Source organism: Odocoileus virginianus, chromosome 18, assembly GCF_023699985.2.
Source record: "Odocoileus virginianus isolate 20LAN1187 ecotype Illinois chromosome 18, Ovbor_1.2, whole genome shotgun sequence".
Taxonomy (NCBI): Eukaryota; Metazoa; Chordata; class Mammalia; order Artiodactyla; family Cervidae; genus Odocoileus; species Odocoileus virginianus.
This window is the reverse complement of record NC_069691.1, coordinates 29,273,702-29,345,790: the sequence shown is the minus strand read 5'-3', so window position 1 is coordinate 29,345,790 and position 72,089 is coordinate 29,273,702. Positions and strand designations below refer to the sequence as shown.

Here is a 72,089-nt window from a genome sequence, read left to right as displayed (position 1 = left end):
ACATTAAGGCAGTAAGGAGCTAAAGTTTAGGAGTCTATCATCAAATTACTTACACGTATATATATATATATATATATATTCACATACACATATACTTACATCATATTATAGAAAATTCTTAAGTTCCAAAGCTCATGGTATAGTCAGCAAATACTGCAGTTTTGCAGTAAAGTTGTCTGCACCTCGAGAAGATCTTCAAAGATAAATGGATTTGGATAGATAGAGAACAGGCAGAAAGGAATTCTTCAGCATGTGGAAGGAAGAGCAAAGACATGGATACAGTATTCTCAAGGTATACTCATAGAATAGTCAGACCTTTTCAAGGTGAGAATAGTGGGCATGTTCTATCCATGGTTCATTTATCTAGCTTGTCTCACTCATGAGCCACACTTTTGCTGTTCTCTAGAACTGCCCCATGTTTTGGATAGTGGGTGAGAGTTTACTCCTTTTCCCTGTTTGAACCCTAACCTCTTTCCCTGGTGTCCTTTGTCAAGATTAAACACTTTTAGATTTGTATCCAGATTTACTCTCTAATGTGGTCTTTTTGTGATGATCTCCCTGGTCCTTTGACTTTGGTTGTTGAGCATGATTTGTGGCTTTGCAACTATGTGTTAATTGGCTTCAATACTGACTTTGATTATGAAGAAAATCTTCATTATTTGGTTTTCCCTTAGATCTTTATGACAATTCTAGTCATTTTACTCCTTCCATCGGAAAGGAAGAGCTAACATGGGCAGATAAAATTGCAGGTGTGAATACTAAGGTATGGGAATTATTTAGCAACAGAAAGGTCTCAAAGGGAATATGTTACAGTATATAACTATAGAATAACTATGACTAAAGGGAAGTTATACATAAAAATGTTTTATAGTTACTTCTTCAAAAGGAATTTAAGTATAATGTGACATAGCATAGACTTTCATTCTTAGGAACACAAGCCTCTGCAAAAATATGGAAGTATTTGCATTACTAACAGAAAGAATGTATCACAGTATTTATTTAAAAGTGAATTGTTTAACTTAAAATTAAATAATTCCCCATTACCAAATAACAGTGATCCCAGTAACTAGTAATTCAGATTTCCCTAAAGAACTCTTAAGATACAATCTTGTGGTGAAAACTATATATTGTTTATTTTCTGTTCTTCATTCCTGAGCAAAATTTTGACATTGATATTTGAAGGCCTTCAAAGTCTGTGAGTTCATATGTATTTCTCATCAAATGTAAGGATCTCAAATTAAAAAAAAAAACATTGTCTGGTGATATTTTTCCAAAAAGCATTAAAAAAATCTCAATTTGTCTAATTTTGCAAATTCATCAAGAGTCTCAGGGTTTTAACATTTCCTAATTAGTTATCATAGAATACACTACTTGAAATTTTAACCGTTTTCTTAAATCTGCCCATCTTTTAGAATTCAGGCATACTTGCATTGTGCCTCTTATTAATTCAAAAGCAAGCCTCTAATCGTCAGTTTGATAAATTTTCATCCTAACTACTGGCAGATATTTAAGCCTAGATCCATATTAAAGATCTAGATATTTAAGGTAGTGAAAATCCATAAGAATTTTAATGTTCCAAAGTTCTATAGGTAGTAAACATTTGAAAGAAGATACAGTTATGATAGGGTTTCAAAAAATAAATCATTGAACTCCTACTGAATTAAATGTACTCTATGACAAGTGGTACTTGTGACTATAAATGATATCATTGGCTATCATTTTGTCACCTATTGTTTTCCCACTGATAGGACGAACCTAGTAGGAAAAGTGGGTATGATATAGTTATATGTTAAATTTTGTTCACATTTATACTGGCTTTGTTTTTCATTCTATAATAAATCTACTAAAATAACAGTGAGTTTTCTGTTACTGTATGTGTATGGGAGCTAAAGCAAAAAAGTTAAATATAGATATTCCTTTTCCATTTTTTTAAACATAGCTCCACATGAAATTTGAGATAGCAAATTAACAGTGTTTCAGAAAATATTGATGTCTAAAGAATTCTCTATGTAGGTGATTCATTTCCAAAAGCTAAATTTGAAAAACACTAGAATCTGAATTCAGCATTTTCTTGTCATTCTAAAGACTTGACTGTTGCTCTAAAACATGTACTGTAAAAACAAAAGCTTGTTTGGCTTAAAAAAAAGACTTATTAGCAGTATTATCATGACCCTGAGGGCAAAAGAAAAACAACTGTGTTCAGTTTGTCTAATTCAGTGCTGGCATTGAGTGTTAACAGTCCTAAAATGCAAGTTGTACTTTTAATGCCTTTTCTTGCAAGAGTTTTACAACTGCCATAAGAAATAAGAATGTGAGAAGCTCAAAACATTCTGAGTTCAGGAATGGTTTATATAAACAACTCAAAGTCAGCAGAAGGGTTTCCAGAAACTTGTCAGATTTCTGCTTACAACTTATTGGACAAAGCTTTGTCCCACGACCATGGCTAGCTCCAGGACAGCTATTTAACTTCTGTTGGGAAGGCGAGTCTATCAACACAGAATTTAGTTGCAAATAATATTGGATCATACAGCAGTATATGTACCTAAACTAGATGCCCCACAATAGGCCATCCTTAATTTCTCCCTTCTTCAATTTAAACAGATGCCTTTACTAAACTAGTTATCTTAATACTAGTAGCATAATTTATCAAGCATTTCTGTGTGCTCAGTCATATTTCAAGCACTTTCCAAACAATTCTGGGGCAGGCTGTATTAACTGCATTTTACAGATGAGAAAACTGAGGCACAAAGAAATGAAGTTAGTTATTTCAAAGTTAATATATCTAGTAATTAGCAGAAGGAAACACTCTGAAACCAGTGTTTTTGTACTTTTGTCCCACCTCTTAATTGTAGGTTAATGACTATGCCATTTCATTTCTTCAATGTCTTTCTTTTCCCTTTTTGTATTATGTTATTAATATTTTAAGTAGAATTCATTACTTTTGTTTGTTTTGCCAAAAAAAAAAACCTTAAGCCATTTATTCTTTGCAGCAAGAACATTTTCTAAAGATCAGATCTAAGATCAGATAATTTTCTAAATCATAATTCAGAAAGACTTGTCCACATTGTCTATCATATGTTACAAGCTGCCCAAGAATGCTTTGTTTTGCATATTTGCAAAATGATAGATTATTCTCCATGCCCTCTAACAGCCCTTCAAGATCCATCATCATATAATCTCTGATTTTTTAAAAAATCAGATCTTTGAGGGTCCAGCAAAATAAGTGACCTCAGTTCAATTTTTATGAGGGGCAAAATTGTCAGATGGTTTGAGAGAGTCATCCCTAGTAAGTTTGCAAGGAATCATCAATAAAAAAAGACAAAACTAATGCTTTGAGGTGAGGGCCAAGTGACAAGGAACTGGAATGCATCAGTTATAAAGGAGTAGGAGGTCTTCTGACTTCTCACATATATCCCTTTGCATAGGAGGGAAAAAATGCAGACTTAATAGCTAAAATGGTATTTGATTTATAGGTGGATTTGGCTGATGTAAAAATAATTATAAATCACTCTGAGAATAATCTAAAAACATCAAGAATGCAACATATCCCTATTGGTACATGATCCCTTATTAGTAAAGAATGAAATAATGCAGGCTCTGATAATTCTTTCTCCCACATTGGACAAACAGACAGGATATTAATGACTTGAAAGAATGCCAATGTGAGGCAATGTTTGGAATTTAACTAGTGCTCATAAATACAGGTAGATGTCATATGATCCTAGCACTGGCTCTGGTTTGGTTTGACCAGGCCTTCTATGAAGCATGCTATACAATAATCCAGAATAATAGGTGAGAAGCTTTGAAAGAGTGTTGTTTAACATTTATGGGAACGCTCTACTAAACATTTAAACAATGGTAACTGTGGTTACATATAAAAAGTGTGAGATGTACCAGTCAACAAAATCCAAGCAGAAACTGTATCCTGTGCAATGAATTAAAACCCTGTGCAAATCAATTCTAACTCCTCCTCTCTACTTCCTTCATACCACTCTTATATTTCCATACCTATTCTGAGAAAGCTTTCTTCTTTGCGAAACTGGATTTAAGTCTTCCAGACTTAAACAGATAGCATGATAATGGACTGTAATAAAAATGTTAATGTTAACTATAAATATAACTGTATGCAGACAAGTATATGTCAGGCCAGGCCAAGAAAAGATATTTTGAGTTAAGCATAATATTTTTTTCTATACTCTACATGCTGTAAGTTTTGGAGTCTGTAATGCTTAAATTAGAATCTTCGATCTGACCATTATTATTTGAATGAACTTGAGTAATTTGTTTAAAGATTTACTTGGGTTGAAAATAGCATGGGTTTGCTATTGTACCCATGGTTATTAGACAACTCACAGGAGAAAAACATTCTCGATTCCATGAGACGTAGTTTCTGGTATTCAGTATTGGTAGTAATCATGGAAATAGGTATTCTCATTCTCTTTTATTTTTATTCTGATTCTGTTCAATAAATCCATCCCCTTGGAACAGGTAACAGATGGATGCTATATTAGCAAGAAATCTATTGACAAACTCTAAGTCACCAATTTATTAGCATTATCTTAAGTTTTATTGAAAAATTGTCCAAGATTAAACACAATTTAAAAGTGGAAAGATTTATGCAGAAATAGTTGAATTATACTATATCTCTCTCAGTAATGAGAAAACAAATAATAAGTCAGCGTCCCTAAGGTATGCTTTTGATATTTACCAAGGACGTATTTTACGGATTTTGCATTAAATCAGCAGTACCACTTTTCATGTTAGACCATACTTCTTAGTCGGCAACTGTCATACTGTATTGTAATTGTCTTCATTCCTCCTTAGATTATAAACTCTTATATAAGCAAGACAAATAACTAAAAATATTTTAGCAGCTTTTAAAATTTGGGGGCTGTGGTTCAGGTGGTATTTAAAATATGAAGAAATGGAGGCAATGTTATTGGCTACAAGTTCATTTTATTGAAATAATAGTGCTGTCATAATATCCATTTTGACAGTATAGAAAATGTGTTTGAAGCTCAACAACCTTCACAACAAATGGCCATCAAATGGTAAACACAAGATAAAGGGTAACTCTGAATGAGTCATAAGAATCACTGAGGAAATAAGAAAATGAAAATTATATTGTTGAAATTAAAAACCAGGTTTTAAAAGGTGGCGTATCTCTTGATTAACAAGGGTGCCAGGAAGGAGACCATAGAGTACACAGCTGACTGGTTCATGTAATGTGTTCAAGTCTCCCTCCTAAAGTGTCCTAAGTGCTTATAGAAAGATATGACCTTCAGAACATTTTCCCAGAATGGTGGTTACTACTGGTATCACTTCACCTGTTAGGAGCCCAGGCATATTTACATTTGTCATGTTTATTCATGAAATTAGAAGGAATAGGAATTTGGTCCTACATGAATTATCTTAAAGCATGATTTGTGAAAATTGTGGGTACCTCAGTTCAGTTCAGTCGCTCAGTGGCATCCGACTCTTTGCCACCCCAGGAATCGCAGCACGCCAGTCCTCCCTGTCCATCACCAGCTCCCGGAGTTTACTCAAACTCATGTCCATCGAGTCGGTGATGCCATCCAGCCATCTCATCCTCTGTTGTCCCCTTCTCCTCCTGCCCCCAGTGCCTCCCAGCACCAGGGTCTTTTCCAATGAGTCAACTCTTCGCATGAGGTGGCCAAAGTACTGGAGTTTCAGCTTCAGCACCAGTCCTTCCAATGAACACCCAGGACTGATATCCTTTAGGATGGACTGGTTGGATCTCCTTGCAGTCCAAGGGACTCTCAAGAGTCTTCTCCAACACCACAGTTCAAAAGCATCAATTTTTTGGTGCTCAGCTTTCTTCACAGTCCAGTTCTCACATCCATACATGACCTTGCTGCATCCTATTGTATCCTCTCTTATAATATAGCCCAGAACTCTTTCTTGTTGAGTATCTACCATCTTCTTTGGTAATAATAATTTTAAAAAAAGCACAGAACTACAACAGAGAAAAACACTTGGGTAGAGGCACTATTTTAGTAAGGTAATATTAGGTAACATAATCAGTTTTTTAAAAATTGGGAAGTAGATATCTTTGGGGGTTCATTATATTTCATAACAAAGTCTGCTGTATGGACCTCACAATGTATATCCATCTCACATGTAAAATGCATTCACTCCATGTCAACATTCCCAAATATCTCAACTCTACATAACATCTCATCACCTCAAGATCCCACATTTATTCAGCTAAATTATCTAAATCAGGTATGTGTGTGGCTTGGGTATAATCCATTCCCAAAGCACAATTCTTCTCTATGTTCAAACCTGTGAAACTCAAAAAATAAATTATATGCTCCCAAAATACAGTGGTGGGGCATTTATAGGATAGCTGTAATTTTGCTATCTCTATTGCTTTCAGTCCAAGCTAACAAAAGATTTGCTGGTATAAGATTATCAAGAACGTTGTAAGTCTCCTGTGTATGTCACAGAAATTCATTCCTTTAGATAAGAAGCCTTTCCACAGGCCTTTCTTAGAAAATTCCATCTCTATTTTTGGCTTTCACTCACATAGTTGAGGGAATCCATTAGTCAGTCACATGGCTGATCTCTTCAAAGAGACATCACTGTGCTCGAATACTCAGAACTTTGGATTTTTCTAAAGCATTAGAAAAAGGTTGTCCAGACACAATCTTGGTTTTCCCTCCAGAACATTCTTTCTCTACAGACACTCCTAACAGTAGTGTCTTTTGCAATCTAGACAGCTAAGAACTCTCTTTCATCAAGTCCTGACTTCCTTTTGACTAAACTCTTTCCTCTTCCTTATCTTTTTCCTCTTGCATGTTACTCTAAGCAGCAGTAAGAAACCAAGCCATATCTTCAACATCTTCAACACTTTCCTGGGTTCAGAAAAAATCCAAATTCATCCCTTAAAAGTTCTGCTTCCTATGTAACTGTAGGACACAATTCTGCTAAACTTTCCGCCTCCATATAACCAGAATTTTTTTCTGCCAATTTCTGGTAATGTTTTTCTCATTTCCTTTTGAGCCTTTACCAACAATGCTTTTACATTCCTTTCAAGAGCCAGCTTATGATAACTAAGTATTCTCTAAGAAAATACAGCTTTTCTCTACTTTTCTTCTCACTTCCAAGTCTTTACTAGCAGGGTCATTCAAATCCATATTTTTACCAACAGTCTATTCAGAGCAATCTGGGCTTTTTCTATCATGTTCCTCAAAATTCATCCAGTATCTATCCAAAACCACTTCCCCACTTTTAGATACTTCTTTCAGCAGCATCTAACTTTTTGTTACAAAAGTCTTAATAGTTTCCTATTGCTACTTTAACAAATTACTACAAACTTCGTGACTTTAGTGACTTAAAACCACACTAATGTATTGTTTTATAATTATGGAGGCCAGTAGACCAAAATACATCTTACGGGGCTAAAATCAAGGTGTCAGTAGAATTCTAGGTGATATTTTTTCCTTTGTCTTTTGAAGCTTCTAGAAGCTTTGCCTATGTGGACAATCCAGGGACATCTTCCCATCTCAAGATTCTTACCTTAGTCACATTTGTGAAGTTTCTTTTTTCCATGTAAGGCATTCACAGGTTCCAGGGATTAGGACTTGACATCTTTGGGTGGTGGGAGTGAGTATTATTATTTCCTACCATGAAAACATTTCCTACCAGAAAAACATCTATTTCTGCTTTATTGACTATACCAAAGCCTTTGACTGTGTGGATCACAATAAACTGTGGAAAATTCTGAAAGAGATGGGAATACCAGACCTCCTGAGCTGCCTCTTGAGAAACCTGTATGCAGGTCAGGAAGCAACAGCTAGAACTGGACATGGAACAACAGACTGGTTACAAATAGGAAAAGGAGTATGTCAAGGCTGTATATTGTCACTGTGCTCATTTAGCTTATATGCAGAGTACATCATGAGAAATGCTGGGCTGGAGGAAGCACAAGCTGGAATCAAGATTGCCAGGAGAAATATCAATAACCTCAAATATGCCAATGACACCACTCTTATGGCAGATAGTGAAGAAGAACTAAAGAGCCTCTTGATGAAAGTGAAAGAGGAGAGTGAAAAAATTGGCTTAAAGCTCAACATTCAGAAAACTAAGATCACGGCATCTGGCCCCATCACTTCATGGGAAATAGATGGGGAAACAGTGGAAACAGTGGCTGACTATTTTTTGGGCTCCAAAATCACTGCAGATGGTGATTGCAGCCATGAAATTAAAAGACACTTACTCCTTGGAAGGAGAGTGTGACCAACCTAGACAGCATATTAAAAAGCAAGGACATTACTTTGTTAACCAAGGTCCATCTAGTCAAGGCTATGGTTTTTCCAGTGGTCATGAATGGATGTGAGAGTTGGACTATAAAGAAAGCTGAGTGCTAAAGAATTGATGCTTTTGAACTGTGGTGTTGGAGAAGACTCTTGAGAGTCCCTTGGCCTGCAAGGAGATCCAACCAGTCCATCCTAAAGGAGATCAGTCCTGGGTGTTCATTGGAAGGACTGATGTTGATGCTGAAACTCCAATACTTTGGCCACCTGATGTGAAGAACTCACTCATTTGAAAAGACCCTGATGCTGGGAAAGATGAGGGCAGGAGGAGAAGGGGACGACAGAGGCTGAGATGGTTGGATGGCATCGCTGACTCAATGGACATGGGTTTGGGTGGACTCTGGGAATTGGTGATGGACAGGGAGGCCTGGCATGCTGCGGTTCATGGGGTCATAAAGAGTCGGACACGACTGAGCGACTGAACTGAGCTGAACCATGAAAACATACTACACAAAAGTTTCTTGAGATCAGGGTTTGTACCTTCCTTTTTCCATCACAAATCCCTAGATCAGTCATTGCCTATTACCTAGAAGGCACTCAGCAAATTAATAATCGCTTCAGTAAAAATAAAAATGTATTTGGTATCTATTATAAGACACAGATTTTTAACTGATGGGGGGTGTAGTAGATGAAACATTGTTCTTGTTTTCCTAGAACTTATATTCTAGTGTGAGAAAGCACAAGATATACACAAAAAATTGGTATCAGATGATAATATGAAGAAAAATAAACCAGGGTAAGAACAAAATGTTCTAAGTGTGCTTTGTAAGAAATCCCTTGCCATTAGATTGGAGGTTGGAAAGAACTGGGTAATCAAGACTTATGAACGTTTTGGCACATGAACATTTCAGAAAGAGGATATAAGAAGTACAAAATTCTAAGGTAGGAACTGGTGTAGATTTTGAAATTTTTAAAGAATTGTAAGGATGTAAATAAGGCTTACAATGAGAGAGGATGGAGAATGGTATAGGGTGAGTTCAGACACTACAAAAGTGAAAGACTGCATATGACTTTGTAGTCTATGGTAAAGAGCTGACTTGTATGCAGATATGAAGTATAAAAACATTACAGCATTGGAATTCAGTTCAGTCGCTGTCATGTCCAACTCCTTGTGACCCCATGAACTGCAGTTCACCAGGGTGAACACCAGGCCTCCCTGTCCATCACCAACTCCTGGAGTTTACTCGAACTCGTGTACATTGACTCAGTAATGCCATCCAACCATCTCATCCTGTCATCCCCTTGTCCTCCCACCTTCAATCTTTCCCAGCATCAAGGTCTTTTCCAATGAGTCAGTTCTTCACATCAGGTGGTCAAAGTATTGGAGTTTCAGCTTCAGCATCAGTCCTTCCAATGAATATTCAGGACTGATTTCCTTTAGGATGGACTGATTGGATCTCCATGCTGTCCAAGGGACTCTCAAGAGTGTTCTCCAACACCACAGTTCAAAAAGAATAGAGGCTGGCAAAAATCCAACTTGTTTCTTAATAGATTACTCTTGTTGCTGTGATGAAAATTAACTTTGGGGAGGTAAGGGTAGAAGCAGTAAGACAAGACTGGGCTATTTAAAAAATCCCAGGAATAAGTGACACTGACTTGATTAGTCGTAACAGCGGTAAGGGACACAGATGTAGAGAGCAAACATACAGACACCAGGGTGGGAAAGAGGGTTGTGATAAATTGGGAGATTGGCATTGACATATTTACACTGCTGCTGCTGCTAATTCACTTCAGTTGTGTCCGACTCTGTGCGATCCCATAGACGGTAGCCCACCAGGCTCCCCCATCCCTGGGATTCTCCAGGCAAGAGTGGGTTGCCATTTCCTTCTCCAGTGAATGAAAGTGAAAAGTGAAAGTGAAGTCCCTCAGTGGTGTCTGACTCGTTGCGACCCCATGGACTGCAGCCTACCAGGCTCCTCCTTCCATGGGATTTTCCAGGCAAGAGAACTGGAGTGGGTTGCTATTGCCTTCTCCAATATTTACACTGCTATGTATAAAATAGATAACCAATGAGAACCTACTCTATACCACAGAGAACTCTATTCAGTGGTCTGTGATGACCTAAATGGGAAGGAAATCCATAAAAAGAAAGGGATTTGTAGTTGTTTAGATGCTAAATCATGTCCAGCTCTTTGCAACCGCATGGACTGTAGCCTGCCAGGCTCCTCAGTTCAGTATAATTTCTGAGGCAAGAATACTGAAGTGGGTTGCCTTTTTCTTGTCCAAGGGATCTTTCTGACCCAGGGATCAAACCCATGTCTCCTGCTTGGCAGGTCTTCACCACTGAGCCACCTGGAAATTCTACCTAAAATGAAGGGGTATATGTATACATACAGCTGCTTCACTTTGCTGTACAACGGAAACTAACTCAACATTGTAAAATAACTGTACTCAGTAAAAATTTTTAAAAATCTATATCTCATTCTGGATATACTTCTAAGGTGGTTCTTTTATGATTTACACGACAGATTGCATGTGGTAGACGTGGTGTGAGAGAAAGAGAGCACTTTAAGAAATGACTTCAAGAATCTGGGCTGAGCATTTGGTAATTAGAGGCAGCATTTACTGAACTGGGGAAGATTACAGAACAAGAGCACAATTTCCATGTTGGTTATGTTTTGACTGAGATGCTTATCAGAGGTCAAGTAGAGATGCTGTGGGATCAGATGGATGTGGGAGACTGGAATTCAGAAGGGAGACTGGGGTTAGAGATAGACTTGGAGGAATCTCAGCATGTAGATGACGTTTAAAGCTATAAAACTGCATGAGATGCCAAGGGAAACAATTTCAGAAAATAAATATTGCCAGAACTGAGCCAAAAGACAGTCTTGTGTGTGGAGGTCAGGAGAATGAAGAAAATCTAGTAACAGAGTATTCCAATAAGCAGGCAGCAGCAATGAGGGAATGCATGAGATAGGGGTGTTCTAGATGTCAGATGAAGACAGTCTTTCAAGAAAGGAGTGATCAGATGTGTCAGTTATAGCTGAGATGTCAATGAAATGAGAACCTCAAAATAACTATTCATTTTGGCATCATGGAGACAATGGTGTTTTGATGGACTCAGGAATAAGAATACACATTGACAACATTGATCATGGAGCCCCAAGTACCTTTACAATTCACTCAGCAACAAAGAATCATATTGCATTTCTTGTTGTTCAGTTGCTAAGTCATGTCTGACTCTTTAGCGACCCCATTGACACTAGCCCACCAGGCTTCTTGGTCCATGGAATTCTCTAGGCTAGAATACTGAGTGGGTTGCCATTTCCTTCTTCAGGGTATCTTCATAACTCAGGCATCGAACCCAAGTCTCCTGCCTTGGAAGGCAGATTCTTTACCACTGAGCTATCAGGAAAGCCCACATTGCATTTCTAATGGTTGGTAAATACCTAGAACTAATTGATGCTGTGTACGCAGTTTGGGGCCGACATAGTATAAATACTGGAGTTTCTTTGAAATTAAGACTTGTAAGTTTTAATTAAGACTTCTTGAGTTTCCTTATTTGGAAAACAAATATGTACTAGCTTTAAATTGCCTAAATTCCTTACCTCCAATTGTCTTCTTCCCAGTATAAGACAGACAAATCCATAAAATGTAGATGCTACTGTAACTGAGGAAAATTCCATTTTTCTGGGAGAACACAACTCAATGTGGGTGGAACAGTTTGAAGGCACTTTAACTTTTTACCCCATTTCCTCATGGTGCTGACAGAGATCAAGCATCAAATGTTTCAGCTCATAGATTGGTTATGGGAATTATTTATTTGAAAATGCATCCATTCTCTTGAGACCAATGAATATGTCAATAATTAGTGTTTAGTTGCATATTCCCCTCGTCTTAGTAAAATCAACTATCAAAACATTGTTGGCTTATATGAGACTCCATATGTCTAAATCATAGACTCTATATTTGGTATCTTCTACAAAAAATAGGAATTACAGTAAAGTATATAAAATAGCATATAAATAAGTATATAAAATAGTGTATAAAAAGTATATAAAATGAAACATATAGCCAAAACATTTTCAAGTTTTCTGCCAGTGTTCACTATAGACCCCTTAAAATAAGGTGCATAAATGAAAACTGTTCTATACATTTCATTCATATTGTATTCAGGATTTTTCATTTCCTTTCTATAGAGAGGAAATTTATAGAGGGCCTGAGGTGGACAGATAGCAGGGGAAGATGATTGGAAAAAGGAGCATGCTAAAGAAATTGGTCAGATTGAATTTATAAGTGAAACAGTGATCCAAGGACAGAGTTCACCTTTCCTGTGCCTGGCTTATTCTAGACAAATCTCAGGTTTTGAAGAAGTTAGAATTTAGCCTTGATGCCTCTTACAGTTTTGCTGGCTCCTCATTTCCCTCTTGTTGAACATGTTCTTGCAGTGCTGTAGGCGAATAGTTACAAATGTCATTACTCTCCGTTTGAAATTCATTAGTCTTAGTTCTATCTACTTGATCATAATGCGTGTTCTTGGATTTTAATCTGGTAAAAAAAAAAAATCTGTGCTAAAAATTGCTTGGTTTAATTCCACATTAAAACCAAACAAAATAGCCAACCCGCTAGGTTTTACTAAGTTTAAAATGAAAGCAAGTAGAAAGGGGTAAAAAGATGGGGAATAGCTGGCACGTGGCCAACTCCCTGGTTTACCTATCAACACAACACTGACTGTGATTTCAGGAATGGACTCAAAAAACCTCAGGATTTGAGCATGTAGGTCCTACTAATTTAGAAGAAAAATGATAGGTCACTTTTTGTCACAGGTTAAGTTTGCTTTCTCATCTCCACTTTATCATTTAACTTCCATAGGTACCAAGTTTTATTACCAAGTTTTATTGTTAGAATAATACAGGCTCAAATTTAAATCCCAATTTTGACACTTACTGGGAGATTTGACCCAGTTACCTACCTTCTTTGTGTTTCATTTTCTTCAAACACAGAAGGGAGACAATCCTGACATCCTGAGATTGTTGTTGATGAGGATTTTATCTACAATTTATGAAAAAAGGACCAGTGTGAAATATAGACCCTGTAGATCTTAATTGGAAATTGAATAATATATAACTTGGAATTAATAGATTTGACGTGTGTAATACGTATAATAACAAAGGAAATTTGGGGGAAATATTTCTGGAGTATGGCCATTTTTCAGTTACAAGTAGAGTTTTTGGTTCACACTGTCAAGTGTTTAGTGCAGAAACATATATCATTACAGAGAACAGTTTGAAATCTCAATTAGATTTACTCACAAGGAATCATCAAGGTAAAAGAAATGTAGAAGATTAATATCATATTGAAAGTTTCAGTACATGAATGATATTTTCAGACATCATTCCAGAAAACAAAGAAATTATTTTTTCTTCTCAGAATGAAAGGATCTATTAGGTTTTGTAAGTAAATAGTGATTCTACTTTCCACTCCATCCATCCATCATCCATCCATTGTATGAATCTATGTTTTTATATATCCTATAATTGTAAAATGCTTATAGTAAACATCAACAAAATCTCAGAATACAATAAATCTAGGACACCTTAACCTTTAATCACCTTCTTAACTTCAGTTATTCTTTGAAATTTGGGAGAATCATATATTTAATTACACAAATTTGTCTACAGCTTGAGTTAGAATCACTGGTGACAAAATGGTCATCTACAGTATGAACACAAAGTTGAACTGAATACATTGCGTAGAGTTGGGGCTTCCTAATGGTTGTCATGAAAGTTGTGTGGCTAACGGTATTACTGACTTCACATTAGCAACTTGTGGCCTCAAAATAATACCTAGCTTAGTCCCAAGAATGTTGTCCAACCTAATATAAAAACAGTAATAAACCTCAGTGTCTTCTGGAAAACAAACCTTTGAATCATTTAAGAACACAGACAACAAAATCAGCTATTATCAGACTTTGGTTTATTGTAAAATTTAGCGAAGTTTATCTTGTAATCCCTGACCCCTTGCTCTGAAAACAAAAGCAAAGATATAATTATTGCTTATTCTTTTCCCCCTACTTTATTTGTGCCACTGTGAAAGAAGGGAGAAAAATCATCGTAATAAATAGAGAGACTTAAGAGAGAAAGAGAAATCAGTCCAGATGAGAAATACTAGGAGCAACAGAAATACCATCAAGCCATTCAAAATAAGCTTCCTTTTAAAAGGTTGTCGTACTAAAAAAAAAAAAAAAAAACCACACACACACCAAAAATATAGCAGCGGAGAAGGAGGATAAATACAAGTTAATTGCACACCAATCCCATGCAAAAAACTGGGGCATTAGCCAAAGCAGTAGTATTCGGAATCCAACTTGGGACGCTTGTACAGTGCGTGCGAGTCCCCTATGACTGAACTGTCACTGAACTGGTCCAAGTCTGAGGGCGTCTGGTGGCCTGGGACGTCATCTGCCAAAGTGTCCAGGTAGCTCCCCACGGAGATGCCATCTAGCCCGTCACTGCCCTCATGGAGGCTGTTGTAGCTGCCATGTAAGGAGGTGCTCTGACTCTCCAGTAAGCTGCACAGGCTGCCACTCAGGCTGCTGCCTCGGCTGGTGATGGTGGCTTTCTCTTCAATCATCCACTTGATGGACTCGATGCTCTCATTGATGAGGAGCAGCTGGCGCATGAGCTTCCCGTCTGTGGCTCTGAGGTTAACCTGTGGAGGGCAGGGAGAGGGGAGAGACCTGCCAGTTATTCGGTGTTCTTGAAAGACCCCAGAGTCATTTAAATTCTGTCTCCTGCAGTCCATCGTTTTACATTCAGAGAATAAAATACAAATTTACTTGAGCAAGGATCTTTTTGAAAACTGCTGACAAAGGGTAGGAGTCATAATCAAAGAACTCACTTCCTGCCAGCCCTCACAGGCTCTGAAAGGGACTATAAACTCTCACTGCATCTCTGACCCCCACCAAGCTGCCTGGAAATATCCTGTTGAACGACAGATTCTGTCAAGAGACTTGTTCTCTCTATGGCCAGATTGTTTGTTGTTGTTTTAGTTGCTTAGTTGTATCTGACTCTTTTGTGACCCCATGGACGGTAGTCCTCTATCCATGGGATTTCCCAGACAAGAATACTGGAGTGGGTTGCCATTTCCTTCTCCAGGGGATCTTCCTGACCCAGGGATTGAACCTGTGTCTCCTGCATTGGCAGGCAGAATTCTTTAACACTGAGCCACCAGGGAAGCTCAGATTTAATAGTTTATCCTTGTTAATTGAGAGTATGTGTGTGGATATTGAGAGAAGTGGGGGATAGCAATCTGTAGAAATTAAGGAATCATCATCATCATTGTAGCAGCTCCTATTTTTTGAATGATTATATGACAAACACCATTAATAAAAGCTCAACACACATTATATTGGGTTGGCCAAAAAGTTCATTCAGATTTTTCGATGTTACAGAAAAACCCAAGCAAACATTTGGTCAACTCAATAATAGCCCTGTGCCTTAAGTATTATTATTTTTATCCCTCTTTTATAGATGAAGAAGCTGAAATCTGCAAATAAAAAAGAGTACAGAAAAGGTCTGCACCTTTTATGACTATACTGACAAATACGTAGTGCTGAGTTTTAACAAGAACTTTCATGTTTAACAAGAACCAAATTGTTTCAATATTCCCTGAATCCGAAAGGCTAATAAATCAGACTGATCCGCTTTACACAATGAAATGTACAAGTATTTTCTGTAGATTTAATTATTTCCTTCAGATGTGTCAAGAGCAGTTCCAATCAAAACTGGGATATGAGACTCTGGGAAGGTTCCCTTAAATGACTTCTAGGTATATAGTCTTTCTGATGGTTTTAAATTACTTCAGAGAAATCTGTCTCCCTAGTTACAAAGCAGAATTTCTCTGTAGGCCCTAGAGTTTGACAGGAATAACTGTTAACATCAAGGGTATTTCTGAAGGAAGTAGGGGGAGAGACACTGCAAGACAGCCCTTGTTCTAGTTGGAATTGAAGAGATAAGGCTCCTACAGAGATTCCAGTGAACTTGGACTGTGAGGCAAGGACAGATTTAGCCACCAGAGGTCCTAGTCACATTCATCAGGGTTTAAACGAAATTCCAGTTTTTTTCACCTGAGGTCTTTTAACCCAGGAGACTGGGCCTTGCTTGTGCTCTCTTGAATACCCAGGACTAATTCAGATTTGCAGGTTTCTAGAATTACCCAAGGCACTCAGTTGTGAGTGACTCAAGTCAGAAGAGAGAAAGAAGCTTATATATGCATTCATATTGTAAACATATTTCTAGGAATCAATCCATCTCTGAAGGGGAACTTTGGGTTGAGTGAATGTGACACACAGCTATTAGGAGAGATGAAATTTCTAGGATAAATTCAGAGATTTAAGATTGCAGGTAAACTCCATGTGTATATGTACAAAAATGCTTACGTTTGTATGTATAAAGTATGAAGTATAATTTAAAAACTGTTAACCTGCCTAGGATATTAAATAAAGTGACTTAGGAGACTACCTTATCTTCTCTGAGAAATGTACCAAAAATTCTTAGGGAGTTAACAAGGAAAATCAATTTTCTCTGAGATATTGATGAACAGAACTTAGTAAGTCTTAAGATGGTATTCTATTTGTGGTGATGTCTCAGTGACCTTGCTTTAAGGTTGTGTGGGGGAAGGAGGTTTTGTGGCAATTTTTTATATTTGAATTTACCCCCACACCCTATGAGTCACCAAAATACTGTTCAAATTACAAGTAATAAAACAAATATTTACAGATCATCAACAATTTGCTTATGTCCACAGAGGAGCCAGAAAAATCAATAGGAGTCAAAGTCTTACAAAATTTCTCAATTAAGCATCTGTAGCCAATAAAACATGCTGTGCCCATTGTAGGCACAGTGCAACGTAAGTGTGACCATTTCCCAACAGCTCCCCAAATGAACCACAGCTGCATTTGTTCACATCCCCACCCTGTCCTGGCAGAATGTTCCTGCGCATGCCCAGATCTGGACGTATTCCCTGCTACTCCCTTCACTTGAAATACTTGGTTGTTTGTTTTTCCCTCCAAATCCTCCCCATTCTTGAAGTCCTAAATCTTCCATCAAGTGTCTCTTCTGCTGGCCTGTTTACCCTCTACTGAGTAGTTTGTATCTCACAGTCTACCTTAATTTTGTACACTTATGTTGCTACCTATTATTGTGTCTTTTAGCTGTTTCTTCAGCTAAGCCTTCAGTTCCTTAAAAAACCCATGTCTTTATGTTCCGTGCACCTCCTGTGGTCTGTTTTAAAGATGGATTGATTTTGCAGAGGGGAAATAGTCGTAATTTTAGGATCTGAGAAAGTTCAGCTCTTATAACAATGATAATGCACATTCCCAGCAATTGTGTCACTGGAGGGTTAAAACATACTTATACTTTTTTCCAGCAGTTTTTGTCTGAGCTACACAGTGGCTGCATCACATAAGAAGTGTTCAGTTTTGTTGAGCAATATGAATGAGAGGGGAGTAGACTCTGAAAGTAACAAAAGCTTCCTTTGACCATGAAATGATTTATTTAAATAAAAAAATTCTTTTCTTCTGAAAGCAAACATTCACAGGCCATTGAACCACTGTAGGGGAAAACATGACGAAAGCAAGTCACTAAGAACGTGTTGGCCAGGCTGATAATGATTACACACGTAACTACATCTAACCCTGTGTCCTCCGGGGGAGAGAGTAAACAGCTTCCCACCGTGGGAGCCCTGGGCCATTCGGTTCACACGGCTGTCTGCCTGTTACCTGGCACTCCACCTAACAGTGCTTTCTCCTGGAATTAAGGTGCAGTTATGCTAGTCCTGGTGAACCTTCAAAGTAGGAACGATCCACCACCAGGACTAAATCACCAAGTGGCTTCTGTCTCCAGCAGCTGCGCTGCCCTTCCTCACTGGTATGCACATCAGTCCTTAGGAAGTCTGGCCATTCATTCAGAAGAGTCTTGCCCAGTGGGCAGGAACCAGTGTGGTTTTCTCACTTGAGATCTTACAAGATCCCAGGAGGTTTCTCTGAGGACAGTGGTTGTTGGGAGGACTTCCTCATGGTCTGAGTTTAAGTGATCCCTCCTTGGAGAGCCCCTTCTGATCAATCATAGTATCTAATTCCTATGCTTAGTTGTACACAGCATCTATGTTTTTATATTCCCTTCATAATGCTTATGACTCATGGAAATCATCCTATTTATTACCTGTTTATTTTTTTATTTTCCATCTCCCATATGAGCATGTAAGCCATCACAGAGGGCAGGGGACTTGGTCTATCCTGTTTGCCACTCTGTGCCCAAGACCTCCAAGAGTGCTTAACACATAGTAGATGTACAAGTCTTATTTGTCCAAGGCCTGAATGATTGCCGTAGGTTGAACCATCTGTCAAGAATGCCCCTCCCTTGAGTTTTGCTGTAAGTCAGTAATACAATAGGGCTTCCCTAGTAGCTTAGATGGTTAAGAATCTGCCTGCAATATGGGAGACCCAGGTTCAATCCCTGGGGTGGGAAGATCCCCTGGAGAAGGGAATGGCAACCCACTCCAGTGTTCTTGCCTGGGAAATCCCATGGACAGAGGAGTCCATGGGGTCACAAAGAGTCGGACACAAATGACCGACTAACACTTGCTAGTGATACAGTGCTTGAGGGTAAAGAACGAGGTAGCAAGAAAGAGCTCTTCAGTATTGAAGAATTCCAAGCATGAAATCCCACTCCCACTGATTCATAGAGTTCAAACATTGAGTAACTAGGGCAAGGTTATTCCCAGCTTAAATGTACAGGTTACAAGATAGTATCTCTGAAAGGAAGTGGACCTCACAATGTAAATCACACTCTAAGCATTATTCTGTTTGTTCTGAGGTGATACCTCATACTAATATAGCACCATTGTTCTGTAAACACTTGGTGAAAGAAATCAAACAAAGGGAACAAACAAATAGGATGTTACCAAAACAAAGATATTTTTTTTAAGGTTTGCATTCATTGATCCAAAGAGATGCCAATGTCCTTTCCTCTTTTCCTCTTCACTTGTCACTTTGGCCCTTACAATTATAGCCATGCAGCCCATTTTCATACTTAATAAGCCTCTCGTGCTTCAATATTGTTGCATAATAGGTCTCTCAACTCTAGACAGAATGAAGACTGAAATTTCATGTCAATTATGATCGATGAACTGGTCTATAGGAGAACTTAATGGTGGTGTCTTGAGAAAAGCAAATATTCTTAATAATAAACTTTTCCAGATCTATGTTTTTGTCCAATCTATTATTTTTTAATACTACAAAAATACAAAGGTTATGAATTGTCTCACTGGAATCCAAGAAAGAGAGAATATGGTCATGCTTTTGCTTCATCACAAAGCTGCCAAATAAATTGACTTCTTTGGTGGTGGTGTGTAAGGAACACAGGCAGAGCTCTGGCCTGTCACTATCATAGTCTACCTTTGGGCAAGGTGGCTTGGCATATACAATCTTTTTATACAAGAATAATCCTGGGGATTAATTTTCAGCTGCGGTGAGCCCTTGGACTCAATAGTCATAGTAAAGCAGTCTGTGAATAAAGTCTAATTTCTGCCCAATATTGAACATTTAATTCAGTAGAGAAATCCACATATCACTTTTCTCTGCTCTTTGTATTGAGATTTCATTGAAAATGTTATAAGAAGATTCTGTAGATCAGATAGTCTCAGGATTTCCCTTCATTCTAACACAGTCTCTGATTGTCATTCCTGTGGCTGTTTGATCACTAAATTGTTTCTGCTATGAGAGAATCATTCAAGCTATACAGGAGACAGAGCAATTAATTTACTGCTCCATCTCTGGCAAACTACTTAGCTAGTTAAAGCTCATGGCTAGAGTTTGAGCTCTATGTGAATTTTAATCACCTTATCAGAAATTCTATGGCGATAGTAATTTCAGCTCTTGCCATTTGGGTTTCACTAAAAGTAATATTTGTGTTCTGTGCCAAGATAAACATACATACCATGTTTAATGGGTCTATATATTAACTGAAATGTGCACATGAGCTGCTGAATATATCTGCCAGATAGGGACATTGCTCGCTCCATCTTGTCATCCTGCAGGCTGACATAGCACCAGTGTTCCTATCTCTCACAAAGCTCTCTTGTACCATTCTTATCTTTTTATTTATGGGAATTGACTAATCAGATAAAAGCAGGCCATCTCCCAGTTATGCAACCTACTGTAAAATCCACAGTAACCATGACCCAAATCTCAAATGTCCAGCAAGCTGTTATAGGAAGAAGACTACTTTGCAAGCAAGTTTGTGATCATGAACATGAAGGAAGAATAAATTAGATTTGCCTTTTAATGTGATGCCCTAATCCTAGTGTCTAAGGTGAAGAACCCAATCAGCATTTTTTTTTTCAAATTTGTAATTAGCAGAAGGCCTTTTTTCTAGCCATATTTATTTCTAAATATCTTTTAAAAAAATCAAAAGCATCTAATGTACTAAATTAAAGGGCTGTTGTAAAAATACTTAGAATATTGTTTCTCCATAGTTTATCCCAGTTTATCTGTATGTTCCCTTTGTATAACCTCCTCTTGTCTAAAGGTACTCCCTCCTCAAATTCACCACATCCTCAATTTGAATACAGATTTCCTGTCTACTAATCCTTAAAATTTCCAGCAGTTTTATTAATAGCTGTATTTCTAAAACACTCCTGTTTTGTCCAGAGGACCCATAAGGATAGCACCATCTTACTGCAGTCTGAGAAGACACAGTACAATACTTGCATCCAATGCTTTGGGTTTAGAATGCTTCAGAAGAGCATGCAGCATTTGCAAGTCAGAGCTAGTCTGCCAAAGTTTTGTTCTGCTTTCTTAGCCAGTTCAAAATTTACAACAGAATTTGTTTTGAATTGGGCAACAGAGGATTCCATTTTTATATCAGTCAACTTTGTCTTCCTTCATTTGAATTGTTTTTATGTGGAACCGAACAATAACTAAAACAGTTCACTGTTTTCCCAAAACCTCATGGAGGAGTAATTTCCCCAAAGACTAAATTACATACATAAAAACACTATCATCAGCACAGCTGACGAATTGATATTGTTTTGATAAATTAGATAGCTGCATCTGGTTTATTTGAAAGGGGCACATGTGACTCTCCTGAATCTTGAACATAAATGCCAGCCATCAGGCCTGCTCATGAGATCTGTGTAGTGTCTGCTGGTGAGTCCTCTGATTACCAAAGTAAGACAGAGAACTCGGCAGCCTTATTCGGTCAGGTTTTAGCTCCAGTTGATACTTAGATGCCTCTGATGAAAGCTCCTTTACCATAACCTAATACAGTGAAAATTTTTTTCTTGAGAGATTTTAATATGTATAAGCAAAGTATAATTCTGGCTAATGTGTGAGACTACAAATCACCTGAGCTGAAATTCATTTGGAATGATGTCACTGAGACAGACTCCCCATATTTGTAACAGAAGAGCTCCCACACAGAACACAGACCAGAAGAGTTTCTGCTGACTTTTAATAAATGTTCTTTCTGCATGTTCATTTTTCTAATTTAGAATTTAAAGTGGGATTTTTATATGGAAGGCTCGGATTTGGTAATGTGCCCCTCTGTGATTTGTAGTGGGGGCCGTGTCTCCAATGGGAGGGAAACAGGAGGCAGGGTGGTGTGCTGGGAAATGCTGAACGGTTGGCTCCCTGGAAAACTACACGCACACAAACACGCATACATTCACGTAATAGAAACTGTGCTGATACAAATAATACTAAAATATTTATATAAAAGAATATATATAATTTATATAAAATGTTTTATAAAATATACAGTACCTTTTATTATAAATTTCATTACTGTAACTGATTCTCAGAGACTCCTTTTGTTTATTTTTGTTGAATTATTGCACATACAGCAACTTCTAGTTTCAGTCCAACAATAATTGAACAAATAGAATTGATCCCAGTCCTCTCTTTTCTAAATAATTTTTCTTCCTTAAGTCTGATATGTGATCTGTTGTTTAACCATTTTCCACCCTAGTGCAAATTATATTCATTAAACTGAAACCTGTTTCAGCCCCAGCATGAGTTACATCTGAGCTTTATGGATTTATCAGTGATGGGAGCAGTTTGGCTGAGTTGGATGAGTTTTTGACTGCATAGACAGTTATTTCCCAGTAATTTTTTTGTGCTATGGATAATGTAATAGCTAAGGACATGACACAGTTTTAAGTCGAATCTGTAGCATCAACATTTTCCCCATTAGATCATTTTCCCCTTAAGATCATTGTCTTAATCAACAAAGTTAAGTCAAGTTCTGATTTATGAAGTTTTACAGTTTCCATGCTGGTAAATACTCCTACAATGGCCAATGTCAAGCTGCCAACATGATGTCACTAAACATACAGTTGGTATGGAATGGAGTTTTATCTTTTCCCCTAAGTAGAATTTGAGGGAGATGTAAAATATTTATACCAAAGTTATTAGTGGTCTTTTATGGAAAGAGTTCAAATACAGAATATAGATTATTCTTTAAGCATCATTGAGATATAAAATCTATTTGGAAAAGGAATAACCAAGATACTTAGAACCCACTTAGTATTTAAATTTTTATAATTTTTCATGGATTTATTTCTAAAATATGCTGTGTACTTCTCCATCTCTGTAAATAGAGCAAAGTAGTAGAACCAAACAGAATCAAGTAGTAGTAAGAGGCCACAACCATGAACAGAGTATTTCTAATTCAGGTTATTCAACAATGCACTTAGGGGTTATTGAGGTAATAGCTTTTTAGTCCTTTTTTCATATGGTCCCTTCTTATAAAAGTGCTCAATTCTCTCTGTCACTAACTACTAGATATTGATATTCGATCTCTTTGCCACAGTTCTTATGCCCCCTTTTCTTCCTCAGTCCCTCATTTCTTTCTAATTTGCTATCTGCAGCTGAGCAGTACTTCAGTAATACTACAATAACTATAATTTTCCTATTTGTTGAGTATGAGAGAACTGAATTGCAAGGAAAATTAACCTTTGCAATTCTTAGAAAGTGACTTTAAGCAGTGAGTAAAATTAGGTGAAGAAGCAGCCTTTGCAAAGAGTAAAGCACGTGGGCCTTGCTCCCTGGAGCAGTGCTTCTTGACATACACATTATCTTGGAGTCTTGTTAAAATTCAGATTCTCTTTGCTAATTCTGTGATCCTGCATTTCTAACAAATTCTCAGTAGATGCCAGTACAGGTAGGCAGCCTCTGAGATGTCTCCCAATAAATCCCCCTCTTTCCTGGTATTTACATCCTTGTGTTATTCCCTGCCTGAGTGTAGACTGGACCTTTCGACTGCCCTCTTAGGAATACAATGTGGCAAAAATGATGGGATGTCAGTTCTGAGGAAAGACTACAAAAAGACTGTTTACTGTCTTGGGTACATTCTTCTACTTGCTGAGAGGAGAGGCATCTGCCAGGCTGTGAGGTGTACTATTGTGAGATCTCCATGATAAGGAACTGATATCTCTGGACAACAGTTAGCAAGGGGCTAGGCCTGCCCACTACGACCGCCTATGTGAGTGAGCGTGAAGCAGTGAGGGGGCTGTGAAATGACTGCAGCTCCATCTGATGTGCTAATTGCAGACTTTGAAGAGACTCAAGCCAGAGACACTCAGTTTACCTGTGCCAGATTCTGACTCACAGAAACTGAGATAACACATTTGTTGTTTGCCTTGCTAAATTTTGGAGTATTTGTTACACAGCATGGATAAACATGCATCAATGCCATTGGTATATGGGCTACACTTTGAGTAGCAAGGACCTATATATCTTTTCTATTTGTGGGTAATTTGGGGTGATAGATGCTGGACCACCATGTTTGTGGAATGCTAGTCTATTGGCATATTGTTTTATAGCTTGAAAAAAGTAAAAAAATTGAGGAAATAATGAAATATACATTGATGGAGACAAGAAATGTTAGAGGGAAGTCATGGTCTTCTTTGAAGGGTCATCTGCATCACCCACAGGACAAATGCGTGGTTTATTATCCTGAAAGAGAAATAACAAATGATATCTCTGATATTTAGTGACACAGATGATGCTTTAAATAGAGATCACTTATAAATAATACTCCTATAATTTAAGGGCCATAAAAAGTAGGCTATACAATGATAAGATAATAAGCTTAGATGTTAACATTCAGATAGCTTAAGAACTTAGCATACACTAAGACTAGTGACATCTTTGCATTTTCAATACTGACAAATTGACTACATTTTAATCCTGCTTTTCTGGGTTCACTTAATTTGAAGAATTCACTTTAATGTGTCCTCACTAGGGGAAAGGAAAGATGAGATAAGGAAAGCGACACATGTGTTTATTGTCTCCCATGAACCAGACTTTGTGTTTCACATACTAACCCATTTTTTTAGAAAGGGCCTCTGTAGAATGGTCTTTGTGCATAGGGAATATAACTTAGACACAAACGTTTTTTTTAGAACCATTCATTTTTTAGCTAATGTTAATAATTTTATAATATTTGGAATGCTTCCTTTATGATGAAGATTAGTTTTATTTTTCATGTGATGCCTGAACACCAACTAAATATTGGCATTTGGGAAAATTTGGGTGGGGCTCTCCAGATGACGTGAGTTGCCGTGCAGCAGTGATCTCACTCTCTAGTGTGGCCAGTGAGAAACAACTGCCATATTCCATCACTCACTGATAACACCCCGACTTTCTTATTTAGTGATTTTGTCTGAGTAAAAAAATCTTTAAGAATATCAATAAACATATCTTCCATTTATTAGTTGCTTCCTGTATATCATGTCTTAAATATTAACTTATCTAATACATTTAATGTCATTATCATAATGTCTATAAAGCTGATTATGATTCTCATTGTGGTTCCAGTCTGACATATAAAGAGGTTGAAAGTTATCATTCATTTGTGTTTCCCCAACTAGAAAAAAATGGAATAAACTGAAGATCAGCAACTCTTCTTACATCCACCCAGAGACTTAAGGTCACAGGGTAAACTGCTGCCCCCAGGAGACAAAGAACTGGATACAGAGAATCTTTGCTTACCAAGAACAGATGCCCAAAAGCAGAAGGCCCCTGCTGGAGTTAGTAGGAAGACTTAAAACTATAATTGAAGAATCATTGGAGATTTATTGTGGACCAGCTTGAGAGTTAAAAACTCCACGTTAAAAACTTCAGGGGAAGTCCCACACTTTCATGAGTCTTACCTCCAGCAGCCCCACCAGGTCCCAGCTTTCCTTGATCTCTGATAGGGGCAGGAGCAAAGAAACCATTCTAAAAATGCCCAGAGCTCTCTGTTCTCCTTCCTAGGGCCTGCTGTCAAGGAAAACTGTTTACCAGAGCCTCACTGATGGGTTTTACCAAAGCCTAACCAACCTTTTTTGTTGTTGTTTAGTTGCTGAGTCATATCCAATTCTTTTGTGACTCCAGGGACTGTTGCCTGCCAGGCAAGAACACTGGAGTGGGTTGCCATTTCCTTCTCCAGGGGCTCTTCCTGACCCAGGGGTCAAACCCTCATCTCCCGCATTGGCAGGTGGATTCTTTACTGAGCCACCAGAGGTGGCTAGGGGTGAAGGTTAGGGGTGAACCAACTAGGGGTGAAGAGAAATGCCCATCTCAGGCTCACAAAAAGACTGAGACCTAACCATAAACTCTAGACCGCCTCTCCGCCCTACACCATACACCACATCAATAGGGCTCCTGAGGATACCAGGGACTGCAGCTGGAAGTCCCACAGACCTCAGACTCTATTTAAGGAGTCTCTAGGAAAACCCAAAGGCAAAAAAAATAGACCAAAACAGAAAAAGATACTAGAGGAAATATTAGTCTCTGACACCTACAGCTAATAGTAAACACATTTTAACTCCTATTCAGATAAATATAAAACCTCATCTCAGGTCTCTCTCAGTTCCTTTTCTATCATACACAGCTTGCAACAAAAAATTACAAGACATTCTGAAAAAGCAAAAAGTCTAAAAAAAAAAAAAAAAGCAAAAAATCTGAAGAGACAAGTCATGCGTCAGAACCAGACTCAGATATGGTACAGATTTTTATATTATTAGACTGGGAATTTTCAGTAAATATGATTAATTTGATAAGGAATCTAATGTAGAAAGTAAACAGCATGCAAGAATAGGTGTGTCATGTGAGCAGAGAGATAACATTTGCACAAACAATCAAAAGGAAATGCTGTTAAGTCAGAAACACTGCAATATAAATGATGGATGCTTTTGATGAATGTATCAGTAGACTGGACACAGCTAAGGAAAGGATCCATGAGCTCAAAGAGTTTAAAAATCTCTTCAGCAATGTGTTGAAGCATAGCCTAAGAGGCTTACCAAAGCATAATTTAATTACAAATGGAGAGATACGTTTGTATGACCTGTAATTTACTACTAATTTGGCTCAGACTTAGGAAGTTGTAAGTTGATGTGTAGATGTGTGTTTCGAAGACCTGAAAATGATTTTGGCCCAGTGGAAAGAAAAAACATCTCAAAGTTATGGTTTTATTGTCCTGTTTGATGTTAAACAGCTTTGTCTCCAAACAGATTATTTCATATGTCTTTCCTGAGAAATTACATAAACTCTAATTCTCTTTTGGGCCAGCTGTATCATTTTGCTGCTTCTTTCATTAAATAAACTAAATAAATCTTCAGCAAATGCTTCCTCTATGTTTGTAAAAGAACCATGTTTTCAACTACTTAAAAATCACACTTTGATAGGGTTGGAGGTTGCCGTCAAGATACACAGTATGCTTGCCTGCTGGAACTAGTGAAACAGTTCCAGAGAAGTGGCCTCTGCAGTGAAATCCTGACTCTCCATTTTCTTCTGATTTGGTGCCTTTTATTCTGGTTTGCTTGCTTCATTATTATTGTTTTGGATCCTTGGCTAATAGTTACCAGTTTTGGTTAGCTCATTGTGTAGGTAATGTCCATTTTCTCAACTAGGTACTGAACTCTCCTGTATTAAAAAAAAAAAAAAAAAGTATGCAAAACCAGCCAATTCCAGGAACTTGTGCAGTGAACCAATAGGCCAGTCAAGGGCTCATAATCTATAAATGATTTCCTGTTTGGGGTAGCTCTAACTGGCAATCTGGTTTCATGATGTATTCACCTGGGATCTCTGTAGGATGATGGGAATCTACTATCTGTTGGGCGAGAGATGACACAGAGTATGGTCAGTTGGTCTATATTGTTTGTCTTTTGTTGTGCTCAAATCCACATAGAAAATATTATTTCCACTGACTAGGAAAAGAACACTTTTGAGAATGTGTGTTGTGTTTTCTAGCATCCTGTGCCTCGGGTGGCAGAACTGAAGTTTTAAGTCCTGTTGGTGGCTGTATATTTGAGAAAAACCTTTTACTGCTCATATATAAGGAAATGAAATATTTCCCTACTTCTAGAATAAATTAAGGTATAGTGTCTTGGAAAAAAGAGAATTTTCTCATTATAGATACTAATAAATACTTGGAAAATTTAATATACTCAGAATTTCAAGAATGTAAATTGAACTTTAATATTTTGAATGTACTGACAGTTTTAAGGGAAAAAAAATTCTTCACAATGTTAGCTTAGAAACATCAAAGTGAATCTTTAGACATGAGTTGGTTTGGTGAATTTAGGTTATAAATAACTAAATGTCTTTTCCTTGCTTTTTTCAATATGGAGACTAGACATATCATTTAATTTTCCTTGTTTAATATTTGGACTTATTTTCTCATGAAGAGACTAGTTAATGCTAACTTCCTGAATTCCTTTAACTGGTTTTCTGTTGAAATAAGCTAAGGTTTCTTCCATATATTGAGATTAAAAAAATATAGTATTCAACTATATTTTCTTGGGCTCCAAAATCAATGAGGATGGTGACTGCAGCCATGAATGAAATTAAAAGGCATCTGCTCCTTGGAAGAATAGCTGTGACAAACCTAGATAGTATATTAAAAAACAGAAACATCACTTTGCCGACAAAGTTCCAAATAGTCAAAGCTATGGGTTTTCCGGTAGTCATGTATGGATGTGAGGGTTGGGCCATAAAGAAGGCAGAGTGCTGAAGGATTGAGACTTTGGAACTGTGGTGCTGGAGAAGGCTCTGAGAGTTGCTTGGACAGCAAGGTATCAAACCAGTCCATCCTAAAGGAGATCAGTCCTGAATATTCATTGGAAGGGCTGATGCTGAAGCTGAAGCTCCAACACTTTGTCCCCTGATGCGAAGAGCTGACTCATTGGAAAAGACTCTGATGCTGGGAAAAACTGAGGGCAAGAGGAGGAGAAGGGGACAAGAAGAGGGTGGGATGGTTGGATGGCATCACCAACTCAATGGACATGAGTTTGAGCAAACTAAGAGAGATAGTGCTGGACAGAGAAGCCTGGCGTTCTACAATCCATGCGGTTGCAGAATCAGAAATGACTTAGCAACTGAACAAAAACAATATTGAGTTATAATTCTTAATCTTTTTATTCAACTGTAATTGTGTTCTGTCAGTTCAAACATAATTTGGAAATTTTATATAAATTGTACATAAATTGTAGAACTTAATATAAATCAAGTTAATAAATAAAAATTTATGGCTATGTATAATTTCTAAGGAAAATAGAATATTGAGATATGTCACCAGTTGTTATGTATATCATTGCTATTTATTTAAGTAGTAACAGAGAGGCTGAATCTTTGGGTCATTTTAATAAACATATTTTTGTCTCCACAAAAGTGTTAAAGGTGTGCACTTGACTGTGAAGATCTTATAATGTAGTTGTGTAAGCTTTGCTGGTCTCCTTAATGCTTGTATATGATAGTGGTTACTCTCCAGTTTTTCTCTGAAAGGTTAGTAAGTTTGATTAAAACTTATGGCTTATATAGATGGTTTCGATTATACTAGAAATAATCATGGCAAAGAACTATAACTAAAATATGTTTTTGCTTGTCAAAAAAGAAGAGTATTTTTGTTCTCAGTAAAAGTAGTTAATTCCAGAATGTGAAAGGAGATAGTAAAGAACAGAGCTTGAACTGAAATTGAAAATTGACTAAATATACGAAAAAAAAAAAAAAACCAAAATTATTTGCCTTTAAATATCATTATCTACAAAGGCTTCCCTGGTGGTTCAGATAGTAAAGAATCCACCTGCAATGCAGGAGACCCAGGCTCAGTCTCTGAGTTGGGAAGATCCCCTGGAGAAGGAAATGGCTAGCACTCCAGTTTTCTTGCCTGAAGAATTCCAGGGACAGAGGAGCCTGGCAGGCATATATAGTCTATGAGGTTGCAAAGAGTCAGAAATGACTGAGTGAATAACACACAAAGAATTGTATGGGGAAAAAAGCAATGTAATGTGTAAAAATGTTGGTAAAATTTGCTCAGTTTTGATGTCTTTACTAGGAGATAAAATTTTTAAATCTAAATATTTATTAAAAGAAAAATAGGTTTAAGATAATGCATAACAACAAATTTCATTAAATGTTAAACAGTTTAGTTACCAAAGACATTTAGTCAATATGTTAGGAAACAATTTTTTAAAGGAGTTTATGTATGAAATGCTACATTACCAATGCAAAGCTCAAAGTTGCTTTTTTGCCCTCTTCTGTTGGAATGAAAAATTGGTGTAGAAGAATTTAGTTTGCTCTTAGTAAGAGATAGTAAAAAACAAACCAAAAAAAAAAAAAAAAAAACCCCAACAAAACAACAACACATCCTAGTGAATTAAACTCAGTATATCTTTTTTCAGGGACTTATTTGACCTCTGCACGTCTATTCTTCCTTTATCCACCTTTTCCATCCTTATAGTTTCCCCTCATTAAAGGGCTAAAGACACCTTAGCATATGCTAGCTTTAGGTTTGTATGAGTCTTTTTTTTTTTTTTTTTTTTCCGGAATAATGTGCTTTGGTAGACTCAAACAGAGCCACAGCCAGAAATCTACTTAGAAAAGGCATAAATGCAGATGGGTCCAGGAAAGTATTTGTAACACAGATGATGTATGTGAAGGAACTGAAAAATGTGACTTTGCTGTGACAAAAGTTTCTGTTAAGTATGCGTCACTAAGTCTTTAATTCCTTTCTATCTTTAATCACTTTTAATCTCCAATTTATTCCAAAAAAAGTTGCCTTTATTGTATAATAGAACATGCATACTCTGAATTTAATACTTCAAGTAAGACTCCATAAGCTTTGTTTCTTCTGGGTGGGTCAAGGTGAATTCCAGGAGGAAGGAATGGATTAGCTCTTCATTTTGGTTGGCTTCCTCTCTCTCTGATTATCTGTGATTCAGCATTTATCTAGTATTGTGATGATCCAGTGCTCTTCATTTTACTGAGCATTTTACATTTTCTACAAATAGCTCAATGATATCTCTGTCCCCAAAGATTATCAGTAACTAAATTTATATGCTTCTATCTTTAGTGTTTTAGAAACTCAAATGTTTAAACTGCCCCTTTACATAATATGATTTTGAAAAATTGTGTTTGCTTATTTTAAATGAAATTTGCTAGCTCTTTAACATTGCCTCAAATGCTATATTCATTTTCCCAATTTAGTACTCTCCTAGAATTTTACTCTAATAGATGATTTCACCTGGATGTGTAAGAATTTGTTGTTCTTTGAATGTGAATGTGATGTAGTTTGTCATATTTATATCTATACTGATCTATTTCTGGAAGAAATAACATACAATGCTTTTAAAACAGAGGTGATGGCTGAGTTGTTACTTATTGATACTGGTGATGTTCTGTGATTCAAATACCCATTGATGGTGGAGTTCAGTGAGAATGGCAAGAAAACCTAAAACTTTGAGTCTAGTCTTGGTTCCATTAGTAACTTAACTTGTAACAAGTCACCTAATCTTCCCATGCCTCCATTTCCCTATTAGATAAGAATATTGGAGATCATCTTTAAGATTCCCTTCAGCCCTAAATTGTCTTGATTCTCAAATGTAACACGTTAATAGTATATGACCAGTATACACTTTGCAAAGGAAATTGGAAGTTCCTCCATTTGTCCAATAGAACACTGTCAGGATGATCCCAGAATTTGATTCTGGTAGATGAGAACATTGGTAGAAAGAGTTTACGCAGGAACGAGGGGATATTTCAAGATAGAGAATTTTTCAAGACATGGTGGCAACAAACTTAGTGGTAACAATCGAATATAGAGACAAATGACAAGGAAGTATTAAGCAGGGCCTCCTCCAGTGCAGTGGGTCTGTCCTGTCCATTCATCCTAGTTTCTTACTGGGATTATTAGTACATGCCAAATCTACAAAGGTATGTTGAATGAAGAAATGAGTGAGAATGGAAAAAACAGGTCCATATGCATATGGTAATGTAGCAGAGAATAAGTATGTATTAATTTTCCTTGGGAAAAGAGGACATATTTCAGTAGCCTAACGAAAAACATGATGGATTTGGATAGAGAGAGATGGGTACGGGTGGCCAGTATCAAGAAGGGCAACATAATTTGAGCCTGTAATGAGGAAAATAGGCAAAGGCCTAGAAATGCTCAGGCAGTGGAAAGCCAACCAGAGGCCCTGAGGATCAAGAATGTGGTTGGAGGTGGGAATGTAGTTTGAAAGCATATCATGAAGGGAGTCTGGAGTGCTGAGCAAGGATAAGATGCTCTAACGGTCCATGCCATAGAAGAGTTCACCACATTCTCTTAAACAGAAGCTCTCAGAGTCTCACCACACTGCTGTGCTGTGGGTTACTGAATCTAAGCTGACCTCAAGGGAGCTTCAGAGGGATTCATTAGTATCTCAGGCTTATTTTTAGTACAGGCAAAATTTTACTAGTTCCAGCAACAAAAGATATTACAGAAAACAACTTGGCCATGTAGGGACATTAGCTAGGACTGGAGCTTAAACTGCCCCCAGAAAGCTTTATTGTGTGCATCTTTTTCTTCTTGTTCAGTTGCTCAGTCAGTCATGTCCAATTCCTTGTGACCCCATGGGTGGCAGCATGCCAGGCTTCCCTTGTCCTTCACCATCTCCCAGATCTTGCTCAAACTCATGTCCATTGAGTCCGTGATGCCATCCAACCATCTCATCCTCTGTCATCCCCTTTTCCTCCTGCCTTCAGTGTTTCCCAGAACCAGGGTCTTTTCTAATGAGCTGGCTCTTCACATCAGATGGCCAAAATATTGGAGTTTCAACTTCAGCATCAGTCCTTCCAATGAATACTCAGGACTGATTTCATTTAGGATTGACTGGTTTGATCTCCTTACAGTCCAAGGGACTCTCAAGAGTCTTCTCCAATACCACAGTTTGAAAGCTTTAATTCTTTGGCGCTCACCCTTCTTTATGGTCCAACTCTCACATCTTTACATGACTACTGGAAAAACCATAGCTTGGCCTATACAGACCTTTGTTGGCAAAGTAATGTCTCTGCTTTTTGATATGCTATCTAGGTTGGTCATAGCTTTTCTTCCAAGGAGCACATGTCTTTTAATTTCATGGCTGCAGTCACCATCTGCAGTGATTAGTGATTTTGGAGCCCCAAAAAATAAAGTCTGTCACTGTTTCCATTGTTTCCCCATCTATTTGCCATGAAGTGATGGGATCAGATGCCATGATCTTCATTTTTTGAATGTTGAGCTCTAAGCCAGCTTTTTCTCTCTCTTCTTTCACCTTCATCAAGAGGCTATTTAGTTCCTCTTTGCTTTCTGACATAAGGGTGGTTGTCATCCGCATATCTGAGGTTACTGATATTTCTCCTGACAAACTTGATTCCAGCTTGAGCTTCATCCAGCTTGGCATTTCATATGATGTACTCTGTACAGAAGCTAAATTAGAAGGGTGACAATATACAGCCTTGATGTACTCCTTTCCCGATTTGGAACCACTCCCTTGTCCCATGACCGGTTCTAGCTATTGCTTCTTGACCTGCATACAGGTTTCTCAGGAGCCAGGTGAGGTGGTCTGGTATTCCCATCTCTTTAAGAACTTTCCACAGTTTGTTGTGATCCATACAGTCAAAGGTTTTAGCATAGTCAATGAAGCAGAAGTAGATGTTTTTATGGAACTCTTGCTTTTTCGATGATCCAGCGGATGTTGACAATTTGATTCCTGGTTCCTCTGCCTTTTCTAAATCCAGCTTGAACATCTGGATGTTCATTGTTCATGTGATGTTGAAACCTAGCTTGGGGAATTTTGAGCATTACTTTGCTAGCGTGTGAGATGAGTATGGTAGTTTGAATAATCTTTGGCAGTGCCTTTCTTTGGAATTGGAATGAAAACTGACCTTTTCCAGTCCTGTCACCATTGCTGTTTTCCAAATTTGCTGGCATACTGAGTACAGCACTTTAACAGCATCAGCTTTTAGGATTTGAAATAGCTCAGCTGGAATTCCATCACCTCCACTAGCTTTGTTCGTAGTGATGCTTCCTAAGTCCCACTTGACTTTGCACTTCAGGATATCTGGCTCTACATGAGTGATCACACCATCATGGTTATCTGGGTCATTAAGATCATTTTGTATAGTTCTGTGTATTCTTGCCACCTCATCTTAATATCTTCTGCTTCTGTTTGATCCATACCATTTCTGTCCTTTATTGCCCCTGTCTTTGCATGAAATGTTCCTTTGGTGTCTCTAATTTTTTCTTGAAGAGATCTCTAGTCTTTCTGATACTATTGTTTTCTTATGTTTCTTTGTATTGTTCATTTAGGAGAGCTTTTAATGTATTCTTTGGAACTCTGCATTCAGATGGGTATATCTTTCCTTTTCTCCTTTGCCTTTCACTTCTCTTCTTTCTCAGCTATTTATAAGGCCTCCTCAGACAACTGTTTTGCCTATTTGCATTTCATTTTCTTTTTCTGGATGGATGCAAACTCATCCAGGACTAATTTGCCAAACTAAGTAACCTACTAGTTCATGCTCCTGAATGCAAAATGATAGATTCATGTTTAGGAGGAACTGGGCTGAGCATTATAAAAATAAATAAATAAAAGTCTGTACATGTGAAGCAAGGCTGTTTTCTGTTTTTCAATCAGAAGCAAAGATGTGGGTGAAGTGACAGAGAAAGGCCCAGAGGTCTTGACTCCAAATTCTTATTCTGATCTCCGATTTCCTCCCCATAAACCCAGTCTTACTGTTCTTAAAATTCTCATAAGAAATATGCATTTCCTCTTGAGTTTTGACTTGTTCTCCCTATTTAGGGACATATTTAAGTTTCTCTGAAGTCTATGTTTATGCTGCCTTTTTTTGTGTGTGAGTACAAAGGAAGTTTGTTACATGGCTTTCAAATGCAATAACATTGTTTCTAACTTAATTACTAAGCAAACTATGTTTTAAATTGCTAAACAAACTTTATGTTTTAAATGAGTGCATTTAAAGTGTTCTCAAGAGAACAAGCAAGATTTCCTTTTGAAATTGCATCCTTACAGCAGCTTAATGAAGTTAATGTAGTAAATATTTCTTAAAAGGAGTGATGATTGAGAATCTCACATTTCCCTTTAGAAGAAATGTCTGATACTCCATCCTATAGACAAGGATATAGATTCCTCAGATATACAGTGACACCTGGTTCATTTCATTGTGAGCCATTTCTTGACAGCTTTAGCAATCTTTTACATATTTAACCACTTTCAAAATAATATCCTGAGGCTACCTTAGAGACTCTGCTAGCTGGTAGAGTTGTTAGATATTCTTGGAAAAAAGGTGCTGTGTGGAATAGCAATGTGATTATCATAATTAAGAAATCATATGCTCAGCTTATGCAACTCACTGGGGAAATTTTTCGTACCAAGGGTAAGAATCTGATCCTTATCTCTATGTATTAATAAAAGGCCTAAATAGATTCAGTTGCTTTTACACCATAATTTTATGATTAGTCCAAATTAAGAGGTATCAGTTTCTGTTTGAGCTTCTCAAGAGAGACTGCTGTTCAGAAATAATTTCTTTTTCAATGTGAAAATTACAAAGATAACAGACATTCAAATGATCTTAACAGATTCTTGCTCTCACATTAGCAATACCATTTTACAGAAAGACTTTACCTCTGTCCTCTAAATAAACTATGAGAAATAGACATTTTTGCTTTATTTTATCTTTTCCTTTTTGACGTAGTATATTTGGGCATTACTTTTCTTCATGAAGTTCCAGTCTCAAACAGGTAGGAAAATGGTATCACAGGCAGTTTGGTATCCTGGAAAAAACTAGGGTTTGGATCTTGAAAGTTCAGGTATAAAATCTAGTTATTCCATTAATTAGCTCTTAGGTTTTGTCAGTGAGACATGCTATTTAATATTTTCTCTGCACCATGCACCAAAATTTTAATCCATTAAAGTGGTATATGTTACCCACTAGATTACTGTATTAGTATGATTGGAAAACTGCATGAAATAATATATGAAATAATATATACACATAACATAGAGCCTGGCCCAATGGTGCTCAACAAAGTGTAATTAACTCCTGAAGTTTGCAGCAGTAAATGCCTACTTGAAAAAAAGAAAAAAAGTCTCAAATCAACAACCTGATGTTATATACCTCAAGGAACTATAGAAAGAACAAACTAAACTTAAACTAGCAAAATGAAGGAAATTTTAAAAAAAATTAGAACAGAAATAAATAGAAAAGAGAATAGCAAAATGATAAAAAAAAAAATGAAGCTAAGAGTTGTTCTTTTAAAAGATTAAAAAACATGACAAACCCTTAGCTAGACTAAAGAAAACAGAGAGAAAACTTAAATAAGAAAAATTAGAAATAAAAGAGGAGACATGAAAACTGAAGCCACGGAAGCAAAAGATTTTAAGAGACTACTATAAATAATTATACACCAACAAATTGGATACCTAGTTGAAATGGCTACATTTCTAGAAAACCTACCAAGAGTGAATCATAAATAAATAAGACAACCTAAACAGACCTATTCATGACAGGCTACCTCTAAGAAAAAGGCACTTTGGTGTATTGAATATTTCAAGCTGAAGGAGTTTGAGAAGATAGCAGAAGCAGGAAGGTCACTCTGACCACCTTCCCACATTCTTCTCCTGATACACATGCTGAAACTCTCAAGTAAGAAGTACCTTCCCTTTTTTTCAGAGGAAAGACACATCCTTATATTTAAAGACCAAGGGTATGCTAAAAAGAATCTGAACAAATCAGTTCAGTTCAGTCCCTCAGTCATGTACGACTCTTTGCGACTTCATGAATTGCAGCATGCCAGACCTCCCTGTCCATCACCAGCTCCCGGAGTTTACTCAAACTCATGTCCATTGAGTCGGTGATGCCATCCAGCCATCTCATCCTCTGTCATCCCCTTCTCCTCCTGCCCCCAATACCTCCCAGCATCAGGGTCTTTTCCAACGAGTCAACTCTTCACATCAGGCGGCCAAAGTATTGGAGTTTCAGCTTCAGCATCAGTCCTTCCAGTGAACACCCAGGACTGATCTCCTTTAGGATGCACTGGTTGGATCTCCTTGCAGTCCAAGGGACTCTCAAGAGTCTTCTCCAACACCATGGTTCAAAAACATCAATTTTTCAGTGCTAAGCTTTCTTCACAGTCCAACTCTCACATCCATACATGACCACTGGAAAAACCATAGCCTTGACCAGATGGACCTTTCTTGGCAATGTAATGTCACTGCTTTTTAATATGCTGTCTAGGTTGGTCATAACTTTCCTTCCAAGGAGTAAGCGTCTTTTAATTTCATGGCTGCAATCACCATCTGCAGTTATTTTGGAGCCCAAAAAAGTAAAGTCTGACACTGTTTCCACTGTCTCCCCATCGATTTGCCATGAAGTGATGGGACCGGATGCCATGATCTTAGTTTTCTGAATGTTAAGCTTTAAGCCAACTTTTTCACTCTCCTCTTTCACTTTCATCAAGAGGCTTTTTAGTTCCTCTTCACTTTCTGCCATAAGGGTGGTGCCATCTGCGTATCTGAGGTTATTGATATTTCTCCTGGCAATCTTGATTCCAGCTTGTGCTTCTTCCAGCCCAGCGTTTCTCATGATATACTCTGCATATAAGTTAAATAAGCAGGGTGACAATATACAGCCTTGACGTACTCCTTTTCCTATTTGGAAAAGTTTGTTGTTCCATGTCCAGTTCTAACTGTTGCTTCCTGACCTTCATACAGGTTTCTCAAGAGGCAGGTCAGGTGGTCTGATATTCCCATCTGTTTCAGAATTTTCCAGTTTATTGTGATCCACACAGTCGAAGGCTTTGGCGTAGTCAATAAAGCAGAAATAGATTTTTTTCTGGAACTCTCTTGCTTTTTCAATGATCCAGCGGGTATTGGCAATTTGATCTCTGATTCCTCTGCCTTTTCTAAATCTAGGTTGAACATCTGGAAGTTCTCAGTTCACGTATTGCTAAAGCCTTGCTTGGAGAATTTTGAGCATTACTTTAGTAGCATGTGAGATGAGTGCAATTGTGCGGTAGTTTGAGCATTCTTTGGGATTGCCTTTCTTAGGGATTGGAATGAAAACTGACTTCTTCCAGTCCTGTGGCCACTGCTGAGTTTTCCAAATTTGCTGGCATATAGGCCCTGTTAAACTTCCTCCAGTTCACTATACTGAGCTCATACTCTTCAGCCTATGCTATTTCTCCATGAGTGTCCACTCTTCAGCAAACCTAACATAAACTATTCAGTTTTAATCTTTTCTTCAGATATTTGTTTCCTTATGCAGACTTCTGTGTTATATAAACTTTATATTAAATAAATTTTCATGCTTTCCTCCTGTTAATTTGTCTTTGTCTGTTTAATTTTCAGACCCAGTTAGGGCACCTAAGAGGGTCAGGAAATTTTTTCTCTCTTATAAATTACTAAGAAAGTTGGATTATGAGTCAAAAACCTCCTTACAGAGAAAAGACCAGAACCAGACAGCTTCATTGGAGAATTCTACCAAACATTTAAAGAATTAAGTACAATCCTTCTCAAACTCTTCCAAAAAACTTAAGGAGGAAGTACTTCCTTAGTCATTTTTTGAGGCAGCATTACCCTGATACCATAATCAAAGACACTATATAAAATGTAAAATATAGCCCTAATAGCCCTGATTAACACTGATGCAAAAATCTGCAACAAAATGCTAGCAAATAGAATTAAAATATAAATTAAAAGGGCCTATGACCAAGTAGGATTTATTCCTGGAATGCAAAGATGATTAAACATAGGAAAATCAATTAAATATGCCACAGTAGCAGACTGAAGGACAAAAGCCACATGATCATCTCAAATGATGCAGAAAAAGCATTTGACAAATCTGACATCCTGAATTGTTTCTAAAAAGGGCTGAAATTCAAGGTAATTTAGCAGGTCAATGAAACTGACTTAATTTGTTTCCAATAAAAACCTGGTTGTTCCCTTGCTCAAAAAGATTATACTGTGGTTTCAGGATAGAAAATCTGCATGATACACATGAGTTAAGTCATTTTTATTTTCATTTTTAAAGTCGTTGCTATTTCAATCAAAATATCTAATATCATTGATACCTATTATACTTCAGAATTACATGTACACAATGAAAAATTAGATGAATTGATGAATGCATGCATGATTAATTCCATGCAGCCAAAAAGTATATACTTTGAAGACAGGAATAAGAATCTCAGATTGCTAGTGGTAAAAGAAACCACAGTTAATAATTAAATCAGGCTACCATATTCTGTGAGACCTGTATGTCTACTTAAGATAGATGACTTGCCCCACACTGTATCACTACTTACTGGCAGAAATAATACTGACACCTCCATCTTCTAGTTTCAATTCATTGATATTTCCACAACACTAAAAAGTTGAGATATGTTAAATTATGCTCTGGTCTGTAGCATTAGCCCTTAATAGACCATCCACACCTTTTGATGATAGTTTAGGATTGGATAAAAATGAATCATTTTTTTTTTAAAAGAAATCTACTACTTGGATTAAACAGGCACTGATTTGAATAAGGATTCATGAACTATTTGATCTTAATATATTTGATGTTATATTTCTTTGATCTAAATTTAACATGTATTTTAGAATCAAGAATCCTCACATTTTGCTGTGAAAAAGTAGAGCCATGGAAGTATTATAATTACCTAAAGCTTACACACCTATTCAAAAAGGTAACTCAGAATAAAAATATATTGTTGATTTCTATTCTATCCTTGCATATTCTGTTCCACCTGAAAAATCACTGAGGCCAGCTTAAATGGTTTGCAAATAGCTGTTCTCTTACAGTAGAAAAATTAGCATAAATTCAATGTTAATTTATCACTTCTAGCTTTGAAAGATCACAAATGAGGGTGATAAAAACAGATGCCTGGCATATGGCAACAGATGGGTCACCACATTTAAAAAGAGCTACTGGGAACAGGATGGTTCACTTTACTTAATTCTTATCACATAAGGTGAAAAGGATGGGAAAGAAAACAGTCAAAGCAATGCAAGCTTAATTGGGTCCAATTTTCCTATAGTTTTAAGATATGTTTTTAAAATACAGGACTTGTAGTTTGCCCCTATGTTTTACATCATAGTATTGTCCGTAACCATGTAGAAAAATCAATAATAGAAAGAGTCACACAAATATGGATAGAAACCTACAATACCTATTGGCAAAAAATAAGGCTGCTGGTGGCAAGAATTATTGGAACAGATGGCACATGATGAATTCATCAGGGCATGTCTAGACACCCAGATTCATAATAATATGAAGTGTTACTATTTTTACTCAGATGATGCCTGATCCTAATATTACACTGAAAATTTCATCTATGAAGCATTTACAGTTTTATAATTTATATGCCATTTTTTAATAAATTTGAAATAAGAATGATGCCTATGATAAAACTTACTTAATACCCATAAACCACTACAGAGATACCCTAAGATGCGATGCTTGCCTAATGCACTAGCCTCTAAACTACTGTTCATTTTTAAGAAATAGTCAATGATCTATTTGGATTTGGTTCTATAAATACAACTATAAACTCAGTTGATAAAAAAGAAACAAAATATTTGTATCCACACGTGTTATATTGGCTTCCCTGGTAGCTCGGACAGTAGTCTGCCAGCAATGCGGAAGATCCAGGTTTGATCCCTGGGTCAGTAAGATCCGCTGGAGAAGGATATGGCAACCCATTCCAGTATTCCTGCTTGGGAAATTCCATGGATGGAGGAGCCTGGTAGGCTATAGTCCATGGAGTTGCAAAGAGTTGGACATGACTGAGCGACCTCACTTTCACTTTTCATGTTATACTACATAATAGCTGGATTTTATATAAGTGTGTGCCACATAATTAGCAAAGATGATGCCAAATCATTTCTTTTCCTTTGGGTGTGAATCTTCTTAATAAAGCTCTTTATTAATATCTATCAATATCTATTAAAGAAAATACATAATTCCAACTGAAAAAAATTCCTTGAAGAACTTTCTGAAATTAAAAGTCTTATCCTATTATTGTTGTTGTCATTGTTTAGTTGCTAAGTCTATCTGACTCTTTTGCAACCCATGGACTGTGTGTAGTCCACCAAGCTCCTCTCTCCATGTGATTTCCCAAGCAAGAACATGGGACTGGGTTGCCATTTCCTTCTCAAGGGGATCTTCCTGACCCAGGGATAGAACCTAAGTCTCCTGCATTGGCAAGTGGATTCTTTACCACTGAGCCATCAGGAAAGCCCCATTCTTTATTGTTGTTATTGAGTCGCTAAGTCTTGTCTAACTCTGTGACCCCATGAACCACAGCACGCCAGGCTTCCCTGTCCTTCAGAACAATCAGGGAAGCCCCATCCCATATTGTGCTGGTGGTGGTTTAATCGCTAAGTCATGTTGATTCTTGAGACCCCATGAACTATAGCCTGCCAGGCTCCTCTGTCCATGTGATTCTCCAGGCAATAATACTGGAGTTGGTTGCCATTTCCTTCTCCAGGGGATCTTCCTGACCCAGGGATTGAACCTGGGTCTCCTGAATTGCAGGTAGATTCTTTACCAACTGAACTATGAGGGAAGTCCCTAGTCCTTATTTTAATACAGAATAAAAGCAAACTACTATAATGAAAGTTCAAACTCACATTCAAATATCACTAGAATTTATAGTTATTGTCTAGAAGTTAAAATTTTGTTGGATGCAATTTAAAACATAACCAATGTTGTGCCTAGGTTCCTCCAAAACTAGGGAATTTTTTTTTCTTTTCCCATTGTCCATCTTCTGATTCAGAGATGTAATTCTTGCAATCAGCTAAAACTTGACATTAGTCCCACCTAACAGTCTGTATATGTGGCTTCTCGAAACTTATCAGCGTGATTCCCATTACAATTCTTCAGTAACAGCGTCTTTCTTAGGCTGGTTATACAATGTCAGAATTCACTGCTCAGATAAAGAGCAGCTGGAGCTTATGTGTTGAATTCTGGGAAATAAGCATAGGTACAGTAAGTAAAGCCCTGTGACCGATGTCAGAAATAGGAGGAATCCTGGTAGCAACGCTTTTTAAAGGTAGTGGAGGTTTATTTTGACAAAGTGTTCACAGTTTTAATTTTTGTTGTATTGTTTATATAATCCCACTTAGAAAATTTTAATGTTTTAATAAGTTTAATAAGTGTTACTAAGTTCAGAATAACTTCCAAAGTGACAACAAAGAACTCCAACAATCATATTGCATACAAAATAAGGGCTAGTTTTTGGTAAAGCACTAGTTCATGATGTGTGTATGTGTGTATTTCACCTAATTTTCACAAAAACTTTGATGGATATCATCATCTTCAAATTGCAACTCAAAAGAGATCTGTAACTTGCCAGCTTCACACAATTGGAAACTAATGGAGCTGGGATTCAGACTGAGATCTATAACGTTTGGTCACCCAGGTGCTTACCTGCTGTTTTCCCCTCTGCAAGAGATCAGAAAACAGTATTCATGCACCCTTTAAAGAAAAACAAAGTACTCAAATATTCAGTCTGACAAAAGAAAAAGGAATGAAGAGTTGGAAAATCATGTTGCAAGAGGAATGACAATTATTCTGCCTGCCTAGGAATTATTAAGGAAATATTACATCAATATAACAAAAATATAAGAAACAAGTTAACTATCCAGTATTAGGGAAAAGCACACAAAACTGTGTATTTTTCAGGCAATACAAATTAAGTTTAGAAAAATCATATAGGAAAAGAATTATGATACAATGTCCAGCAAAAAAAAAGAGCTCCAAAAAGTAAAATATAAGGTGTAACTTCAACAACGCAAAGGAAAAATTGTAGGAGAAAAATACTTTAAGACAAAAATGTTACACCAATGGCCTCAGAGTAATGTAATCATTTTTTGGTCCCTCCATCTTTTCTTTGTATTTTATGTACAAAGAATGTATGTATCAGGAATGTATATTATATTTTAATCAGAAAATTACTTTAATTTCAAAATAAAATAAGTAATAAATATAATAAAAAAATAAATCAAACAGTCATAAATAGAATTATATAATTAGTTCATTGATAAATGTCATTTGGATAATTAAAACATAATTATTTTTCTTAGAAAAATCAGCATACTAATAAAGGCAACTTAAATTTATTGAGGGTGTATATTATAATCATATAATCTGTAATTATGAAATTATACCTAGTAGAAAGAAAACAAAAGTTTTTGACATATTTATATTTTGAATAAGTATAATCTTTTCTCTTTCCTTGTTCCAAAAATATTTCTGTCATTTTTTTATTCTTCTGCATACTTTCATTACTCAGTAATAAACAGCATGCTTTCTTATTTATGAGTATTTCAAAAGGACAGCATACTTTAAGGATCCTGTAATATAAAACACATGGAAACCATTTACTTCTCAGGAATAGAACTTAAGAGAATAATAATATTTTAAAAAATATAACACGGCTCTTGTTACATGGTCTTTAGTGAAAAAAGTGAAAGTGTTAGTTGCTTGGTTGTGTCCAACTCTTTGTGACCCCATGGACTATATATAGTCCACAAGGCTCCTCTGCCCATGAAATTCTCTAGGCAAGAATACTGGAGTGGGTAGACACTATTGGTCCTTATTGCCAGCCAAATCCTATTCAAACTTCTTAGATTAGTATTTTCTATCCATTTAGGTAATTTTACCTTTCCAATATTCTTTTCATTGACTCCAGCATAATCTTCCCATCCACCTCAATCGTTCTCATTACAGTTGAACAGGCAGTCAGTGCTTTATACTATCCTAAATTTGCTCAAGCTATTATTTCTACTGACAGTTACTCTCCTAATTACTTTCTAGACAGCTTTATTCATGTATTCCTCCAATACTGAGCTCTTATACTCCGCTGAATTCTAGAAATGAAATAACTGAATGAGATTCTGGCTTTGAGAGAACTTATAGTCTTATGAGAGATATAAAAAAACACAACAAAATACAGTATTATCCATGATATGACTTGAAGGATAAAAAATCAGAGTTAACAGGATGTGGGAAGGATAAGGATGGGAGAGGAAAAAAGATTCAGACAATAGGAATGGCATGTACAAATGTCGAGACAAGAGTATACACAGAGCACGCTGAAGAACTTGAGGTGGGGTGATATATTAAGATGTAAAAGATATGTGTGTATACACAATATTAAATAGTTAGATATAATTTGTTTCCAATAAAAATTACATTTTATTATAGATCAGAACCTTTTGGCATTAGACCAGAATTTTCAATAATGTGGAGGTTAAATATTGCTATTGTTTTAGTAACAATCTCATGCCTTATCTGATTAATTTGCAAGTTACCTGAAATTCTTTTCTCAAATTCGTTTGCATTTTTCCTGGCATTTATATGGAAGTGGGATAAAGATGATATTTAGAATGTGTTTTATTTACTTGATCTCTATTCTAGAAAACATTTCTAGAAGCAGAGATGGGGGATAGTGTCCAGGGTGGACATTTACATAGTTAAATGATTTGCAATTGAGAGTTTTTAAGGGCCAACAAAGAGTGAGGATTTGGAAAGATGTATATTTACTATAGATAGTGGAACAATTAAAATTTTTGGCTGGGGAAAAGTTAATTTCATGTATAAGGTCAAGAGAGAGAAAATAGATTCACACACTTGGAAATGAGTCTAACAAGAATCAACTTGACATTCTTGGTATATACTTATTTTATTTGTTCTCAGAGGAGTTAGTGTCCTTGAGTAGCACAGAATTCTGCTTACAAAAAGGCACTGGGTTTCATGTAGATAAAATTTTCAAGTTATTTGATCCTATTGACAAAAAATCAACTCAAAGATGTAAAAAAAAACTAAAAAGGAACAGTGTATCTGTCCTTAAGAAATACTAGGTGAAATCCAAACAGAATCAGTCTGTCTTAAGACTGAAAGCAAACAAACATAACACAACACTTAGTATTAAGAAATTTCTGACCATTCCCATAATGATATCTGGACTTTGGGAATTAACATATAAATGGAAACGCATCTCCTCTATTTATGTTGGCTCTTCCACAGCATCCGGAACAACCAGTTTGGAAAGTGGGAAGTCTGGCCTGTCTCAGTCTACTGTAAATCACTCTGTCTCTGTATCTCCATTTCCGACTCAGCAATGTGAGAGTTTGATAGCGCTCCTTGGAAACTTAATTAGTGGTTCGTGGTTTTAAGTAAAAGTGTTATAGACTCTTAACAGTAATTATTTTAACCCACTTGCTTGTTAATGTCAATAAGGTAAGATAGTTGTGCTGTGATTATTTAAAAGTATCCAACACAGAAAGTAGTATCCTTTTGTGAGTTTAGCCTTGTTTTTTAATTTATTGAGTGCTAATGACAATATTCTGAATTCATTTTGTTTATTAATTAAATCAAAATGTTTGAACAATTCCATTTTGTGCTGCCACCACCCTTCAAAGCCTGTTGATTTTCCTTGTCTATTGCCAAGTAAAGTTATGGCTCAATAAAAAGATTGCTTTGTATTGTGACTGGAAGGAATACTGTTTAAAGAAATTCTTTCACTGTCTTCTTAAATTCCCTTTAAAGCTATAGAATATGTTAATATTGGAGAAGGAAATGCAACCCACTCCAGTATTCTTGCCTGGAAAATCCCATGAACAGAGGAGCTTGACATGCTACAGTCCATGGGATCACAAAAGAGATGGACGCAACCTAACGACTAAACAACAATACTACATTAATATAATACATGACAACCATTAGGATCTCTTGATCTTAAAAATTCCTCTAAAATTCCAAATATGTCATCATGCCGGCAAATGCAGGAGACCAGGGTTTGATCCCTGGGTCAGGGACATCCCCTGGAGAAAGGAGGGCTACTCACTCCAGCATTCTTGCCTGGAGAATTCTATGGACAGAAGAGTCTGGTGGGCTATAGTCCTTGGGGTCGCAAAGAGTCGAACACGACTGAGTGGTAACACTCACTTTTTTATCATCTATGAATCCAGATAACATTTCATCTGCAACAGAATAGAAGTAGTCAGTTGTTTCACTGAATAAGTTTCCCATCTTCTGTGAAATTGGTGTTTTTTAATCCCACTTATAAATGTAAGTCATAACTTGGTTGGAATGGTAGTAATTAGAAAATTACTGTCAGGGAGCATCTGAACAAGTTCAAAAAATGCTTACCAGGACCCACAGGATATTCATCAGACTCCACTCAATACTATGCTGATAAAAATCAACTCAAATAATAACCCAAAGAAATTATACCAATACAGACATCTAAGAAAATAGTTTCATTATGCATTAAGCATACTGATATGGAAAATTCAAATTTCATTTCCCTGTGGTACCAGATTATCTTGAAGCAGGACATGTGATGGTAGACATGGCAGTTTAATTTCTGTATAATTTCATAGACTACTGAAGGATGGTGGTTAGAAGGAGGGGAACTGGACAGAGTGGAGGAAATTTCAAAATCCATTTCTAAGTCCTTTTGTAAGCTTGGTCTCCATGAAAACCTGTGGGTTCATCATCATAGGTCCAGTGTCTACCAAAATAATCCTTGTCATATTCTAGTTCATTTTTTCCCACTGACAAAAATACACATAGAAAGAAAACTATAAATCTCAACTCTTCGTTATCCCAACTTTCTTCTCACATATTTATTCTGGCTTTTCCAAACTAACTTTTAAAAACTTCCAAATAAGGAATAATTGGAACAAGTATTACTTTATAAAGGAAACAGACATTTTAAAACTGAAGTAGTAAGCTCAAAATTAACAAGCAGAATATAAAAGTTAAAATTCTCTTTCATCAAGCTTGTCAGAGCCGTAGTTCCTGGCAAACTCTGAACATAGCCAGATTAAAGGAAAAACAAGTGGGTATTTGTCAAGACTTAATTCAATATATGGATTTTACTATTAAATATAATCCCCAAAATGAGTTTGTCTGAATTTTAAATGCTAAATTTAATATAACATGATGGTGGTCATTGCAAAGCTTGATTATTACTTCTTTAGCCAAGTGAGTATAATATCAGGCAGAAGGCTGTTATTATTAGTCACATTTACTAGGCAGATACTATATTCTAACAAATGAATGCTATAAACATTGTAAAACAGCATATGCTGCAAATGTTACATTCATTGTCTGATTGTTGTAACCTCATAACCCCATGATTGAGAAAAGAAGATAACATATGTGAAAATGCTTTATAAACTATGGTGTACAGTGCAAAATAACAACTCATAGGGGAAATATTTTCTTAGACAAAAAAAATGCTAAAAGATTATTTCCTTTGCCCGTGTAGTCTTCTCTGCTCTTCCTCACTTAACAAAACTAGCTTCCAGCATCCTTGCCCCTACACAGCTTAAACATCAGTAGTAGAAAGTGTCTAACACTCAAAATGTATTTACTGAATACTACCTAGGGTCCAAAATCTTCCAGTTACCCTTTCATTTTTTCACCATGGAGCCCAAACTCTGAAAAGATTATTTTGTAAGAACACAGTTTCTGGCATTAAGTCAATAAGAAGGTAGGAAATTGAGAGCATGTTCTTCCAATTGCCCCAAATACGCTTCAGGTAGACACGCTTGTATAATTTAACTGAGTGCTAGCCTGAGGTTTGCTTCTGACTGATGTAAGGTGGCCATCTGTAGTGCTCTGTTGAAAAAGATTCTAAATTCAGCAGGAAAAAGTGATGTAAGTCATTGATTATGAATATACTATATATAGGAGGGAGGAAGGACAATATTTATAACTTCTTGTGCTGAAACGTTCATTGAAGTATCTAGAGGGAAACTTTTAAGTTGAAGAATGTTTAAGGAAAGCTGTGTTTTTGTATGGCTATGTGGATATGTGTGTAGGAGGGAGAGAAAGAGGAAGGGGAGAGGGAAAGAATGAAAAGGTAAAGGTAACATATGGGAGAGCCTGGGAGGGTGGTATAGCATGCTTTCAGTACTGTTTTTGTAGCTTTTATGTAAAATCCAAAATTATTTTAAAATACAGTTTTTAAAAAATTCCCCACATATTTGTAAATTTTTCCTGTTAGTAATATAAACAAGAAGTAGGAAGATTAAAAGCAGCAAAAGACTATGCAGTGTAGCTTCTTGGAAGGGGATAAAACCAATGCTTTTTGGAAAGTGAGTAGTATTTAAAAGTTCACATAGGGACAAAAAAAATCCTGAAGGAAACCCATGCAGTTGCTAGTTAGTAGTGACATTAACATATCTGATAGCCATTTTTCATCTTTGAAATCTAGTTACAAATTAAAAACAGAAAACTTGGTTCATTCTTTGAAACAGCCTCCAGTTCTATCTTATAATAAATACTGAAGAAACCTAACTTTTCTCATTCTGTCAATCTAATTGACCCATCTGGACATTGCTGATGATGTTCACCGTGAGTTTGCAGATTGCTTTAAACACCTCAGACACAGTGTTCCCAAGTCTGTATTGAGGATGTGCCAAGGAGAGTCAGAGAAGTATGCCCAAGAAAGCAATGCTCTCTGAGTACCAAGGTAGACTGCAAAATAAATTATCATTTTCAACCAAAACCACATACACTGTGTTATATATCAATATGTATTGTACATATTATAAATGATGTCTCTCTTTCTTATAGTTCCTTTTTTTTTAAACTCTGGGACTTCAGAACCTCATTCCAGAATAGGAAAAGAAGATGGCAGAAACTAAAATGTGCATTTCTTTGTGCACCTAATGGAGATGAAAAACAATCCTTTCATTCCTATGTGGCCAGTATCCCTGAGAGTAACAGATTCTGAAACTGACCATATGTGAGAATAGAACAGGTCCGGAAACCAAGAAAAATTCTTCTGTATCACTTCACAGAGGAAAAAAGGTTCTTTTCTTTTCCTTCCTCCTTTTCTTCAACCTCCTTCCCCCACCCACTTCCTCTCTCTTCTCCCCACCCTCCCTCCTGTTTTTCTCTCTAAATGTCACAGTAACAGAACATAGGAAGAAAAACATCTGTCTTTCTTAACCAAGAACTTAAGTTCCAGGTGACTGGACATGGCTGGTGGGAAGCAGTGGAAGGATTGGGGTTCTATGTTTGAGTCCCAAAAGGCAATGTTGTTAATGCCTTCCAAAGCCAAAAATTAGAACCAGGACTAAGATGTACTTTGATTTACACATTAAACAAATGCTGAGTCTCTAAATGATTGCTTGGGCGTTAGGGAAACATAAGCAGTGTTTAATCATAGCTTCTGCCCTCAGGATTATTATAGAGAGGGAGAAAAAGACAGTAGTTTTCTTAACCAAACTGAAATATACAACCAAAATTTGGCCCAAATGGAAAGTGACAAATGAAGTCATGTACATATAGATGGGGAAACAGTGTAAACAGTGTCAGACTTTATTTTTTTGGGCTCCAAAATCACTGCAAATGGTGATTGCAGCCATGAAATTATAAGATGCTTACTCCTTGGAAAGTTATGACCAACCTAGACAGCATATTAAAAAGCAGAGACATTACTTTGTCAACAAATGTCCATCTAGTCAAGGCTATGGTTTTTCCAGTAGTCATGTAAGGATGTGAGAGTTGGACTACAAAGAAAGCTGAATGCTGAAGAATTGATGATTTTGAACTATGGTGTTAGAGAAGACTCTTGAGAGTCCCTTGGACAGCAAGGAGATCCAACCAGTCGTCCTAAAGGAGATCAGTACCGTGTGTTCATTGGAAGGACTGATGTTGAAGCTGAAACTCCAATACTTTGGCCACCTGATGCGAAGAGCTGACTCATTGGAAAAGACCCTGATGCTGGGAAAGATTGAGGGCGGGAGGAGGAGATGACAGAGGATGAGATGGTTGGATGGCATCACTGACTCAACAGACATGAGAATGGGTAAACTTTGGGAGTTGGTGATGGATAGGGAGGCCTGGCGTGCTGTGGTTCATGGGGTCGCAAAGAGTTGGACATGGCTGAGTGACTGAACTGAACTGAACATAGGATTTTATCAGACTTTCACCTTATAGAACTCTTTAGCTCCAGAGATTTATAAATATGTCTTAAATAATCATGTGCTTTTTCTGCAGAAAAACTGTGTCAATGAACAATACTTAAAATACCATTAAATCATTAAGTTTTATAGTGTGGTTACAAAATCACTGATTTAAGTGATGAAACTGGTGGCCTTCTGGCACTACTGTTTTATCATCACCTTGTAAGATGGTAGGGCTTCCCTGGTGACTCAGAGGTTAAAGTGTCTGCCTCCAATGCGGGAGACCCGGGTTTGATCCCTGGGTTGGGAAGATCCCCTGGAGAAGGAAATGGTAACCCACTCCAGTATTCTTGCCTGGAGAATCCCATGGACGGAGGAGCCTGGTGGGCTACAGTCCATGGGGTCACAGAGTTGGACGCAACTGAACGATTTCACTTTCCTTTCCTTTCCTTTGTAAGATGGTAAGAGGCTAGAATATGGTTTCAGATGCTTACCCATGAAATCCTATAAAGGGCTTTGTCTGGCTGTAATCAGTTACTTTTTGTCCTTTTCTGCATTCTGCAATGACTGCTTTTCTCACTAATATCCTATGTGAAATCTATCAGGGTCAATATTTTCTACCCACCTATTTCTGGCAGGAGGCATGGGCTCATTGGAGGAAACTGTGGAATGCTTGGTAAATGTTCTCAAAGAATAGTCATCCAATCCATTACCTTCCTTGTGGTAGTCTTGTCCATGATTACCATCAGCCGCTGCAACTAAGATCCTAAGGAGTCAGTTGATTTGTAATTCACCTTACTCAATAGAAAGGACTTGTCAGTGTTGAAATGATCATTTCATACTTGGGCAATAATCATTTCAGATGTTGCTTTTGTGAAAGTATGCTCCAGGCCTATTTAGCAACCTGGATATGGTTCAGGCAGGACAAGAAGATATTTCGTGTGTGTGCATGCTAAGTTGCTTCAGTCATGTTTGACTCTTTGCGACCTCATGGACTGTAGGCCTCCAGGCTCCTTTGTCCATGGGATTCTCCAGGCAAGAATACTGGAGTGGGTTGCCATGCCCTCCTCCAGAGGATCTTCCTGACCCAGGAATTGAACCTGTATCTCTTATGTCTCTTCCCGTGGCAGGCAGTTTCTTTACCACTCGTGACACCTGGGAAGCCCTTTAATATCTCACTCTTCTGATTTTTTGCTTTGCAGTCTTCCAACTGTCCATAAGATGTGCCTTCAAGGAGAGGGCAAATTGGTCAGTAATATCATTCCACTTTTATATATCACTTTCATGTAAGAATCAGTTTGAAGGATATTAGTTATTTCTTCAAATAAAGAATCCAGTGTTGTGATTATGTCTGACCTCTGTGAGTAGAACCTGTTTTGTCCTCATGAGCCTTCCAAAGTCTGAACAAATCTAAGATGGTTTTGAGCCATGGCCACAGAGAGCACTTTAGTTTCAAGGATGGCCATTCTGGTTCCTCCATGTGGCATGAATCATCTTGTGCCATGTTAGCATCCTGACCCAACTTTTAAAAGTTTTGTTGATATTATTATTAAAAAAAAAAACTCAACACGGAGATTATGTTAAATGGCAAGTGACTGATGAGAAGTACATTCCAGTTTGAAGACTTGGTTACTTTCTTCAAAGGAGTGATGAAGTGGTCTGATTAAGTCAGATTTCTATGGGTGGAATTTGATTCTAAAAGAACTACTGAATATTTGGATAATCATTTATTATTAAAAGCAAACTAATGCCTTTTTCATTTTAATGAGTGACTAGTTGAGATTCATATAAGTGAATTGATTTTATAAGATACAAATTGACTAGATAAATGTTTCTTAAACTCTTATCAGTATCTGTTTATATTACCTAACACCCCACAGGTCTTACCTCACACAAGTGGGTTAGGAGTGAGAATGAAATGGCGCAATTCATGAAACCTATTTACAGTTCCAACTGGTACACTGTACTAATCCAATAAATGCCAGGTGGCATAATAAAGTATTATTGTGTAAAATAAGAAAAATGAAATCCACACATGTTAAATTCTGTAAGTGTATATATGCCTATATACGCAGGCAAAGACATAGAGAAAGACCCAAGAGGATTCACACCAGCTTGCCAGCACTGGTTTCCTTTGGGGTCAGGAGTAAGAGGGAAGATGTGTTGAGGATAGGTGAAAAGGGACTTTTATTTTCCTTTATATAATATTTCTGGAAGTTTTATAATAAGAGAGCGTATATTTAAGTTCAAAAGGAAACAATAATATTTTAAAGGGATACCAAAATATCCACTTGTAGTTGTGTGATGAAATTATTGTAAAAATGTCCATTCACATTAAATGCACACTTCACGGTGCTGAGATATAGCACTGTCTGGGAGTAATTTGGATCCAGCAGATACCCAGTGGTTCTTCTTTGAATGAATGGCTGGGAAACCACTTACGGTGACCTAGTCAAATTATTAACCCCTGTGAGCCATAGTTTCCTTATCTGTAAAATTAACATAATAAATATTGAGCACAGTATTTATCACCTTTTTTAAAAGGAGAGTTACTTGGGTTTTATTTTAAAGACTGAGACTTTTGAAATGTATGTTTGAAAATATAATTTTTCCTTATGAAATTCTACGATTAGTTTACATTGAGCACAGTTTGGATCAAGGTGTTTTGAGCACACATCTGTAAAGTCCTGGCAGGTGTAAGGATTTCTCATTTCTACTACTTTCTAGTGAGTTATCTAGGAGCCAAGCTTAATTTCAGAGAATGTCTCAGGGAACTAAAATGCTACCAGTGGTAAGTTTTTAAAACTCCAAGTCATGGACACAGTTGAGCTCCAGTATTGAACTCTGAGCCTTGAACTAGTCAAGGCAGGGCATTATTCACCAGCTGCTTTTGTAAAAAAGTATTTATGGAGATGTTGGTGATGGCGGCAAAGAGAAAGGGTACAATTGCTGTACACAAGCTGATTTTAAACATGTTCTTCCAAATCTTGGTTGTTCCTAAGACAGATGTCTTTAGTTCTTGTTCCTCCCTGGAGGGTTTATGGTAAATGACCACACAGTTTAACTCATTTTGTAAATTCTAGAAGACAATCACACATGTACATTTAAACCTGAGTATCAACATGGGCAACAGGGTTCTCTAAAGGGTGAAATGTAGCAACACAGGTTTAAAGCTCAGATTCTGACCCCAACCTAGCTTATCCCCACTCTCTCAGTAGTTTTGAGCATTAACAGTAAGCCTCAATGCTTTGTCTATAAAACAATATTTGTGAATAATATATTTAGTTGTTATTATAAGAATGGGATAGTACATATAATTGTTAAACTAACACAGTGCCTTCTACATAGAAAAGTCTCACGATAAATAACCAAATACTAGTCTCAATTCCTCAGATTTCTTAAACTACCAGAAATTCAGTTCCACAATTCTTTATGCTACTATATTTTGCTTGCACTAAAGCTGGGGAAAAGTTTCACAGGTTTCTTGCTTTTTATGGAAAGGCAGTCTCTATGGAAGATCTGATGCATGAGAAGTGCTATGATGGTCAGTCTGATAGAAGAGAAACTGGTACTTTCATCAGTCCCATCAAGGGCTCTCTGTGTATGATCAACAGAACAGCCATGTAACTGACAGAACACCTATTACTGTCATCATTCTTACTGCTTTTGGATGTATCAATGATAGTTGATTTTTTTTTAATATTGTTTCATTGGATTCTTACAATGCCTTATGAGAGATGCTTTAATCACTATATTAACAGAAAGCAGAGTCCTAGAGTAGTTATATAACTTGCAGATGCCACACAGCAGTGAGTGAAAGAGCCAAGGTTAGAATGAGGGTTGCTGAGAACTGGATAGGCCCTCCCACCAGGAAAGATGGACTAAAAGTCTCTGCAAGAACAGGGTTCAGGGCCTTGGCAGGCTGGTGGGCCCTGTGGTTTGTCTTCACCCTGACTTGTTCTAGGCTTGACTGGGAATCCCAACTTGTCCAATTCCAAAATTTACGAAGGTTCCACCAAACCAGAGGTTCACCACTTGAGTAGTGACTGAACAAGCTAAAAGACAAACACATGAAAAGATGTTCAACATCACTCATTATCAGAGAAATGCAAATCAAAACCACAATGAGGTACCATTACACGCCAGTCAGGATGGCTGCTATCCAAAAGTCTACAAGCAATAAATGCTGGAGAGGGTGTAGAGAAAAGGGAACCCTCTTACACTATTGGTGGGAATGCAAACTAGTACAGCCACTATGGAGAACAGTGTGGAGATAGAACTGCCATATGACCCAGCAATCCCACTTCTGGGCATACACACCAAGGAAACCAGATCTGAAAGAGACACGTGCACCCCAGTGTTCATCGCAGCACTGTTTATAATAGCCAGGACATGGAAGCAACCTAGATGCCCATCAGCAGACAAATGGATAAGGAAGCTGTTGTACGTATACACCATGGAATATTACTCAGCCGTTAAAAGAATTCATTTGAAATCAGTTCTGATGAGATGGATGAAACTGGAGCCCATTATACAGAGTGAAGTAAGCCAGAAAGATAAAGAACATTACAGCATACTAACACATATATATGGAATTTAGAAAGATGGTAACGAGAACCCTATATGCAAAACAGAAAAAGAGACACAGATGTACAGAACAGACTTGTGGACTCTGTGGGAGAAGGCGAGGGTGGGATGTTTCAAGAGAACAGTATGTATATTATCTATAGTGAAACAGATCACCAGCCCAGGTTGGGTGCATGAGACAAGTGCTCGGGCCTGGTGCACTGGGCAGACCCAGAAGAATCGGGTGGAGAGGGAGGTGGGAGGGGGGATTGGGATGGGGAATACATGTAACTCCATGGCTGATTCATGTCAGTGTATGACAAAACCCACTGCAGTGTTGTGAAGTAATTAGCCTCCAACTAATAAAAATAAATGAAAAAAAAAAAGTAAAAAAAAAAAGAATCCACCTTCCAATGCAAGAGACATGGGTTTGATCCCTGATCTGGGAAGATACCACACGCCGCAGGGCAACTAAGCCCATGCACCACAGCTATTGAGTCTGTGCTCTAGAGTCCAGGAGTTGCAACTAGTGAGCCTGGGTGCCACAGCTACTGAAGCCCAAGAGCCCTAGAGCCCGTGCTCCGCAACAAGAGAAGCCAGTACAGTGAGAAGCCTGCTTGCCACAACTAGAGAAAAGCCTTCAGAGCAATGAAGACCCACACAACCAAAAATAAATAAATTAAAATAAAAATTTTTTTTAAAAAGAAAAAAAAAAGACAATCAAAAAGGAATGTTCTTCAAGAACTGGCCCCCCCCACCCAATAAAAAAACCAAAAATAACAACCTGTCAGGGATCCCAGAGATTCCGGCCATGAATCACAGTTTCAGAAGTGGTATCTTCAAGAACTAAAGTCTTATGTGAGAAAGTGTTTTAATTATGATTCATTACCATAAAATGGAAGGTGAACTGAATGTTTTTATGTTACAAAGGAAGTAAACATAATATTTTATGAGAAGTTAAAAAATCCTCATAAAGTTTGTGGTCTCTCAAGACTGAAGCAGTATGGTTGTACAACTTGAATGGAAGGTAATTCTTTCCATTCGATGTACATTCCTGGGGACAGGGCAGGGCTCATCAGTTCTTTGATATGTTACTTTTTTTTAAGTTATGCATAAATCCTCTGAATTCTATGTGTTTCTAGCAAAGAAAAATTACTATCTTTGCCTACATTGCTGTCAGTTTTAAGTCACTGTGTAAGTAAATACCAACATAATTTACTAGATTAAGTATAATAACATTCCATGTGCAAAATAACAGAAGAAGCTACCGTTTAGGAATCAGATTTTCTCATCTCTTTGATGTCTTTATCACTAATATTTAGCCCTTAATTTGCATGGCTATCAGAACTTTTAATTCCTTGTACAAGACACATTTGCCACGAGAAATCTCCTGAGCTTTATCTTTTAATCTCAGCAGCTATGTCTGATTTCCACTATGGCATGCTGACATATTGGTTTGTAATCTTTCCCTGGCAAAATTATATCCCTGTCTTATCTTTTCAGCTGTCTTGTGAACTCATCAAGGAAAATGCCTTCCATGTTATGACTTCTCAAGTATATACCCAAGAGTTTTACATAAAGTTTTGTCCAATTAAAAAAAAGCACAACTACGTGATAAAACAGTAAAAATACTACTGAAACAGTATTATGGAACAAATGATAGAAATCTCCTAGCCTAATTTGAAACATGTCCAAAGCAATTGTGAAATTAGTTTAATGAAATTATGATCACTTTTTGAGGAAATATAAAGTAACTTTAGTTTTTATTACAAAATAGACAAACCATTTGTTATGAGAAGGGGCATGGAAAAGATAGATAAGAGAAAGTATTGATAAAAACCAATACAATTCTATCCTTTTCAAAATTTTTCAATTTATGTTCTAGTATCATTATGTGCCTTGTATTTATGTATGTTTATGCCTAGCCCTTGGTATTATCTAGAAAACTTTATTAAAGCAAGAGTTGAAGAATTAGGTGGGATATTTGAATGCTTTAATAGTAAGACAAATAACTAACTTGAAATTGTTTATCCCTGACTATTACACAGCTGCAAAAGTAGTTGCAGATATGTAGTTGCTTAAATATGAGATGAGGAAACAATATTTTCAGATTAGTCATTCTTAATGGCACAACATTAACCATTCCAGCATGACAGAGAATTGACTAAAATTCCAAAAATCTGGAATGTGGCATAAGTAGTATATACTTCATTCAGCATACTTTGTTGTTCTGAACAGTAGTTATCTAGGAAAGCAAACTTGAATGGGTCTATTAGATCCCTTCTAACTCCAGACTCTGATTCTTGAGTGATTACCATTATAATCTTATACATTTCAAAATTTTTCCAGAGTAAATCAATACACATAATGTTCACTCTTAAACTAGAGGTATGGTACAGATGTTATTGAGATAACACTAAAATCCCTGGAACATCTTGTTAAAGAAAACTGCAGTATAAAATTTACTACTAACTGGTAAACACAGATTTTGACAGAGATTATTTACATTTATTAGAAAAATATTTCAGATATTATGTGACATTCTAAAACTTAGAACAGTATTTGATAAGCAATATTTAAAGTCTTATTCTTAAGAAACCTTTGCAAGTGGAGTCTGCATAGGTAGTAGAATGAAAAGTCCAAATATAGGACAGGGCCTCCAAAGACTGACTTTTTAAAGTAAGCATTTTGTACTAAATCCCCAATGTCTCAAGGCAGGCCTGGTACATTGTTGGCAGTTAATAAATATTTGTTGGTTATTGAATGAACCAATATCTGAAACTACCCGTGACATGACATCATGACTTCTTTTTGTTGGTCCTTTAAGTACTGTAGGGGTTGTGACTTATCACAGATTTATAAAAATTATTCTGTAATTTGAAGAGAAATTATTGGGATGCAGACTAGAATGGGGGGAAAGCATAGTACATAAAGTCAGATGATACACGTTCAAATTGTGATTCTGTTTACTAATTAGCTGTGTGACCCTGGCCTGTTTTCTCAACCACCTCTAAGCCACAATGATCTCATTCCCAAAATGTAAAGATACTTCCTTCTCAGTTATGACCTGAGGCTCAAATAATATGACACACAGTAAAACACTGTGAATTGAAGAGCAGTGAACAAATATTACTGGGCCGACTTTGCACAAGACATCAGACATCTATTTGCAATTTTGTTATAAATGTCCTATATATATATCCCTGAATTTGCTTATTGCATTGTCAAATTTCCTTATCTCTAAATTGAAAAATATTTTACCCATTGGGAAAATGTGCTCCCTCTCAAAAATATCCTGATGGTAACTTTGAATTGGCCTACTGTATCAAATACATGGGCTTCCCTGGTGGCTCAGTGGTGAAGAATCCACCTGCCAATGCAAGAGTCATGGGTTCCATCCCTGCGTCGGGAAGATCCCCTGGAGAAGGAAATGGCAACCCGCTCTAGTATTCTTGCCTGGAGAATCCCCATGGACAGAGGAGCCTGGTGGGCTACAGTCTATGGGGCCACGGAAGAGTCAGACATGACTTAGCGACTAAAACAAAAACAGCAGCGATCAAATATATGCCGGAAAATTTTCTTTTCCAATATTTTCCTTCCCACACCCTTCCTTCCCACGTGAACATGCACTATTCATGTTGTTAACAAGAGTTTCAAGGTTAAGAAGTTTGGCTACAGAAACAGCTCCTCCCCACTTCAATCTCTTTCATCTTCCTTTCTTTACACCTGAGTCTCACAGACCTCTTAAGAGCTTTGATTGTGATATTTACAGATAAGAGTTAAGGTAATGATTCACAAAACCATAAAAGGAGATGAGAGAAAGAGACAATGAGAAAACCAGGTGCGTGTAAAGAATTTCAAGTGTTGAGATTCTATCTTACAAAAGTCTATGGTGCCTTTGTCAATGGTTAGCACACACATTTTAATAGGAAAAGAAGGAAGTCTTAATTCCTGCAAGTGTCCAGAGTCTTGTACAAGGCTAAGGTGTTTCATAGGAAGGAGTTCTGAGGGCAGGACCCAAGCCTGATAATTCCAGATCATCCAGAAGAAAAATCTGTGAACACAAAGTAATGAGCATAAAATGTGGGTCAGGCATAAGTCCAAACAGGCTGACTCAGTGCTCACAGGAGAGGGCAGAAAAGAACATACAACTCACAGAGGCCTCGCCCCAACTTCTCTCCAGGAGGATGCAAGAAGGAGATAGAAAGGACTGTACAACTACATCTGTTCCACATTTATAACAAAACTGCCAAGTCTACATAAAAACAGATAGGTTGCTTTGCAATTATGCTGAAGCTGGAGGTTTTAGCACCCACAAGAGTTACATAAAATGGGGGGAAATTGTCTCATTGGCAGGGGAATATACCTGTTTTTGATTCCTTCCCTCTAAACTCCCATGGCCAGTGGCAGTGTTATCATTTGCTCAGTGGAGACCTTTATTAGAGGACAAAGTTGAAGACAAAAACATCTGCTCTGGCATAAATTCTCCCAGATCCGAAGATAACTATGCTGCGTAGAAAATATAGTCAATTTAATAATCTGCCCCTGCTGTTGTTGTTTCTGTTTCTTATCTTTAAATTTATTTATTTATATAACATAGTTATATAGCAAGACCTGGCTTGGGAAAACAGATTTTTATTAATTCTGTGACATTTTCATGGAGAAAAACAAGGCTAGAAAATACCTTTCATTGAAAAATAACAATTTTCTAAAAATCTTACAAAATTCTTCAGTACACTTGGCTTGATATACTGTTAATATAAATAATAAATGGTAGTGCAAGAGATTTGAGAGCCCTAAGTGGCAACCCACTCCAATGTTCTTGCCTGGAGAATCCCAGGGATGGGGAAGCCCAGTGGGCTGCCATCTATGGGGTCGCAGAGTTGGACACGACTGAAGCGACCTAGCAACAGCAGCAGCAAATAGGCTCCTCGAACTTTTATGTTGCATATTTTGAGCACCTGGTTAATTACCAGATATGGTAAATGCACTTACTTAATACTCATTGAGTAATATGTATAACCTGTGGTGTGTGTATATATTTAGTAAACTATAGTAATAGGAATAGAGTAATGATATCTTCGCATTACATATATATACATGCATACATAGAAGAATGTATGTATGAATCTCTACATGTTTGCTTTCAACATCTGGTGCATTCCAGTTGGGAAGAAAATGGATACTTGAGGCATAAAAAGTAAAGTTCTTAAGTAGACCAGTTTAAGAGATCTTGAGAGAGGTTTTTGGAGCCCTTGTGTTGATAGTGCGGTAAAAATTCTGAACATGGGACATGATCTCTGAAGAATGGCTTTTTGTGCTAATATGTTTGCCAAGATTACTTTATGCTGTGGAATGTATTCCCTCCCAGTGTTCCAGCTGCAAAAAGAGAGGAGCTAGGGTTAACACTACCGGTTACTTCTTTTTCATGCAAAGCCTCTATAGATAGGATCACTTATGCAGAAGTGGCTGAGGCTCCGGTTGTTACTTTCCTCCTTTCCAAGCTGGTAGGAAATGCGGTTTTGTTGTGTGGTCATCTTTAAAAGGATTTAGGAAGGAATCATTTCCTCCAACCAGTTCACTGTAAAAATTAACCCGAGGTCCAGAGAGGTTAAGTAATTTGTCCGAGTTCAAGGCAAGTAAATAAAGTGTCTCTAAGTACATCCGGAATAACAAGTATTCTGGGACCCTCGCTAGCCCCATTGTCCTATTCTTAGGCTAACGTTTGCAAACAGCACAGAAAACAATTGCAGATTGAGGACTGAGGGGGAAGGGTAGGAAGTGGGTATTAGCAAATCCCTGGGCCTGGGGATCACCTGCTCTTTTGGATTAACCGTGAAACAAGCTATTCATAAGGACGTCGAGGACGACTGAGCCATTGTTTTCAGAACCAGCAGTGGGGAATCAGCTCCACGGTGGCTTGGGGGTTGCACCAAAGGGCGGGAGCAGCAGTGGTGTAAGAGTGAGTCAAGAGCAAGGGCTGCAGGGACCCCGCCGCGCCACCTTTCGGCAAACCAAGAAGTGTTTTTGCAATAAGCGCAACGGACCGACCCACGTTTGGAAACGAAAGTGTGAACGGCAGACAGCAGGCCCCAGATGGGTGCAGTAACTGCAGACCCTCGGGCGGGTTTATGCCTGGGAGGCTGTGGACCGGCTGCTGAGTGGTCAGAGCCGGTAGCAGCGAGTAGGCTTCAGAAAGTGCGAAGAGCAGGGAGGGCAGGCTTTCCCGTCTTAGCGAGCTGCGACCGAGCCAAGTCCAAGTCGCCCGTAAACAGGCTTCCTGCAGCCACATCCATATGCGCACCCGCTGCGCGCCCCTCTCACCGAGTTTCCCATGAACCCAGCCAGGCGCGGCCGCCCCTGTCGCTCTCTCTCCCCTGCCCCACCCCCCGGTTCTTGCTGCCCGGGTTCCCACTCCCACCGCCGGGCGCACCACACTCACCATCTCTTGCCTGAGGAGGTGAAGCTTGGTTTCCAGCCTCTCCAGGGTGCTACTGGGGTGGCTGGGCTGTGGGGAGCCAGAGGTTGGGGAGGACGACGAGGAGGACGACAAGGAGAGTGGGAAACTGCAGCGGCTACTGCTGCTGCTGCAGCCGCTGCCGCCGCCCCCGCTCCCCCCTCCGGGGTCTCGGTCCCTCTCCGGGGGGACCGGCTCCTCCCCGCGGAGCGAGCGCAGTAGGCTCTCGGGCACTTTGCGTCCCAGCTTCAGCTCGATGTCTCTGAGGTCGGGCAGCGGGCCGTCTTCCATGACTTTTCAAGAACGATGAAAATGGTAATCAAATGCTACCGGCGAGAGTCAGCAGCGGCCTCCAAGGCTGCCTGGAGATCGGCACACCCCTCCCGAGCTCGGGTGTCTATCCTCCGCGGTTCAAATGCACTGTCCACTCCATAACCGCCTGCGCGCGGTGTGTCCTGAAATCCGCACAGGACGCTGCGGGTCGCAGCCGCAGTTCCCGGGGCGCTGTGACTCGCCCAGCACTTACAAGATTATAAAGCCCTCTTCATCCTCTTCCTTTTTGGCCACCCCACTGCAAAGTTGAGTTAATTGATATTGCAGAGAGGGGGAAATTCCGAGTGCTAGAGACCAAAAGACAAGAGAGGGAAATGTCTGTTTCAGCTCTATGGGGGAAAAATTCACGTTATAAAACTGTCCATTCACATCCCAGCGCCATTCACCAACTGCCCATCTGGTACCATGCGACACAAAATAATGATGTGGCCACACTCCAGGGTTGTTTCATTTCCCAGCCATATGTCTTCAAGCTTTTGGTATATCCTGGATTATCAGAAATAATTTCTGGTCCGCGAGAGAGGTCTGTCATGTGCACAGACACATTAAAAAAAAAAAAAAAGTTTGCTTAACAGGAGTTTAACGGCTTCCTCAATGCTGCAGAAATTCCCATCTTCCCATTTAGGCTGTTAGATCCAAGTCATTGTGTTCCTGCAAGCCTCGGAAACTTTAAACTCTGCTTGGCAGGTGGACCAAACCAGGGCCAACCCTTGTACCGTAAAGCACAGGCAAGAAGAGCAACAGAAAATTTCCCACCCCTGTTGCTCCCTGTAGTTTCAACGTCCTGTCTTAGTTGAAAGCACTTATACTTTGATTAGACTTTCGGTTCAGTTTTTCAAAATTTCCGGGTAACTACAACTTCTAGAACTGGTAACAAATATTAGAGGCAGAAAAATGTCTTCAACTGTAGTATCATTCCCCATCCCTCATCTTCCTATATGGCAAAAAGTTTGCTTCAGAAGCCTTTCCTAATAATTTTGTACTAATGTAAGGTGTAATAATCCTACTAGAAGTTCATTGAGTGTGCAACCAGTTAATTATCTTATCAAATGTTACACTATGGCAGCACAAGCAGATATGAAAAATTAAATAGCCAGAATAATCTATATGATTATTGAGTGGTAGATTTTAAAAGGGGAAAGTTGCTGAGATACTTTTACCTTAATTATGGAGGAAGAATATTGACTATAACTAGTAAAAAAAAATGTCTTTGGTAATTTATCTTTTTTTTTTTTTTTTCAGTTATTTAAAAGAAACCCAAAGCATGCTGTCTATGGATCTGAGACACTTCTACCAAATAAGTTATTATGAACTCTGTGGATTATAATTTTTGATTTAACATTGAATTTGTGTTAAGAATCTTCAAGCAGAGGGTACTATTTTTCGGTCTACCAAACTAATATTTGGGATTCCATTAGGATTTTTCAAAATAGGGACCCCCTCTCTTTCTGGGACAAATAAGTACTTGTGTTTTTGGTCTTTCCCAGAGACATCACTTAGGTTTTACACTTATGAGAACATGGGCAGGTACATCTTAGAGTATGTTTTTAGCAGAGCCACATCCAGGAAGCCTAAGGATAGAAAATAGGCCTTCTGAGTGAAATATTTCATATCGGGGAGAAAGTTGCTAAAGTTCTCTTGTCAGCATGTCAGAAATTATAGGTTATTTCTTCTCTTAAACAGAAATGAAACAAACAAACAAAAAAAAGCTGTAAATTAAGTGACCCAATCAAAGGGGAACAAAACTAAATCTCAACTCACTGATAAAACTTCATGCTTTGTCCTAAATTTGGAAAACCACAAGCTCATTGGGTAAGAATTATAATGAAGAGGTTTTTTTCTTTTTTAATAATTTTTGTTTGTCATAAAGCCCTTACAAAGTTCAGCACAGGGCTGGTTGAGAATAGTAGCATACAAACACAGTATCTAACTTGAACTGGTCCATAAAAATAGATTATTTTTAAATTATCATCGATGCAACTGTACAAAAGGGGAAAACCTCTTTGCTGTGAGTCACAGACAGTAAAATGTTTGTTTGATACTAAAGGTAATTAAAAAATAGAAAATGGTTTTTTTTTTTCTGTTTTAGATTTCTGCAGAGAAAGCATCTCCAAAAGTAAAAATGTGATCTATATGTAAATTAATACTTTGTGCCAGTGCAATATAAAATAAACATAAACGTTTTAGGAAAAGTTTGGTTATGTTATACCTTTAAAATTTCTCAACTTAATGTTTTATGACATTTTACTTTAAAATAGAGATTTTTGAATGCCAAAATGATCATTTTCAGAACATGTTAGAATCACAGTAGTCTTAGCAGGCTCTAATAGATTGTATGAACCTTATCACTACGGCTTTATTTGGTTTGATCTGAGGACATTCCTTACCCAAAATATTCAAAAATAATGGTCTTTTTTACTTTTGGGTCTTGAGAATATTTTGTTTTCAAGATTTTTCTATTATGAAAAAAAAAAATGTGTGAGAGCTTTAACTAATTGCTGTTAGCCCTATATCACACATTGATTTGGGGGATTAGTTGATAAGAACTGCAGTACTGGGTCTAAGATGCAGGCTGAGAAGTAAGTAAGGTCATCAACAAGAAGAGGGCACAGGGGGAGTAAAGAGAAAAAAAAATAGAGAAAAACTCTTAGAAATTTTTTTTTCCTGTATTTTGCTAAGCCCTCAGTCTTAGCAGTGTTGCCTTCCTACTTCTGCTTTTCTCATCCATCTCCAACCACCTCTTATTTCCATAATTCATTGCATCTTCCAGCAACAACCTAAATTCAGGCTGTTTCCCCAAGCCTAATATATTGAAAAGTGAAATCCTAAAAGTTAAAGTTAGGGTTACTGTATTATTTGTATTTGTAATATAATTTTCTAAACCCAGATTACTTTATTAAATGCATCCTTTATCTGACTGCATTATATTTGAGCTGTATTTGCCCTTTATCCGTTTAAATGCCTAAGGAATCTAGGACTTCCCTGGTGGTTCAGATGGTAAAGAATCCATCTGCAATGCAGGAGACCTGAGTTTGATCCTTCCCTGGGTAGGGAAGATCTCCTGGAGAAGGGAATGGCGAAACACTTGGTATTCTGGCCTAAAGAATTTCATGGACAGAGGAGCCTGTTAGGCTACCATTCATGGAGTTGCAAAGAGTCAGACACTGAGCGACTAGCTAGGAATCTAAGAATGGTCATTAAACTATGGGGAACTTTAAGAGACTGTGTTTCTTCCCCAGTTGGATTGTGTTCACAGAGAAAGAAAGAGAGCCTCTTATTTATTATCATTTTAAAATATCCAGTAGCTAATGAAGTGGGAACATTGTTGGACTCAGATGACAAGTTTTAAAAGAATGCCTCAGTCACAAAAACAGAGTGATGTGATGTAAGCTTCACACATTCCACCCTTAGAACACTTCCTGGTATGAGACAGTGTTTAGAGCAAAAGTACACTCTCTAAGACTGTGTATGTTGTGAGTAATCTCACTCTTTAATCTGCTGCTGGCCTTGTGGTGAAAGGAAAAAACAAACAACCAACAGGTCTTCTACCTTTCCTGTGTCTCTGATTGGAAGTTTTCGGCTTTCCCAGCTGTGCTGGCAGAGTTCAAGGATTAGGACAAAGTCTCTACCTGAGATTCCACTCCCCACAGTTCAGAGGAATAACAAGCAGTTAACAGCCTCAGGTTACCTTTAATAATTTCAGGAAGTATCTTTTATATTTAGTGGGTGTGGTGTTCTTTCAATCTTTGTTTTAAATGTGTAGAGGTAGTGTTCTTTTTTGTTGTTGTTCAGCTGATGATGTGTTTAACAAGGAAGGTGTCATAGCAAAACTTAATCTTATTCATACATAGTGGCATTACATATCTGCTAAAGCTGCAAAGATTTTCCCCTGCCTGTTTATTGTCATTCAATTTGTGTATAATTTTGTAGCTGAGTTGGGTCTGTTTTACTAAGTAAAATCATCTGGTTTGTTACCAACTTGAACAACTTATACATGTGTATGCTCTATATAGCCATCTATTTCTGAAATATCTCCTCCTAAGAAGCACAGATCCTTTAAATAGTACTCTGATTGGGATCTAATTAATATTTATTACCAGAGCTAAACACTTTCCTGAGAGGTTCACTAGACAATACTAAAAGTAGGTCACCAGCATTTAAGTCTGTCTTATCCCCTCTTCATAATCCCTGTCAAATCTCTCTGCCTTCATTGTTTGTAATAGAGTCTTTTATTTCCTTTTACTTGATGTCCTAAACTCTGAATTTGAATGGTGTATAGCAGGGCCCAGAAAATAGATATCTTTAATAAACCTAACTTGCTCTTTTCTTCTGTAGCCATCCCAGTTTGAATGGACTTAAAGGTTGTTTCAGTGGAGTGCTGGTAAATGTTTACAATTAACTGTTTGAAAATATAGAAATTGCTGACTTGTAGCTTTTGACAGTTTTCATGGTGTAAATATTTCCACCATAGCTGATTTTAAGCTTCCAGTGTGATTTGGAAAAAAATGGGCAGTAGTATATTTTTTTCCCTACTGTTTCCACCAAACAGATAAATTGACATAAGTAGTGTCAAGAGCACAGATTGTAGTAAAATGTAGTCAAATAATTAGGAAGTGATGAGTTTTGATATTCATTACTGTTGATTTAGTATAATTCACCTAATTTAAAGCTTAGGCAATGCAATTTTTAAAATTATGGCTGTGTTTAGCAATTGGCTTACAAAATTCCAATTGGTTGCTATAAACTGGTATGGGCTGGCTCTAGTGTACCTGTCTCATAAAATCTTGGGGGATGATCATTAATTATAGTTAAGAGATAAAAACTAAAACCAGAGAAAGCAGTTCAGCTTTAAATCTAAGGGCTGGGTAAAGTGGTAATGGGAAAGTGAGTCCTGAAGTTGGAGCCAGAAGTTTAGAGGACTTGTAAAACTGTGTTGGTTTCCTGGAGCTGCTTTAACAACACAGATGGAGTGGCTTGAAGCAAAATTGTCTTTACAGTTCTGAGAATAAGAAGTCCAAAATCAAGGTTGACAGAGCCATAATGCCTCTGGAGAGTTTAGGAAACGATCCTTCCTCACCTCTTCCAGCTTCTGGTAGCCCTGTACATTCCTTGGATAGCATAACTCTAATCTCTGCCTCAGTCATCACGTGGCTATCTTCCTTCTCTGTCTGTATCTCAATTTCTGTCTGCTTGTAGGAGGTCAGCATTTTGGGTTACGGATCCACCCTACTCCAGTATATCTTCACTTAGCAAATTAAAACTGTAACAACTGTATCCTCAAATAAAGTCACATTCTGAGAGATGATTGCGCCAACTCCCAGAGACAGTGAAGGACAGGAGAGGCTGGTGTGCTGCAGTCCATGGGGCTGCAAAGAGTTGAAAATGACTACATGACTAAACAGTAGCAACGAGGGTATGATAGGGCTAGGATTTCAACATAGCTTTTCCAGTGACACAGTTCAACCCGTAACACTGTGAAATAATGTCTGGTCTTGCAGATTTGCTTCAGGCATGAGGCTGTGAATCATATGAAAGAACTGGAAATTTATTTTTATTTGGTACTTTTTTATATTTGGTAGTGATGTATAGAGGTCGCCTTAAAGGCTGAAAGCCACAGAAAGGAAATAGTTAACCGACTCTTTCCCTTCTATTAATAATCACTTATGAGGTAGATAATAACAGCTATTAGCTTTTATAGACTAGGAAACTTGAATCACTGAAACATCCTGATCTTTAAATGGCATAGTCTTTGGCATAATTCATACAATCCACTTTTGATATCTTTCATCCAATACCTTGACAATTTCTGAAATTGAATTTGACATGGGCTCAAATAGTGTATAGTATAACACTAAAACAAAAAGGTGGAACTAATGGTAAAGAACCCACTTGCCAACACAGGAGACTTAAGATACGTGGGTTCCATCCCTGGGTCAGGAAGATCTCCTGGGGAATGAATTGGCAACCCACTCCAGTATTCTTACCTGAAGAATCCCATGGACAGAGGAGTCTCATAGGCTACAGTCCCTGGGGTCGCAAAGGGTCGGACACAACTAAGCAACTTAGCACCAGCAAAAAATAAAGGGACTAAAGAAATATCATCTTTCTATGTCCTAGCTTAGAGGCAAATTTATAAATTTTATTTGAAAATGATTTGACAAATTTTATTTGAAGTATTGGTTTTATAGAACACGGAAGCTAAGCATATCGAACTAGAACCTCAATCACGGTAGAAGAAAGCAATGGTGAATGCTCACAGAGAGGAGGCTGTCCAGGAAGTTTACAGACAGCTATGCTTTTCCACAAAGATTTTGACCTATAGATGTGGCTTATGCCATAGAATTTGAACCTGGATGCATGGCTTCAGGGTCAATGCCTATTTCTGGCAATGTCCTATGAATATCTCAATTCCTACCTGTGTTTTAGGCTTCTAGTTTCTCCTTATTCTTAGGGTTACAGGTACAGACAGAAAAGCAAAAATGCCTTTCAAAAGCATGGGAGGAAGAGAATGAGGAAAACAAGTTTTATGCATTTTTTAATTTCAAAAAGATCATAAAGATTCTATATAAAGACACACATAAGGTTAGTTCGTATCATTTGGGAATGAAAACTCAAGAACGTCTCATAGTAGAGTCATAGATCTTAGTCTTAGGACTTAAGAGCATTACTCAACGGTTGAAATAAAAACCTTGTTGCATGGACAGAGAGAGAGAGAATGTGATTTTCTTTCAGAAGTCTGTATGATTCAACGAGAATACTTATGTGACCATAATGAGACATATTGAGCATATGCATCTTATATAAAAGGTAAATACTGTAATTACATCTTCAAACACTAAGGCTGAAAGTTACTGGTTATAACACGTATTTAATGAATCAAGCAAAAACCTTTTTGGAGTTTTAAAAAGCACTTTTAAACCAGAGCAGCACAAATCACAGTGACCAAGTGGAGAATGTATCTGTTCTATATGCACCTACAGTGGAAACTAACACCACATTGTAAAGCAATTACATCCCAATAAAAAAGTAATTAAAAATAATTTAAAAATAAAGAGGAAACTCTGAAAAAGAACTGGCTTAAGGAGTAAGTGTTATATGTTAGACATTATTTTGTGGCAGATTCTTTACATGTTTTGTATCGTTTAATCCTCAAAACAACCCAGAGAAGCAAATGTTATTAACCCTGATCTCGTAAGATTCATTTGAAGCTCCAAGAGGTAAAACCACTCACCTAGTGTTCCAAAAGCATAAGTGGGAAAGCTGGGATTTGCCCTCAGCTATACTGACTCCCAGGGCTTCCTGGTGGCTCAGCTGGTAAGGAATCCTCTTGCAGTGTGGGAGACCTGAGTTCAGTCTCTGGGTTGGCAGGATCCCCTGGAGAAGGGAATGACCACTCAGTCCAGTATTCTGTCCTGTAGAACTCCATGGACTCTTCCATGGTGTCACAGAGGCAGACATGACTGAGCAACTTTCACTTTCACTTTCATACTGACTCCCAAACTCCTGTTGCTTCTGTGTTTTATTTTTTGAAGATATGCATTAGCCCTTTCAGAACTGTTATGGGTTCCACTGCTACACATATATTTTTAAGAAATCAACATTGAATTAGTGCTTCCTGTGTTCTTAGAGAAACTCATATTCCAAATGAGGTAGAGTTAGAAAGTAAAATAGTTTAGAAAAAATAAAAGTGCATTCATGGGAGATTCATTTACAGTGCATCATTAGGGAGCATTTAGGATGTTCTAGAATGCTGTTCCTGTTCTCCATCTTTGATTTCAAATGAATTATCACTCCCTCCTCTAGCATGGGGCTGGAGTTTGAGGCTGAATCTGGCACTTCATGGAGCCCAGATTTGGATAGATATGGGAGTTAATTGTTTGGTTCACAGAGTGATGGCCCTATAAGAAATGATAGACACAAGCAAGCAGAGAGGTCATAAAAAGGTGCTGTCTGAAAGCTTGTGCAATAGTCAGCGCTGGGCAGAAGGGTTTATGACCTTTTGTCCAAGGAGCCGGCTCTTTCCCTGTGTGATGTGACAACCGCCTAAGGCAATGCAAATTCACAGGGGCAAGAAAAAGCCCAAGGCCCCTAGCCATTCCAGAAGATGAAAGACAACTGAGATGGCCTGGCTCAATCTCTTCTTTTTGCACTCATTTTATAACCAACCTGCGTGGTGTAGCTGGTTTTGCAGTAGCTGATCCTCCTTTCCATAACTTTTGGCTTTTTGCCTGAGTTTATACTTTGGTACTTCAAACATGCCCAGGTTTGATTTAAGAACATTGCTCAATTATATGTAAATTTGAGTATGCGGTACCAGAAACACTTCATGTTTGAATTGAGTTTGCATCAGTGCTGGGCCTTAGGAGTCGGTGGAAATGATGTGATCCTAAATATCCGAGGTGCTGTAGGACAAGATGTGGTCTCAGAAAGAGAGAGGGAAGGAGGGAAAGAAGGAAGGGGGAGAAAAAAGGATGGGCAGTAGAAATTAGGGGAGAGGAATAGTGCTTCTGACAGATGCACATCTAGCAATTCCACGCAGACAGTGAAGATCACTCTTGTAACAGCAACCAGTTTCATCTGACAGCTGTGGAGAAATGGGGGAACAGAAGCACCTTTCATTCCATTCTCATCCTCTCAGTTTTGATTTTGTGCTACAAATGATTTAAGGAGATAATAGGATTCTGAAAAGACACATTTTGATTAGGATTATTGCCTGATATAACCTGGAATGTCATAGTTAAAAGCAGACTATGTGTGACATAAAATAATGGGTGCTCTATATTTTTAGTAAACGATCTAGCAAAGTTAACTTCCCACAGCATTATCACTGAACTTTGCTATTTTCTTTTTCACATTCCCATCCAAAATATGTTAACTAGAAAGGAATTCATCTATGAATGTTCAGGAACCATTTAGCCTGGTTTGTTTGTACCATGTTGGGTAACAAATAACTTGGTAGGGATACTAGAAAGGAAATCATCTATGAATGTTCAGGAACCATTTAGCCTGGTTTGTTTGTACCATGTTGGGTAACAAATAACTTGGTAGGGGTACTTGAGAGATGGGATAATATTATGGAAATGGTCCAAAGCCATAAATGGAGTATAGGGACTTGGTTTGGAGTCCTGTATCTGGAGGAGAGATAGATGAGTGTCTGGGTCTCTGTATCTGGATATACAGGAGGAAAAGAGAGCTGAGAGGAGATGGGTCATTAGATACAAGTGATGATGCTACAGTTTTCCCTGTGGTCATTCATGAATGTACATGCCTTATGTGTTAAAGTCTCTTGGCCATCAAATCTGTAATTCTGTTTATATGAATGATTTCTCAACTCACAAGAAAACTGCATGTTTTATCTCAGTGAACTTGTGTCACTTATTCATCATCATTTCCTTAGTGTAATATGAGCATTATAAATTGAATTATTTTTGATTCTTGTGTGAGAACTGGATTAATCCATAAAACATAGTTATACCATAGAGTTTATTCATTTCTTCAACATGCTATCAACTCCAGACAGACTCCTAGGCACTTGGGTCAGAGATTCATTGAAAGAATGGCTTAGTTGGCATATAACCTGGCATTACATCATTCTGAATTGTGTATGAATAAGGATTATAAAAAGAACATTTGCTAGTTGGCCAGAATGTAGACTCCCTTTTATAGCACTTAAGTTTCCTGGTGTAATGTAATATCTTCGCTTTGTATTATGGTACCTTTCCTAATTATATGTATACTTCTTTTAAAAGAGTGTGTAAGGGCCAAACCATATTTGACTAAGAAGGCTTGCAGTGCACATTATTTAAACAAGCATTTTTATGTAGCTATAGAAATATGAAAAAGAACAGAAAATAATTAGATGAAATTATATTCTTCTTTTAATCAATTCCCACCTGTACAACACTAAGTTTTTTTCCTCCCTTAGGTTTCTGCTCTCCAACTAAGCTTTCCTCTGCCATTAAATTTTTTTTCCAGTTTCATTCATAATTTTATTGTGTTCTGGTTCTATTTCAATGACAAAAGAATGATATGTGGAAATGTCAACTTTGACTCCTTCTGAAATCCAAAAGAGAGGGGATATATGTATAGACGATTCACCTTACTGTGCAGTAGAAACTAACACAACATTATAAAGCTAATGTACTCCAGTTAAATTAATTTGTTAAAATATATAAATAAATAAGACTCCCTCCCTTGTCCCTTTTCCCCACAGCTCTTGTCAGTTCTTTCCTGTCACTTTTTTTCCCCCCTTCTTCCTCATTTTTATCTCATTTCTCCTTTCCCTATCCTGGTTGCTAGTACTTCTATCTCTCCCTCTTGCTCTCCTTTCTTCCATTTTCTCTTTTTAATCCTTAGTTTTAATGACTAAAAACAGTTAGTGGTGTCTCATGCTGATTTGGGCTGATCTAACACTGTTTCCTTTCAATAATGTTAGTTAGTGTTTATTGAGTACTTGCTGATATTTCATCTTATTTTCACAACTCTAGGAGGTGGGTGTTCTTAGGGTCCCCATGTTACAATGTATGGCTTAGTTAACTTCAGCAGTTTTCCTGTGGCCACACAGCTAGGAGCTGTGTTTTATCTCAAGATAAACGCTCTCCTATCTGATTCCAGAGTCCGTGCACTTAACTTAATCGTTATTGAATGCTTTCTTCCCTTTTCATCAAAGGCCTGTGATCAGGTCCCTTCCTTCTATTTGATGCTGTCCCCTTGCACACTGCTGTAACTCAGCTGTGTGCCCCTGTCACTCACAACTACTTTCTCCCGCTTCTATCCTCCCAATGTACCTGTCCTTGTGCTTGCTGAAACTTGTAGAACAAATCAGTTAAATGAGTTGGGGCGTCTCGTTCTTACTTTATAGTTAGGAAAATAGGGGTAGGTGCTTGGTTGACAAGAGAAAGTTCAGTCTATCCTAGGATATGGGTTTTTTTTTTTTTTTTAGAAAATTACTCCTATGTTTACTGCAGTTTTATCTTCCATCTCTTTGAAAGTAGATATGAGTGGGTAACAACCTCTGTGAGACCCTAGAAAGAGCAGATAAACCACTTCTATGTGAATCAGGCAAAAACGTATACCTCTGCCTTAGATCTTGAATTTATAACTTACACAAGATTTGACAATAACCAAGAAATCGAAATATCACCATCTATTTTATCCTAACAGCA

At 37.6% G+C, this 72,089-nt stretch overlaps 1 protein-coding gene across 1 annotated transcript; it reads right to left on the bottom strand.

Annotated features, from left to right (window-relative positions):
* Positions 1-14,233: 14,233 nt before the first annotated feature.
* LURAP1L (leucine rich adaptor protein 1 like) lies at positions 14,234-61,582 on the bottom strand. The gene is made up of 2 exons (XM_020908794.2): positions 60,577-61,582; positions 14,234-14,990 (listed from the first exon to the last, which is right to left on the bottom strand). The coding sequence occupies exons 1-2, from the start codon at positions 60,880-60,882 to the stop codon at positions 14,616-14,618; spliced, it is 681 nt and encodes a 226-aa protein (XP_020764453.2). The 5' UTR covers positions 60,883-61,582; the 3' UTR covers positions 14,234-14,615.
* Positions 61,583-72,089: the final 10,507 nt, after the last annotated feature.

What these genes read in the sequence shown, in the direction of transcription:
- LURAP1L (XM_020908794.2), bottom strand. Translation starts at nt 60,882, where the DNA reads ATGGAAGACGGCCCGCTGCCCGACCTCAGAGACATCGAGCTGAAGCTG. An exon ending in ACCTCCTCAGGCAAGAGATG is followed by an intron (nt 14,991 to 60,576) that starts GTGAGTGTGGTG and finishes TGCCCTCCACAG; the next exon opens with GTTAACCTCAGAGCCACAGA.